Source organism: Colossoma macropomum, unplaced genomic scaffold, assembly GCF_904425465.1.
Source record: "Colossoma macropomum unplaced genomic scaffold, Colossoma_macropomum, whole genome shotgun sequence".
Taxonomy (NCBI): Eukaryota; Metazoa; Chordata; class Actinopteri; order Characiformes; family Serrasalmidae; genus Colossoma; species Colossoma macropomum.
This window is the reverse complement of record NW_023494784.1, coordinates 13657454-13729542: the sequence shown is the minus strand read 5'-3', so window position 1 is coordinate 13729542 and position 72089 is coordinate 13657454. Positions and strand designations below refer to the sequence as shown.

Sequence of the window (72089 nt, the reverse complement as noted above, 5' to 3'; positions counted from 1 at the left end):
AACGAGCCCCTTGCTTGAGCTGAGCCAATAATTCCCCACTAATTCTCCCTTCATAAGGATGGTCAAATACAGTTTTGAATGCACGTAAAAATTGCACATACGAAAGGCGGTGTATTCTATTCCAGCTTGCGGTAGCCCACTCTAAAGCTTTATCCGCTAGCCTGGAAACTATAAAGGAAATCTTCGCCTGGTCATTACTAGCGGGAGAATTATCAAAATAAACGGAACATTGGAGTAAAAACCCTCTGCATTTATCTGGGTTACCGTCAAACTTATCAGGCTTACTAACCGGAAAAACAGCAAGAGAGTTCAGATCCTGAGCAGCTGGGCTAAGCTCAGTTTCAGTGACGTTCAGAGTCTGTAACTGACTGCTTAAACCTTTAACGCTTGCTACGAGCTGGGCTAGCTGAGAGTATTGTTCAGCTTGCTGTTGAGCTAGCGATTCAAGTGAGTTAGTTACCCCAGAAAGAACTTGCTGATGTCTGCCGAGTAGCTGTCCTTGTTCCATTAGTGCCTTCTGAAAAGCTTCTAAATCCGCCATCTGCATAAGCGGCGAGGTATTCTGTAACGTGCGACCAGAGAGCAGACGCTCGCAGATGTAAAAAAGTGATGAAGCTTTACTAGAGTTATTGTCACTGGTACACAGGCACAGCAAAATACACTGAAAGCGATCAAACACAACAGGGCTAGGCAGATCAAAGTCCAGAGTACAGGCAAAAGTCCAAAACCAGATATCAATCCAACCAGGCAACAGTACAAAAGGGCAAATCCGAAAATCCAAGAAACCAATCCAGAAACACAAGGTCATAACAGGGGAGATCAAAAAACCAGAATGAACGCTCAGTAGTTTTCAAGAAAACAATACCTCGCAAAGGTCCTATGCTAAGCCCGGGCTAATATACTAAACTAAACAGATCACATGACATAAACACACAGGTGAGAGTGATCAGTATTCTGGAGAGCTAGAGCGGCGATTGGTTGCTGCTGCTCTTCCTGGTGTCATGTGACGAAGCGGAGGATTCTGGGAATCGTAGTTTGGAGGCTGGCTGGCCGAATACGTGACATTTTCATGTCAATTAGCTCTCCCACAATTCTACTCTGACATAGCTTAGCCAGGTCTAGCAGCTTGTAGTCACCCTGAAATTCATCCAGAATGGTGCGATCAGCAAAATAAATTTCTGCGATTGCCGCAGTATGTTTGATTGCATTCTTGGAAACACAGGCTTTTTTAAAGGCCTTGGAAATTCTGTAGCCTTTTTGCACCAATCTCAGGACATTTCTATACCGTGCGGCGACTTCCATAATGTTGCTTGCTGAAAGGAAAAGAAAACAAAATATAAGCGATACAGTAGTAATATTAAGGAAGTAAGCAGTAGTTCAATAATTACTTTGATAAAGATGAATAGAAACAAAGATCATGAAAAATTCTTTGTGGTCATAAATAGCTCAATCTCACATTGAAAATAAGAGAAATAAGGGAAAATCTGTAAATTAATTTAGTCTATGAAAACAAAAATGCTTACTTTAAAAAAACAAAATACAAAACCACACATCCCACAATTATTGGCATCTCTAGAAATCCATATGAACGAAGTGTATCTAAAGCACGTTACAATATATTTATAGTATTCGATTATGTCATTAAGAACACCCCATCACCATTTTGGCAGGCGACCTGTAACTCTGATCTAATAGAGCTCGTCTCGTTACCATTGCTGCAACTACAAGGTGGATAATGCTATAACCAGCCACAGGAGCTTCTGGACTGTTGAGCGTCTCACTTGCTGATCTAATGCTGCTTTCCAAACCACACACTTCTATCCTGTACCTACTAAACTAAAGAGTGCCCATCTGATGGTAAATGTGCTTTTTTTGCATACTATTCAGTGTGCTAGTACGCAATTTGGGACATGGCAATAATAACGCAGCAGGAAAGCTCAGCCATTTAGATTCCAGCTGTCATTTGTTACCATTTGTTACAGAACAGATCAAATGAAGTATATAACTTAAACATATACACTCAAATATATTGGTTAATATGATTTAACATTTAGTTTAGAGCGTCCCAAAAACAAACGGTTACAGGTTTGTCAAGTTGCCTACCAAAATGGCCGTGGTGCGAGTGTGTGATAGTTCACTTCTTCTACTTTAGTGTTCAGGTCATCCATGACTTCCTGTTTCAATAGGTATAAATATGCGGTGAGACAAAGCCCAAATTACTTTCACGAACATGTACTAATAAAATATTAGTGTAGTGACATTCATGAACCAGCCAATGGCTATAAAAAATAGATAAATGTATGTAAATGCCCATTAGTGCAGTAATTCAGCAGTTTAAAATGAACAGAGCCACAGAGAACCTGCCTGGAAGAGAATACATGTTTATTTTAGCCCCCACTTACACTGAGGAGTAGAGGCCACATCCATGCCAACAAGCTATACACTACTATAACTTTGGAACTGGGTTCTGTAGTCAGATGAGACAAAAATAGAGCACTTTCTGGCAACATTAAGATGGGTGTGGCATAAAAAAGGTGGTTATACAAAAAAGAACCTAATCTCCACTGTATTCTCCAATCAAGCAACCATTTTATGAGCTGATTCAGTGTTTTTATGTTGGCAACTGGAGGTTGCAAAAAGTACTAAATGCACAAATGTTAATAATTGTGATGTAGTTTTGTTAAAAAAAAGTTTTGTTTTCTTAGACTAAATGTACTTCAAATAAAAGTTAGGTTTCTCTCATATTTTCATTCTGACATTGAGCTAATTAACCATAAAGATATTTTTTCATGACATCTTTACGAAGGGTGCCAATAGCTATAAGGCTAAGTGTAGGCACATCAACATAAAAGGAATTTAAAGCTCCATAACCTATTCCATGACCTATTAACTGTCCACTCTTAACCATATAGAAATTTGGTGATACCGTATTGGTTTTATACTTTACACCAAAATGGACATCATTCGTAGAAGGTCTGTTACTTCTTTTACTACTTGCCAGACGTACCACAAAAAACTACAAATTGAACATTATTTTTAAAAAAAAATCTGCAAAATGTATCTATCTAAACAAGACAAGTAAAAGTCCCTAATTTCAGCACTTTTTAGATGGAGGCTTAATAAAGCAGTTATTTATGTATGTGGCAATAGGCCTATTTTTGTTCCCTTAAATGATAAATCTACTGCAGCTCAAATACTAACACATACTCACATTATCTTGTCTGAGCAGGGCAGCCTCTGTTAAGCTAAACTGCTATAGGCTGAATAGACAATAGGCAAATCTCGTCTATTTCTAATTTTCACATGGTTACCAAATAAGCGAACACACTGCACAGTTTTGAAGCTATCACTCAATAAATGTCAAACCATCTATTGAACAAATGATAAATGTTTAATACTGTTCAGAGCTGTTAACTAGGAGAGAGGAGCTGGAAAGCATTACCTTACTAGCATAGAGAGAGTGGCGCTGAGCAACCGCTGAAGGGACAGAAAGGCATAATTTAACTTTTTCTGTGGTGTTTGGATCTGTAGCCTGATAGGCTGCCTTAATATTAGCTCAGTAAGCAGGCTACAGAACCAAACAGTGCCACCCATCGCAGTACAGGCTTGATTCTGAAAAATGGTCTGTTGACACAAATTTAGATGACTAAAATGTTTGATAGAGCAAAAGTAGAGTGACAGTAAGCCAAATTTGAACCTGTTCTGTGGTGTTTGAGAGAAAGTTTAGTTAGTAGGCGAAACATGCCACATCACAGCATGGTTGTAGCTAACTGATGCTAAAATAAAACTCGTTTAGAGGACAGTGCCCCCCTTCAGAAAACAGGTTAAAGTCAAGTGTCTGATGCTTCTGTGGTGTGTGCTTTGATATGTAGCTCTTTGCTGTGGCTGAGCTGCCATCATGCTTATTATTTCTGAGGTTTTCTTTTTTCTGACTTTCCTCACTTCTTCTGTTTGTGCCACCTATCGGTGAGCTCCCACACCACCAATCAGTGAGCCTACTAAAATATAAATGGGTGGAATGTGTTTATTTATCTGTTCCAACGTGTAATAGAAATGTGACACACCATCAATTGAAACACCATCATCATTTTTAAATATGAAGATAAAATAAAGATAAATTATATGAAGATAATTTTTACAAACCGTAGTATAGTATTACCATCATACCGCCCAACCCTATGTACTACATCAAACTCTTTTTCCAAATAGTGAGGAAAATTTGTTTTTCTTAAAGATATCAGCCAATTCAATACTTATTAAGGCCTTAAATTTGTAAAATGTAATTTTATCTAAATTAAGACTTTTTAGGGACCCGCAGACACCCAATGAACATACCTAGAATGGAAACATATATTTGGCATTAGAATACAAAATTACACCATGTACCTAGGGTAAGCACTCGCAGATATACTGCTGAACCCTGAATGTCTATATGTATATGAGTTGATCTTCTACATAGTTTCCATTCTTGAACTGGAGAAGTTCAGTTTCTTTAGCCAACCTCTCATTCTATTTTCTTGCTGCTTTTTCCGCTTTTTGTCCTTCTTATGTTTCTTGTTCTTTTTGCTCTTTCTTGTACGCTTCCTTCTTCTTCTGTCTTCATCAGTTGATGAGTTTGATTCAGACTCTGAATCAGACTCTGAGCTTGTGTCAAAGCTGTGTTCTGAACTTGACTCAGAAGAAGACTTGCTGGACATTGCATCCTTCGTTTGCATGCCAGAAATCTTCTCACCATCAGGCTTCTTACTGTGTGCAGCACCTTATAAAAGAGAGAGAAATAAGTTATAGTGAATAGCAGAGTAAACTGGCAGCCACTGAACAATGAAAAGCAGTGTGACCATGTAGCAGTGGATTATTTTTGGTTGGCTGTCTAAACATGGATCACTTTCTTATTCCTTCCAAATGTTAATAAATAAGTTCAGAACTAAAGAGTAAAAGTACCAACTGCTGCTGAGTCAGTAAGTTTTTATACCAGTTATAGTACTTTTTCAGTGTCTACAAATGTGTTTATAGCTTGTGGTCATCTTTACGATTGTAAGGACCACCAAAACACCGTGATGACTGATCACAGGCCGGCCCAGTCAAATGGGGACAGCATATTTATTAAGCTGCATTTTTAAAGATAATGAAATTTGATTTTTTTTCTGAATGTGCTGTCACTGTATTATGACCAATCAAATTATTATGCTCTCCACCAAGCTTCTCCTTATCCCTCTGAGCACTGCTTGCTAACTGTTGCTATCTGTTATTGTCTTCAGCCAAGAATTTGAAGCTCCAGCTGCATTTAAAAGATGTATTTGGAGGACATGCAAAAGTGAGATTCTGTGCCCAACAGAGTATAGTTTGTTGTTATCTACCAATCAAAAGGCAAAAAACAAATTTTAAATCACATTGCTATTGTCAATGGTCTGTGAATTTTGCTTAAAGTGCTCTTTAACTACAAAAGCTAGAATGGACTGTATCAAAATGTCAAAGCAAATGTCTACTTCAATGTATCAAGTCATTAAAAGTAAGACATACATGTTTTTTCACACCCACTGTGGCTGTATGCTTTAGCCTGTGATAGTTAGGTTTAGGTTTTTAAGTTTGGTGTGTTGTTTTTTCTCATCTTTGTACATCTGTATGACTGCTTTAACTCAATTGTGTCACCCTTATTTGGGCTAAAGTCATTTCTGTGGTGAGCAGACACATGCTTTCTAGTGAAGGGTGCTGGTAGTGGAGTGAAGAGTTGGTTGTGCTTATGTGAATCCTGCATTCGGCTGATGTTTACACAGTCTTGCTACAGTTTTGTACCAGGGCAGAAGCATCAGAAAAGGTATAATGATGACAGCACTGCTTTTAGCAATAAGCTATAACCTGATCTTAGGACAATGTGGTAAGAATTTAAAACAGCAAAAGTGCATGCCAATTTAAATGCTAGACCTAGTCCTGATAAAATGTGAGTGACACCAAGCTCTGGATGTGTGGTCAAATAGCGAAAGTTCATATAGAATATTCTCTGCCATGAGTTTAGCATGTAGCTAGACTACAGGTCAGTATGGGTTAATAACTGTTACCCCTCCCCACCCTGTGTTTAAATATCGCCATAGGTATATAGCTCTCCCTTCAAATGTTTCAGCACCCCTGTAAGAACAATTCTGATGCTGTCCCTGGTAATTGAAAACATGGCAGCTCATAAAAGTTTACAAAAGTTCCACATGCAGATCCATTTTACTGCCTAACATACATGTATTCGCTAGGGGCAGATTTAACATTGCATTAGTCTCTGAACGAATCACCAGCAAGACATTTGGTTCAATCGGGTTAAAGTTTATCTGTAACACATTAGTAATTAACTGAAGTAGTCTTCTAAACATCTCAGCATTCAAAAAGCTGCTGTTCTGAACCAACCTTCCTTTTGCTCTTCCAACTGCTGTTTTAGAAATGAATTTTCAGCCTCAAGCTCATCAATGCGATCTTGGAGAACTTCAACTTTGTTCTTCCACTGAAGAACTGCCTGGCTCATTGGCTTGTTCAATGTGGCTGCAAAAAGGCATAATTCATTAAATGGATAAACAATTAATGGAAATAACAAGCATATAAGAAACACAAACACAGATTTAAACTGAGGATATTAAGCAAAATTTTCTTTTTCTTACAGCTTTTCAATAAATTCCTAAGCTGAATTATGTTTCTTTTCAAAGCCCACAGTGATGATTCACAAATGAATACTGGTGAATGTGTAAACATGAGAAAGCATTTCAAATCAACATCATCCCTTACTTTTTACTAATGTAGATCACTATGTTGCAAAAGAGTTGTTAGAAATTAACCATAACATTAAAGACATTTGCTAGGCTCCACGTTTCATACATCAATAAGTAATGTATAAACCTACATTACTCCAAATCATAAGAGTAGTCAGAAAAAGAACAATGAAAAAAAGAGAAGTTGACAGCAACATTTGATGTACAAAATGTTTGCGTGCTTATGTAGGATGTGCTCCTGCCTTACATCTAGTATGTAATAAGTGTATAAATGTATTTGTATTTATTTGCTTACTGCCCAGATAAATAGCTTTTTTACATTTTGGGTAAGAGAAATATAATGTAAATTGGATTTTTTTTTATTTTCTTTAATTTTACTTCTTGATAAAAACCACAATATTTCAGCTTCACTGTGATTTGTTTCTATTACTGTGTAAAGCACATTGTATTGTACTGGCATTTCATAACTGAAACAAAAATATATCAGTAAAAAAGATTACTATTATTATTACTACTACTATTACAGAATTGTTCACAGTGGTGGTGAAAGGAACCAAACATACAAAGCTTTTAATGCCCCTGAAAGCTCCATCAGAGAAAGTTGTAGCTGTTTCATGTATAAACACACTGCTTAATGCTTCAAACACAGTTTATGATAGTTCTGAGAAGATTTTGGCCAAAACATATTTATGATGAAGAGGTACATGCAGGATGTAAAAGGGCAAAATAACCCCAAAGAAATATTTTTTTCTCAGATTTACAAGTATTTTTAGAATAAACAAGCTTACTTATAAAATCTTAGATGCTGTGTACATTCACTGATCTTTTTCATTTTTGAAAGCAAACAAAAAGGCTACATTTGAGTTGTAGAAACTGCAACCCCTGGCTCCTGTCAACACCACTGTTAAATGTAGAACAAGTTAGTACGTTTAACTACATTGCACCTCATATAAAACACTTCAAATGACTTTTTAAATCTCAATAATTCAATTCTGCAGAAATTTTTAAAAATCAGTGGAATTCCTCTGTAATTCCCTAGTGCATGGCCTACTGCGTTCAGAAAAGCAGCTGTTATTGTAAAACTGTGCTAGAAACTGATGAAGGTAACTAGTTATGCCCCCACTGCCATTTACTGAATGCAGTACTGTGGACAATTTGCTATGCATTAGCTACATATTAAAGGATGCCGTAATGCGTCCATTAAATAGTGGACATTCACTATAAGGTTAGCTAACACTGTTAGAGCGCACTTACGGTGTTGCACCGAATTCTGTGACCGTTGAGGGCGCTATTTTGCAGTTTCTGTTCACATGCACGAGCGTTTTACGCAGACTGCGCAAGCTACGACGACGCGCATTCGTTTCTCGTTCTGCTGCTTTCAGCTAGTCTAACGATGAGAAATGCGTGTATTTACTTTTCATGTTGCTTGGTAATCACTTACATATTCCTGGCTCTAATGTTTTATTACAAATTTTCTACATCTATAAACGTCATATGAGGAAAGATACACAATATCTGCGCCTGACAATTATTTTAATTAATACATACACACACACACAAACGATAAAAGCATTGAGGAACAGTCAGAATGATCTACACAAAACAGTGAAAGATATTTTTTGAGAGACTTACTACCTCTTCTCATTTTTAGAAAGCCTTCATGACTGGAGTGGACAGATTGGCCTTGGCATAGGGGTCACCAAATCTGACAGCTGCTGTCAGAATATGTGACCGCACCACATCTCCACAAAAACTAGTTAATATCTAACCAAATCCTTTCAGATGATGTATCATCCCTTTACCTTTTCAGCAAAAAAAGCATTCATGACTGGAGTGGACAGATTGGCCTTGGCACAGGGGTCACCAAATCTGACAGCTGCTGTCAGAATATGTGACCGCACCACATCTCCACAAAAACTAGTTAATATCTAACCAAATCCTATCAGATGATGTTTCATCCCTTCACATTTTCAGCAAAAAAAGCATTCATGACTGGAGTGGACAGATTGGCCTTGGCATAGGGGTCACCAAATCTGACAGCTGCTGTCAGAATATGTGACCGCACCACATCTCCACAAAAACTAGTTAATACCTAACCAAATCCTTTTAGATGATGTATCATCCCTTTACCTTTTTTATTAACTGCTAGAATGTATAAACAGACCCTGATAAGTATAAACCAGCCCAATAGACTGTGACCAAAATGTAATCATGAAACTTGAGCAATATCTTCTTTATTTAACAAACAAGAATAATAAACTTAAAGTAATTTACAAAAGTAAATAAAAATATGAACTGCATTCGCCTTGTTTTATCTTTTTTAAACACTGTTCAGGGAGTGATCTCTTTGCAACACAGTAAAGGGTGCTTTGAAATAAAATTATCCTCACGCCTTATACATCATAGTTTATTTACATGCAAGGCAACTGTAGGGCTTCTTTCTGTTAGGCTTTCCCACACGTTATGTGGTACCACTGTGCACAGTTGTCACTTTGGATCTGTAATCAAAATCACATGTATATTTACAACATTTTAGATGTTCAGAGTGAATGTTCATTTAAAATACAGTATGTGTCCTATGTGCTCTTAAAGATTTGTCCTAAATTTCTTACATAGATCAGGATGAGAACAAAAGATTATCTTATTTGAACTTCTTACCCAGACAGTAGTGCAGTCTTGTCCTTCCCTCTGTTTCCCAGGTTTGCTTTTTTCACTGTGCACATTTTCTTCTCCACAGTAGTGGCATAGCTCTTTGAGATCATCTGATTAAAATACAGCATATGCAAATGCAGATTTTGATGTGTTATTATTAACAAGGCTCATGTCATCACCTAAGAAACAAAATTACGAAGCAACATACATTATATGGATAAAGGTATTAAGATATATACACAAATTTTATGCCATCCCATTCTAAATCCATAGGCATTAATATGGAGTTGGTCCCCTCTTTGCAGCTATAACAGCTTCCACTCTTCTGGGAAGCTTTCTACAAGATTTTGAAGTGTGTCTGTGGAATTTGTGCCCATTCATCCAGAAGGGAATTTGTGAGGTCAGACAATGGGGTTGGACAAGAAGGCCTGACTCGCAGTTTCCGTTCTAGTTCATCTCAAAGGTGTCCGATGGGGTTGAGGTCAGGGCTCTGTGAGGGCCAGTCAAGTTCTTCCACACCAAACTCACCCAGCCAGGCCTTTATGGACCTTGCTTTATGCACTAAGACACAGTCATGCTGGAACAAAAAAGGGCCTCCTTTCCCAAACTGTTCCCAACAGTGTTTCCAAACTGTTGGAAGCGTACAATTGTCTAAAATGTCTTGGTCTGCTGAAGCATTAAGATTTCCCTTCACTGGAACTGACGGTTCTAGGCCAACCCCTGAAAAACAACCCCATAGCATTAGTCCTCCTCACCAAACTTTACAGTTGGCCCAGTGCAGTCAGGCAGGTAACGTTCTCCTGGCATTCGCCAAATTTGTCGACTTGTCCGTCAGACTGACAGATAGAGAAGCATGATGCACCACAGAATACATTTCCACTGCTCCAGAGTCCAGTGGCGTCGTGCTTTACACAACTCCATCTGACGCTAGGCATTATGCTTGGTGATGTAGGGCTTGCATGCAGCTGCACAGCCATGGAAACCCTGCCATGAAACTCCCGGTGCAGTTGTTGTGCTTATGTTAATGCCAGAGGAGGTTTGAACTCTGCAGTTATTGAGTCAGCAGAGTATTGGTGACTTTTATGCACTGTGCTTCTCAGCACTCGCCGACCTGCTCTGTAACTTTACATGGCTGAGTTGCTGTAATTACTAAACACTTCAACTTTTCAATAACCAATAATCACTCACAGTTGATCGTGGAATATCTAAGCGATTGCAATTGTTGCATCCTATGAGAGTATCATGCTCAAATACTTTTAGGCTTTTATACACTTGTGGCAATGTGACTGAATGAAACACCTGAATGTAAAGATTAAGAGGTGTGTCCCAAACCTTGTTCCATATAATGTATTATGAATTTTAAAGTATCTGTCTCTGAGCTATGTCCTGTCTGTATTTGTGAACAGCTGAAGCTGAACTCAAGAAAGTCAGAGGCTCCCCTGCCAGAGTTTTCTCAGCACAATAAGAAAAAAGAAGTTGGAATAACTGAATTGTCAATAACATACTTAGAAAAGCTGCTGTCCATTCTTAAGCTGCTATCATAGAAAAACACTTTTAAAGTTTACTTTACAGCCCCTAAAAATGTCAGAACCCCTTTACAATAATTAATCTGTCCCAAATCATCCTAAAGAGTTCTGTGCTCAATCTTCAGGGTTCTAGACTGGGCCTTAAGGGTTCTACTTTGAACTGAAGAACCATTTAGGCTTATGAATAGCACTTATTATTCTAAAACTGTTGTGCATCACTTTGGGGTCTGAAATGAATCAGGTTCAACCTTAACAATGCAATGGAAAAATATGTTTGAAGGTCAACATGGATCAAAAAATTGACGGCTAAATGAACTTACTTTCAGCACAAATACTCCACATGACGTGGCATCCTTTTGTCTTGAATGTGGGACTGTTTCTGATGTCCATGCAGAAACCTCACATCCTCTCTTTCTCATGAATGCCCTGCAAAGCAAACAGTGTGTGTGTATATATATATATATATATATATATATATATATATATATATATATATATATATATATATTGGAGCATTTTGATTTTCATGGAAAACAAAAGAACCTTGTGATCTTTAAGCATCTGTCCAGTTTTAAGGAAGCATTTCCTAAGGAATCCAGCACAAGGCTCCTCTTCTCGGGTGGGAAAAATGTATATGTATATATATATATATATATATATATGTGTGTGTGTGTGTATTACTAATTATTATACTAATTATAAAGTATTACACAATTTAATATAATCTATTCATTCTTACTGTCAAAATCCAGTGGTTCGGCTCATTTACAGCTCCCAAAATAACATCATACTTAGTGGGGTCACACTTCAAAAAAATTCACATACACACAATTTAGAAAATAATTTTTGGAAAATCTCATAAATATAGCATTATTAAGAAGCAAAACTGCACTCTGCCTACCTTCAGTTTTGTGCTCTTCCCCTGCCATATTAGTCATCTCAAAGGAGTCGATGCCTGCTTGCCTCCTTGCTGCTTATTATTCTTTTGAACAATGTGCATCAGGTACGCATTGATCAGCTGACAGGAACAAAACAATGTGAATATGAATCTCTATATATCACTTATGATTTTCTATCAAGTCTGGTTGGAAGTCAAAACTAAATTAAATAAAATTGCCTAACCTCACTTTCAAGCTCTTGATTGGGTGCTAGCTTTGCAATGTCCCAATAAAACATTTTATATGGCCCCATTTTAGACAGAAGGACATGAATATTTTTTCCTGCCCATGCCTCTTTCAGATCTAAAAATAGTACATAGCATTTTCAGTAAACTTTAAATGTATAAAATCTAGCTTTGAAGATAGTGTTTACCAAGGTTTTATGCAATTTTACATAAGATGGTCTAATGAAAGTGTTCAATGCAAAGTGAAACACAGGACTCAAAGACATACATTTATTTTTTAGTGTAGTTTGCCCACTTTTGCTATATTTCTGGTTCGTATATTGACTGTTCCAAGTTGTTCGTGCCTACACACATTTTCCTGAAAAGGAGAGGGCTGATGGAGAAGAGGTGACAGTGGCTGGTAGAGAAGAGGTGACAGTGGCTGTTAGAGAGGAGGTGACAGCAGGTCAAGCAGAGGTGACAGTGGCTGGTGGAGAGGAGGTGACAGTGGCTGGTGGAAAGGAGGTGACAGTGGCTGGTGGAGAAGAGGTGCTAACGGCTGTTGGAGAGGAGGTGACAGCAGGTCGAACAGAGGTGATAGTGGCTGGTGAAGAAGAGGTGACAGTGGCTGGGGGAGTGGAGGTGACAGTAGGGGAAAAGGAAGTGACAGTGACTGGGGACTGTAGGGGAGGGGAGATACTGCAGACTTCAGGATGCCCTTTCAACTTTTTGGGTATCCTTGGGGTCTGTTCATGGTACAGTTTTAGATGATCAATGCTGACCTTCGGAATGGATTTTCCATTGGAGTCAACAAGGTCAATGTTCTTCCCATCTATTTTGGTGACTGTAAAAGGACCAAGGAATTCTGGATCCAGCTTCCCTCTTTTGCGTTGCTGGCTGCGGATATTCCTTCTCAAGACTACATCTCCCACCTGAAGGTTTTGCTGAGGTATTTTGGACTGCAGCCTTCTCCTTGTTCTCTCCTGAACTCTCTCCACAAAAGGAGTGTGAAGAGTTTTGAAAAAGTGATTTTGGCACTGAAATTGCTTTTTAGTGACAGTACAAAATCAGCAATACTGCTTTAAAAGGTTAACAAAAATAAACATTAAATAAGGAACCATATCCTATATATACCAATCAGCCATAAATTACACCCACCTCCTTGTTTCTACACTCATTGTCTATTTTATCAGCTCCACTTACTATATAGGTGCACTTTGTAGTTCTACAGTTACAGACTGTAGTCCATCTGTTTCTCTGCATACTTTGTTAGCCCCCTTTTACCCCGTTCTTCAGTGGTCAGAACTCCCACAAGACTCCAGCAGCACTGCTGTGTCTGATCCACTCGCACCAGTGCAACACATAGTAACACGCCACCACCACGACAGTGTCACTGCAGTGCTTAGAATGACTCACCACCCAAATTATACCTACTCTGTGGGGGTCATGTGGGAGTCCTGACCATTTAAGAACAGGGTGAAAGGGGGGGTAAAAAGGTATGCAGAGAAACAGATGAAATACAGTCTGTAATTGTAGAACTACAAAGTGCTCCTAAGCACATCTCAAAAGCCAAAATTTTATTTAACCTGATAGTTCTCTGGCACCTCAGCTGGATAACGTGCTTCTCTCCCAAACATCAAAAAGAATGGAGAGAACTGCGTGGTTAACTGCCTCTTTGTGCGCAGTCCAAACGTTACTGCATCCAGGTACAGGTCCCAGTTGTTTGGTTTCTCATCCACTAGCTTGCTGAGAGCCCTAGTCATAATACATATTTTTTAAAGAAAATCACTGCATAAGTGAGTAACGCTGTTCAACAGCTAAAAGGTGAATGTCATGCAAGCTTCAACGGTCTCTCTTTTACCTTTGTATAGTGCCATTAAGTCTCTCTACCATCCCATTTGTTTGGGGGTTATAGGGTGCACAGAGACTCCTCCTAATGCCAAGTATTTTGCATACTTGTATGTTAATCTATTGAGAACGTAAAAAAAGAACAAAATATGATAATCTTGTAAAGACAACTTATATTTAAATTTTAATTATGACTTTTAAAAGTAGTTATTACAGTTATACAAAGTTACAGGTATATTTGACATTAAACATGTATAAACATCATATGAGAATGAAAACACTCACTGCATTGATAAATTCTTTTCCTTGGTCAGTCAGAATACGTTTTGGCACTTCAAACTGGTACACAAACTTTAAAATGTTCTGTGTGACCTCTGCCGCAGATTTAGATTTCTGTGCATATGCCTGGGCCCACCTAGTACAATAGTCCATTATGACACATATGTACTGGTTGTTCTGGTCTGTCTTCACAAGCTATAATAATAATAATATTTATCAAAGGAAAAAAACATAAACCAATTAAAATCTGTCAGCCCCTAATGACACAACCCTGTTTCCAAAAAAGTTGGGATGCTGTGTAAAGTATAAATAAAATACAATGCAATGATATACAATCGACGCAAACTCTATTTTTAATTGTAAATAGTGCAAAAACAACATACGAGATATTGAAACCGAGAAATTTTATTTAATTTTTAAATTTGACGCCAGCAACATGCTCCAAAAAAGTTGGGACAGGGGCATGTTTACCACTGCGTTGCATAATTTACATTTATGGCATTTGGCAGACACTCTTATCCAGAGCGACTTACAATGTAATCAGTTTTACACAGGTAGGTGAAATTAATGTTAGGAGTCTTGCCCAAGGACTCTTATTGGTATAGTTTAGGGTCCTCACCCAAGCAGAGGATTGAACCCCAGTATACAGTGTAGAACGCAGAGGTGTTGCCCACTACACTATACCACCAATCACCTCTTGTTTTAACAACACTCTGTAAGCGTTTGGGAACTGAGGAGACAAATTGCTGTACTTTTTGAAAGTGAAATGTTTTCCCTTTCTTGCTTGAAACAGGATTTCAGCTGTTTAACACTTTAGCTTTATATGTTATCGTATTTTTCATTTCATAATGCGGCAAATGTTTTCAGTGGGTGGCATATGCCTGCAATCCAGATTAGCACCCAGATTCTGTTACTGCGGAGCCATGCTGTTGTAATACATGCAGAATGTGGTTTGGCATTGTCTTGATGAAATATGCAAGGCCTTCTCTGAAAAATATGTCATCTGGATGGCAGCATATGTTGCAAAAACCTGTATACATTGTTCAGCATTAATGGTGCCTTCTCAGATGTACAAGTGACCTATGCCATGTGCACTAATGCACCCTTATATCCTCACGGATGCTGGCTTTAGAACTGTGTGCTGAAAACAAGCTGGGTGGTCTTTAGCGTGGGGGACACAGTGTCCATGATTTCCAAAAATAATTTCAATTTTTGATTCAGTGGACCACAGGACACTTTTCAACTTCACCTCAGTTCATATTTAAAGGTCTTGAGTGCAGAGAAGGTGGCAGTGTTTCTGGATCCTGTCTATATATGGTTTCTTTCTTGCATGGTAGAGTTTAACTTACATTAGTGGATGCAGAGATGAACTGTTTACAGATAAGGGTTTTCAGAAGTGTTTCTGAGCCCATGCAGTGATTTCCACTACAGAATCGTGTCTTTTTTTAATGTAGTGCTGCCTGAGGGCCCAAAGATCACAGCTAGCCAACACTGAATTGTGGCACTATTTGACTGTGCAGTCTTTCATTGAGTGGTGAACCCATTCCCATCTTTACTTCTGAAAGACTCAGCCTCTCTGGGATGCTCTTTTTATACCCAATCATGTTACTGACCTGTTGCCAAATAAGCACCAGGTTTTTTTTAGAATTACACAACTTTACCAGCCTTTTGTTGCCCCCGTCCCAACTTTTCTGCAGTGTTGTTGCCATCAAATTCAAAATGGGCAAATATTTTTCAAAAACCAATTAAATTTCCCAGTTTCAACGTATGTGGTCAACATATGTTGTTATTTTCAATTAAATATAGGTTTTAAATGATTTGCATCATTGCATCTTTGCCCTGTGATGGACTGGCGACCTGTCCAGGGTGTATCCTGCCTTCCGCCCAATGACAGCTGGGATAGGCTCCAGCACCCCACCGCGACCCAGAAGGATAAGCGGTTTAGATGATGTATGTATGTATGTATGTATGTATGTATGTATCATTGCATTTTTTATATTTCCCTTTTTACAGTGTATACATCCAGGTAATGAATTTCTGAATTTTGTATTGAAAATAAAAAACTTCTCTCCATATTGCATTTTTGACACAGACTAATGAGATTTAATGAAATGAAACATTCATGAAACATAAATTCATTATTGTATCTTTTTAGTAAGTATTAACATCATTAAGAGTTATGTTTGGTAATTATATGTATAATTAATCCATTTCAAATGCATTAATGCTAAATGACATCATGGTTTTCACTTATATTCAGAGCTCACTCAGAAAGCTCAGCAGAGAGAAGAAAACTCCTAGGCACCCACTGGCCTGTAAATTTTCAGTTCTTCCCTTCCACAACACACCTGATCCAGCTCAAAAATGTTCTTGATGATAAGGTGATGAGCTGGATCAGATTTGTTGCAGGGAGAGAATAATGCCTGTTCAGCACAGTGGTTCACCAGGACTAGATTTGAGAATGAGTCATTTAAATCAATGGTCCTCACTGAAAACCTACTTACGCAGTTTTCACAAAGATTCTGACATTTACCTTTTTTTTTTATTTGGGATTTGTTCTTATGTAAGAACCAAACCTAAGCACACTCAAGAGCACAAAGGTGAGAACAATTCTGTGGTTTAAGGACATGTGATGAACCTGATGTAGACCTTTTCTTAGGACATTTCTCAAAAACAACTAACGAAGATACAGTATTGGTGAATGAGGCCCATTGTCCAGATATGTTATCATTTTTTTTAAGATGAAAACCCTACTTCCAGATAAGATGCAAAAATTCAGCTTGTGCCATGTTAAACTTGTGATAATGAGCAAAAGAGAAATTATAGTTATAGTAAGTAATGGTTCTATAAAAAGGCAAGGAATTTCTATGATATGTTAAAATATTTCAGTGGCCACTGTTTTACCACTGTTAACAGTGTAAATGCATAATGGTGTTTTTAATGCATTCCTTTCAAAAGACTATCGTACAAGTGTGCTTTAGTACAAAATGCCAGTGTATACCTTGATTGGCTTGTATTCCATGTTGACCTTTATATCTCTTTTATTCTTCTGGCACACTGTGCACTGTGACACCTATGGCACAACAGAAACAGATTTATTCCATATTATTTATATGATCTTATTTTACATTTCGTTAGCTGAACCAAAGTAGAAATTGAAAATAAAGGTAGAAAACAAGCAGAAAAAACATACCCATTTTTCGATATCTTCAGACATGCCAGGCCAATAAAACCGTTGTGAAATAGCATCTCTGGTCCTGATCTGCCCACAATGAGCGCCAATGTCACTGCCGTGAAACTCAACAAACAGAGCGTCGGCCTCTGCTGCGCTACACACAACTTTGACCTTTTGCTGTTTGCTAGTGCCCTTATGTCGTATGTAGAACAGATCGTCGTCTAGAGAAAAAACGGCAACGTTAGGCTACACATAAAAAATTAACGACGCTAATAACAGTTTTGTCAGCAATTTAAGTTAGCACTTACATCAATGCTAATGGGCTTCATTCTTACTATTAACGCAATAATTGGACGCTCTTCGTCGTAGCATGTAACGTTGACGCTTGTCGAAGGGTTCAGGGTATTTACGTTTGGTAATAAATTCCTTGATTTGTCTTACCATGTCAGGATCCATACTGAACTCCGTATTTGAAATATCGAAAGGTTCGAAGTTTAAAGCTGCTAACTGCGAACGTGATAGTCACGTAACCGAAAGTTACAGGGGATGATGGGGGAAAATGCCCCCGCCCTACGTCCATTTGCTATAAAACACATTTGCACATGACTTTAAAATGTTGTTGCCCAAGCCAACACAAGTTACAAGAAATAAATTTAAGAACAGTTTAATTTATTTCACCTAACTTATGATAATGATAAAGAGATGAAAATCTCGGAAAGGGACATCTTACCCGCAGGCACTACATTATATACCACTACAGAGCACCTAACCGTTATGATCTATTATATAACAAGAGTCATATTTGATAAATACTATTATATAACTGATCTTACAATAAAATTGAGGTCTTAATCAATTTATATATGAATGATTTTTTAATCAGACATAAAAACATACACAAATGAGTAATAATAATAAATACACACAATAATAATACAATAATAACACGTTCTGACAGCAGCTGTCAGATTTGGTGACCCCCATGCCAAGGCCAATCTGTGGTTTTTGTGGAGATGTGGTGCGGTCACATATTCTGACAGCAGCTGTCAGATTTGGTGACCCCTGTGCCAAGGCCAATCTGTCCACTCCAGTCATGAAGGCTTTTTTGTCTGAAAAGGTGAAGGGATGAAACATCATCTGAAAGGATTTGGTTAGATATTAACTAGTTTTTGTGGAGATGTGGTGCGGTCACATATTCTGACAGCAGCTATCCGATTTGGTGACCCCTGTGCCAAGGCCAATCTGTCCACTCCAGTCATGAATGCTTTTTTTGCTGAAAAGGTAAAGGGATGATACATCATCTGAAAGGATTTGGTTAGGTATTAACTAGTTTTTGTGGAGATGTGGTGCGGTCACATATTCTGACAGCAGCTGTCAGATTTGGTGACCCCTATGCCAAGGCCAATCTGTCCACTCCAGTCATGAATGCTTTTTTTGCTGAAAATGTGAAGGGATGAAACATCATCTGATAGGATTTGGTTAGATATTAACTAGTTTTTGTGGAGATGTGGTGCGGTCACATATTCTGACAGCAGCTGTCAGATTTGGTGACCCCTGTGCCAAGGCCAATCTGTCCACTCCAGTCATGAATGCTTTTTTTGCTGAAAAGGTAAAGGGATGATACATCATCTGAAAGGATTTGGTTAGGTATTAACTAGTTTTTGTGGAGATGTGGTGCGGTCACATATTCTGACAGCAGCTGTCAGATTTGGTGACCCCTATGCCAAGGCCAATCTGTCTACTCGAGTCATGAAGGCTTTTTTTGCTGAAAAGGTGAAGGGATGAAACATCATCTGAAAGGATTTGGTTAGATATTAACTAGTTTTTGTGGAGATGTGGTGTGGTCATATATTCTGACAGAAGCTGTCAAATTTGGTGACCCCTATGCCAAGGCCAATCTGTCCAAGCCAGTCATGAAGGCTTTCTTTGACTAAAAATGAGAAGAGGTGGTAAGTCTCTCAAAAAATATCTTTCACTGTTTTGTGTAGATCATTCTAACTATTCCTCAATGCTTTTATCGTTTCTCTCTCTCTCTCTCTCTCTCTCTCTCTCTCTCTCTGTGTGTGTGTGTGTGTGTGTGTGTGTGTAAATTAAAAAAAAATGTTTTATTGTACCTGGCGTTTTACCTTCTTCAGGCAAAAAAGCTTGCTACTGTCAGGCGCAGATATTCTGTATCTTTCCCCATATGACGTTTATAGATGTAAAAAATTTGTAATGAAACATTAGAGCCAGGAATATATAAGTGATTACCAAGCAACATGAAAAGTAAATACACGGATTTCTCATCGTTAGACTAGCTGAAAGCAGCAGAACGAGAAACGAACGCGCGTCGGCGTAGCTTACGCTCGTGCATGTGAACAGAAACTGCAAAATAGCGCCCTCAACGGTCACAGAATTCGGTGTCCGCCGTCTGCATGTTCGGCGAGGTATTCTGTGACGTATCAACAGAAACAAGACGCTCGCGGATAAAAAGGAGAATAGCAGCTTTACTTTCTGAATCACAGTCTAAAAACGTAGTCAAATAACAAGCGTGGGTCAAATCCAGAAAACACCGCAGAAGTGTTATGATGAGCATAACACTAGGCAAACAAACACAAAGGGGCAAGGCGAAAGACGTAGTCGTAGAGGCAGGCAAAAGAGGTCAAAACACGAATCAAAACAGTTCAGCAAAAGTACAAAGGGACTGAGCAAAAGGCAGAGTCAAAAAACGAAGCAAACGGTCAATTATAAAAAAAAACAGGATACAAACAATAATAATGAACGCTCAGTAGTTTACAGAGAAACAATACCTCGCAACTAGACTTAACTAAAGCCCGGGCTTATAAACTAAACTATATGAGTCATATGACTACACACACAGGTGATACACATTAGAATTCAGGTGACTGTGAGCGCTGATAGGAGCGAGAGAGAGTCAGAAGTCATGTGATTCCACGAAGCATTCTGGGCAATGGAGTCCGAGCCGGACACATTCTGTAATTATTTACATCATTACATGTGACGAATTTCTGCTGAATGTGTCAGCTGAATGTCTCTGCATGGCATTGAAAAGACATTCAGTGAAGGGTCCCTCGTCATCCCGTGACTCCCTGTTTATTTGTATTTATTTTAAATGAAAGTTAGTTGTACTTTAACCATTATACCAAACCTATAAGCACATTATAGTACCTGTAAACATGTCTTGGTTGGTGTCCCTTGAACTGGTTCACATTGATGCTGGCCATCAAAGTAGCTGGACTGTTCCTCTGTGGTGTTTACAGCATAATCCACATCATTCTGCAAAAAGAACACTTGTTCATTTATCTAAAAAAACACATCAAATTTAGAATTCTCCACTTCAATAATTCATATCCAGAAATTACTTGTTATGAATTGTGCTGAATGTGTCCTTCTCAAGTCCCTGTAATGATCCCTCATCACTGTCGAGTCCATCTGATTTTGCCTGTTTATTTTTTTTATTCAGTTTTTATTCATTAAGTTTTTATTCATGTTAAATGAAGAAATAACACACGGTGAGTCAATCTGAGGTCCTATGCAAATGTAAACATGGTCACACAAAGTATACATGCAATGTGCCAAAGTCTCACATTAACATCAAAACATGCAAATCCTTTACAGTACCTGTGAACATGCTTTAATTGGTCTTTCTTTCACTGATACACATTGATACTGGTCATCAAAGTGATTGGACAGTTCCTCTGTGGTGTTCTCACAGTCCTCACTGTGGGGCTACCATAAGCCCACACAAAAAAGAAAAAAAAGAAAGAAGCAAAAAGAAAAAAAAAAAGCTAACTTGCATTCTGTAATTATTTACAAGCAATAATTGCAATAATTTAATCACCAGTGTTTGTCTTTTGTATGGTAAGTTGTTTTTTGAGGCCTATCCTTCAGTCTTAGCATACTAAAAAACTAATGTAGCCAATAAAATCCAACCCAATAATAAGCCTTAGAAGAATTACATGACTAGATGAACACCCTAGTCCGACTACATGTTTTGTTAATTTTCTAAGTGAGAATAAGTTAACACATCCTCTAGGAACAAATTTAAAAATAGAACTTTGTGGCACATTTTAATGCACAATTACTAATAAAAAATAAAACATAAATGTGCCAAAACTTTTGCCCTTGACACAAATATATATGCTTTATTATATTGCCATTATTTTAAATTCAGTGAATAAACAGTAACTGTACATTAACATGTGCAGAAGAGTGTTCTCTGTAGAGGATGTGTTAACTTACACTTAAAAAATCAACAAAACAAGTCTTTTGACTAGGGGTGCGATATTACTTATGTGTAAAAGTTCATTTTTAACATGTCTTTGAATTCTTACCTGTATAAAACATCTCCTCAAAAAACTTGTTCGTGGAACTGAGGTGTCTTTTGTGAATTTTTTATACTCCCCTCTTTTATTTACAGTCTGAAAGTTTAGACAGAATGTTCATCTGTTTATTGTATGGACAAATAATTATCGCTAACATTTATAATTACTGTACGTAATAGGCTGACATGTCTGGTATTTCAGTTACCTCTTTTTGCATCCGCAGTACGGCTTCTTTTCAGCATCATTAAAAAAGGCTAAATAAATGCATATAACAGAAATAATTCTCCGCCTGTCTTTATATAGATTCATCAGGAAGGAAAAAAAAACCTATTTTTCCATTTTTTGGCGCTTTTTGGTTCAAGGCTTTGCGCTCGAAGTTTGAAATCAAAGCAGCCAATTAACATGCAGCCTCGTTGTGGGCAAAATAGTGAAGAAGAACGTTATGGAGCTGCGTTGGAGGAGCAGAGCACTTGTAAGTAGAACCTATTAGGTAAGTTCTGTTGTGTATGCCATATAAAAACGACGTTAGAACATTATCTGATGCTGGAACAGTAAATTCGAGGCACACATACTTCAGAAAATGTTCTCTCAACGCAAATGACGATAAGAGCTCACGTTTCTAGCGCTAAGCTACGGTCGTATACGTTACCTAGCTAGCCAGCTAACTAATGCGAAAGTTAGGTAACTAGCTAGCTTGAATGTTAGCTCTCAAAACAACTTGCTTCAGTCATTTGTTTAATGGCTGTTGTTGTGAGCGCTAAACTGTTTCGACTGCTAGCAGGGGCTATCTTCAGAAAATGTTCTCTCAACGCAAATGACGATAAGAGCTCACGTTTCTAGCGCTAAGCTACGGTCGTATACGTTACCTAGCTAGCCAGCTAACTAATGCGAAAGTTAGCTAACTAGCTAGCTTGAATGTTAGCTCTCAAAACAACTTGCTTCAGTCATTTGTTTAATGGCTGTTGTTGTGAGCGCTAAACTGTTTCGACTGCTAGCAGGGGCTGTCCAAGGCTGCATTAGATGTAAGCAGTGTGTAAGAAATGTTTATGTGTATTTTTGTATATATAATCTCATGCTGTACTCTCAATCAAAAGCTTGTGAAAGATATTATCATGCAAAAATATGAAGTGTGCTAGTAGTGGGATATTTTTGGTAAAAGAAATATCCATGAATTCTTTCCAGTAGTGGTAGTTTTTTCACATTATCGCGGAATAACGAATTTGTTTTAATGTAAGCTTTTTGAACAGATGGTTTTGACCATGAAGAATAAAAGCAGAACTTCCCTCCCCTTAAAATGAAAGGAAAGGTTGGTCACATTTTGTTCAGGATTTTGTTTGTAAGAACTATTGATGTGTACCAATGAAAATTTGCTAATTCACTGGAGTAGTACAAGAATATTGAGAACATTTGAGGAATTTGAAGTCACAGTTTGTAAGATTATCTGAATGTGGCATGTGCCTTGATACTCATTAGCTAGCTGTCTAAATATGTTAGTTGATTGTCATGAGTTGTTTGGTAGATCAGTACCCCAAACCTAAGAATCCCAAAGACAGGTAAAGTTTTTGAAAAAATGCAAGACACTTGGCTCCTGAACTCAAGTCCTCACAGACAGAAGAGCCCACAAGGAAGGAATTTGTGGCACATGTGTAGGACTCACCTGTGGCAGATTTTGACTAAATTACAAACTAATAATTAATAATACATATACAATTATATATGCCGTAAAAAAGAATCACTCTCATGCACTGGCACTGAATTGCCTGTTGCTTAGATACTCATACCTTGTACTTATGAGGTCTATGTTTTGTTTTCAGGTTCCACATAGAACTCAGACATCCATGCAGAATCACTTACATTTCTACAGCTTACAGCTGTATTTTTTTTGGTTGGTTTGTTTTTTTCAGGCACTTGAAATAGTGGATTCAAGACCTGAACTGAAGTCCTCACAGAAGGATGAGCCTTCAACAAAAGTAATTCTAACACACTTGTAGGATTCACCTCTGACAGACATAGGGCTGAAAGATAAATTGTTTATATATCGAAATCACAATTTTTAAATAGCAAAAGCTGCAATTTCTTTTAAAGCATTATCAAAAATGTTGTCTTGAGTATTAAGAATAGAAATTGAACCTACTAACACAGAGCTTGTGAAGTGCAACTGTATTGAGTTTATAAACTGCTGTAAAGTGATAATTTGTGTGGGGAAAGGTCTTCATCCACACTGGTGGACACTTAGGTCACTTATGTTAGAAAGTGATGCAAGAGCAGCGTTGAAATGTGTATGTCTTGTCAACATGAGTATTATGCACAGCAGTTAGTAAATTGTAATATTTACACTGTAAAGTGTGTAATCAACACCTTTGCTGTTTTTATCGTTCATCATGGCAGAATCAAAATTTTAAAAGTGACTTTTGTCCCTGTAATCCTATAACTGCCCCTTGTTTCTTTCTTTTCTGATCAGGTACTGACAATAAAGGCAGCCAAGCACATGGTTGAGGCTCTTAAAGAAGATCTGAAAAAAAGAAAACACCCTGATCCTAACACAGCACCACCACTATATGATACAGACACAGACTCGGACATAACAGCTGTTGACCTGGTGTCCACACCCGTAAATCAGTTACCAGAAATGGTGAGTTTCAGCAGTCTTTTCTACAAAAATGGTTAATTTATTTATGCTATTAGAGAACAGATCTCTGATAAAACTCATAGAGTGCATAGACAGAACTGCATAACTGAACCTTTCTGCTATCCAGCTCTAAAGTTACAATCATTAACTGATAGATCAATTGCTTAACACAGTAGAGGTTGCAGCACTTTCAGCTGGGTTGAGCACATTCTTTATTTCGTGGCTGTGTAAGGGTGTTTGTAATGTAGATTTTTTTTTTTTGTCCTGTATACTGTGTAAAGCGTGATTTCCTGTGCACCATTACAATTTGGTGTGAGTGGGTAGGTTGTACACAGTCTTACAAAGGCAATTAGATAGGAAAACCTGCAATACAGAAACTTTGAGTAATCACTTCTTTCACTACTGCTTGAGAATTCAATCTATTGTTGTATATTTGTTGTGTTAAAGAGTCTAATAGATGCTGAAAGTGAAGAGAGCTTCTTGCAGCCTCCCAAAAAGAGAGCTATGATAAGTGATGAAATAGTTTCAGCATTGAAAGGTATGTAACGGTAAATGTATTATGGGTTCGCCTGACAGTATGCTAAGAATTTATATAACATCCCACAGTAGTAACCCTGCTTCCCTTGCTTAGAGTTACCAGATGTGGTGAAAACATTGAAAGAGCTTGTGGCAGCAATGAAGGTGCCTCCTGCCTCACCCGCACTCTCATGCTCTACATCATCTAGTGATCTTCAACCTATTGCATCAGCACCAGTGGAAATGGTATGAACACTGTTCTAAGTTCAGTGACCAGTGGCAAACAAAACTTTGTAGTTTTGTAATTGAGGAGTATAATTACAATTATAATTAAGACACTCACTGAGCAAACAAGACAGATGATGCGCTGTTTCATGTATGCATGCATATACAACCCTTTTTTCACCTACTATATTTTTGTGTTCTTTGAATTTCTAAACAGATCACGCTGGCTGGTGGACTGATGATTCCTAAAAGAACATTTGATCGTCTTTCAAAAAAAAAAAAAGTCAGTTTTTTCACAAGAATTGGCAGTTGTGCTTTTTGGTCATGAGACCCTGGCCACCTCAAGCCTCACTGGGAAAAAAAATAAGAAAAAAACCCTTGGACCCTGCAAAAGTCAACGTTCTCATTTGTACATATTAATGCAAATGTAAATCATGGGGATTTGAGAATGAATATGAAATGACATGGTGATGAGTAAAATCTTCTTATCCGGCAAAACAGAATGGTAAAATCATCCTGAAGTGAAACAGTATAGCAAAGGACCCAAAACCCCCACTACCCCCCCAAACCTGTTTTAACCGTTTGCCACAGTCATTTGCACACAGTTACAAAACCAAAAAAGAGGACTATGTTCCTGGCACAGGCCTAAATCAAATATTAGATAATGATAAGAATAGACTACAGTAATGTAAAATTTCATTTCACTTGTAATAAAGGTATCTCTTCCCTAATTGGATGTTTTTGGGAATCGGGTGTATTAGATGCATTGCTATCCAGCTCTAGAGTAACAATTATTCTTTTTTGTAATTGCAGATACTGTTCTATCACAGTGTCCTGGGACCTCTCCATCAGATGTAAGGGCTGTCCTCAGAAGGAAGTGCAATAATGAGAGCTATCAAAGAGAGTCCAAGAAAGTGATCAAGGCTTCCAAAAGACTGTTGCTAATGACAAAAACCAGGTGGTGGACAGAGAGAGTAACAGACTACAAGACTGAACTGACAGACGCAGAGTATAACAAACAAACAAGAACAACAGACTGACTGTCGCTGAGTGACAGACAAAGAGGATGACAGAAAGATGGAGCTAAATGACAAAGGGATAATAGACATATGGGCTGACTGATAAAGCACATAAGTTTAAAAAATAGTTATACTTATTCTTTTACTTTTTATTTTAATACTTATTCTTTTACTTTTTATTTTAATCTTTTTATTTACCTTTCCTGTTGTTAGCACAGATACACTAAAAATGGCTCGTTAGATCAACCTAAAAAAAATACTACGTGGTAACAAGTAAATTAATTAGTTTATTCAACCTAAAAAAATACTTTGAATGAGCATTCCTTTCAATCAGTGTAATTTTTAAGTTGAATAAAACTAGTTCAATTGCTTGTTACCACATGAAGTAATTTTTTTAGGTTGATCTGATGAGCCATTTTTTACAGTGTACAGTTACTTTAAGTGACTCAGGCTGAGTGAATTCTTTTAAATAAACTTGCCTGTTGGACATTCACAGCTTTTGCCTTTTTATTTCTGTACAAAATATAGCGTAAATGTGTTTAGTTGCTATTGTTGCAATAAATGTGTAAATATCACTGTATTTCTGTGCATTTTAGTGGCAGTATAACTCAAATTAAGTAGCAAGTTAGTGCATGTATAGTACATTCAATGGTATATTAACAATGATATACTAAGTATAAGCGTACATTTGTATCTTAGTAATGCATAGTGAACTAAATTGTAACATAAGCTTTTCCGGTCTAGAACAGAAAAGCACAATAGGGCAATACTTAAATATAATTTAATGTAAATGTTCCAAATTAAACATCAAAGTACACTTAAATGCATTATCTATAAAGTGAATAAATATATGTTTAGTGATAATAAAATAATTAAAAGTGCACTTAAGTTTATTTTAATTACAGTATATCATAAAGTGGCATGGAAGTGTATGCAGTGTGTACATCAGTACATCAAGAAGTACATTTATAATGTATTTCAAGTATAATAACGTGTTTAAAATCATATTTAAATATACTGAAGTTAACTTATGTTGTCTGAAAAAAGCACTCAAAAGGACAACTTAATGCTTTTAAGTTATATTTAAACATAGATGCATTTTAAATACACTTAAGTTGTTCCAAAATAATTTAGTATGCATTTAAGCATGTATAAAGTATTAACACTAAAAGCATGTACTTTTCAAATTAAGTATACTTTTAAAAAATATATTTAAATACACTTTTTTTTTTACAAGGGTATATAGTAACTGATACCTATATACTTGTTATTCCACCAATTTTGTCAGTGCAAGATCTATATATTTTTGTAAGACAATTAAAGCTTTTGTTTCCAAATGAATTCTAGTGTTGTCATTGAAATTCATGTATGCATACAGGTGAGTTTTAAGAATCGGTGGCTTTTACAAAGTAATACAGTACATACTGGCTTAATGCACATCATATTTTTAAAACCGCAGCAGACTGTCGATTGTTCAGCTATTTCCACTTCTGTTGATTCACTTTTGATAAATCAAAATTAAAAGGTGATTCAACCTTGTTTCTTAACATTGGACTCAACCATAAATAAACGTTGAAATGCCAGCTGGGGAGCCTGACGGACGGCCCAATAAAGGAGAACTAGTGGTAATTTCGTCTAGCCCATAACATGGCCAATGTAAGGCAAATGTATGGTATGGCCCTGATCTGGCACACATCTGGCCCATTTTAGGCGAAGTTGAGGTTAAATTCTTTGGCCCTGATTTGGCCCAGACATGGCCCATGTAAGGTGAGGATATGGTAAATTTATTTGGCCTGGATTCGGCCCATATATGGTGGACCTGTGGCTGAGGCAGCCAGACTCACCCTGAGTCAACATTGTATGTCAAATGTAGGCCATAAGAGAACTGCAGATGTGGGCCACATTCGGGCCAATAATTCATTGCTATCTGGATTGGTCTAGTCTCATGTCAGAAACTAAGCAATGTGGGGCTTGTTCAGGGCTTGTATTAAATGTATTAAAAACTAACTGACATTAGAAGTTGCATTCAGATTTTGAACCTAAACGTTAAAATAAAAATACATTTGATTCAAAATGAACTTTTAAAAAAGTCAACCTCTATTAAGTCCTAATAGATGGGTGGGATACTTTAAATGGTCAATACTGAAAACAAACTTAAGCCAGTGGCTCTCTGGGGCTGGGAAGCCTTAGGACTGGCTGATCTATGAAGCTAAGCAAGGCTGTTCCAGGTCAGTGAGTGGATGGGAGACCATGCTGCCTTCCCAGGAGTTCGAAGCTTTTCAACCAAACCTTTGTTTTGAAACTAAAGAAATAGAAGTTCACACTGTGGGACTAAGCAGAAGGCTTATCTCAAATAGTAAGTCTGCATGTTCTTGGTTATATGTTCTACTGAATTACTTTAGAAGGCCTGTACTGGCTTCCAGCTTTAGTCAGTATATAAAGATCTATTAGAACCCTTGGTCTGCTCTCATGTCAGAAACAAGGTAATGTGGGACTTGTTCAGGGCTTGTATTGAAAACTAACTGATATTAGAAGTTGCAATCCGGTTTTGAACCTAACCTTTGAAATAAAAACACATTTAAGTCACAGTAAAGTGTCATGGTCTTAGTAGACCACGAGTGTAGTCTGTTCATGCAATAGAAGGTTTCATTTGTTGTTTGCAGTCTTAGAGCGCCGCCTACTGGCCGATACAAGTTATTCACTTTCTAATATGTGGATTCACGATCTCTTCCGTTTCTCATAGGGGAAACAAGAGTCCTAGTTCGCTCGTTCTCGCCTCATGTTCAAGTCACAGTTAGAATAAGTGTTTTCTTTTAAAGACATTTTTTCACCACGTGGGCAATGCCCACGAGTATAACTTTATAACTTTTCTTTTTACTTTATATCATTTGTATACTTACGAGAACAAGCAATATGCTATGTAGCTTTCTGTTAAAGATAGCCTTTCTTTGCTTCTGTCATGGTGGCTAAATTTAACATGGTCCCAGTTACAGTCGAGCATGTCAGTGAGATTCATATTCTGTAAGAATTTGCACTTCATTGAGACATGTATGAGCTAAAAAGTATTTATTTGTATTTTTGAAGTTTCACAATAAAGGAATAGGAGAAAAGGAAGTGAAGATCAAGCTCTGCATACATGTTCTGTGTTCATCCCATAGCCTTATGTTTAGCTTGCTGGATAGCTAAGTAGCAGCAACACTTAGTAAGCCCAGTACATTGAGAACTTTGAGAGAGTCAGCCTCTACTGAGTCCTAATAGAGTGGTGGGATAATTTAAATGGCCAATACTGGAAGTCAACCTCAACCAGTGGCTCTATGGGCCTGGGAACACTTAGGCTTGTCTGATCTATGAAGCTACGCAAGGCTGTTCCAGGTCTTTGAGTGGATGGCAGACTATGCTGCCTTGCCAGGAGTTCAAAGCCTTTCAACCAAACATTTGTTTTGAAACTAAACTATAGATACAGTGAAAAGAAGTTCACACTGTGGGACTAAGCAGAAGGCTTAAGACATCAAATAGGAAGTCCTATGCATGTTCTTGGTTATATATTCTACTGAATTACTTTAGAAGGCTTGTGTTGGCTTGCAGCTTCAGCTTATAGAAATCTATGAGAACCCTTGGTCTGCTCACATGTCAGAAACTAAGCGATGTGGGGCTTGTTTACCCAGACAACAAATGTACACTGCGCCTGATTAGGGCCAAATGTAGCACTGCATCCGGTCCGGATCCACAAAGCAGAGCTGGCCCGGTGTCTTTTTGCACAACGGCCCAATACCGGAACTGATCTGTTTTACAGATCTGCACCAAAACAGATTAAAAACTGGCCCAGATGAGCAAAGAACAGCGTTACATCTGGCCCTGAATCGGTGCAGATCTGAATATTATCTTCATATCTGGCCCGAATGTGGCACAGGCCCAGTTCAGAAGAGGTCCAAGCTCAAGTTGATATAAGCAGCTGTCTCTAGAACGGATCCGGCCCTGACTTGTTGCATCTGCACCGGATCCGTTTCAGAGTCAACAACAGCTCCATATCCCACATAATTATTCACAAATCATTAATAATGAATGTTTTCAAAAAACGCTAAATTCAAAAAGGGAAACATAAAACCAACTACCTCAAAAAAAGGTTTATTGAATGTCACTATGTTTTCAACACAGCATTTTTTGAAAAATGAATTCAAACAAGAAAAAATACAATGCCAGTACTGAGGTGTAGTCTTATCAGCAAAAAAACCTGCCATTAAAGAAGCGATAATTAGCTGCTTTGTTTTCAATTGTAATAAACTGACATAAAAAACAGACTTTAACACTGATAGAGACTGATAAACTCTGCTCATGTCATCACAATAATAAAGGTTAACTGGCAATTTGAACACAAAATACTACCATGCTGAGTTTTACAATGTCAAATTAAGAAGTGTGACCATTGAGAAGTGACAATTGTATCAGTGAAGCAGAGTTCAACTAAAATGAATTGGAGTATAAAACAATACAATATCAAATAATACCAGCCAATATTGTTAGTAGTGTTAAGATAATTTCCAGCCTCTTAACAATCATTAATGGTATCAGTCACAGTTTTCATATTGGTTGGGCTCTAATCCATGTTCTGGATTCAAATCACTTAAAATGTTTACCGTTCATCACTAAGAGTCAGACCAAGTCATTCGTTGGCCCAAATCAGCCAATATTTGCAGCCCACAGTTTTATTGGGGTCATGACCTTTCAAGGGGTGGGTGAAACCTTAGAAGAAGAATGTTCACCCTATAGCAGACATGGAGGAAGTTGGATATAAAGTGGTGAAAGAGGTTGGTTACAGAGGAAAACAACAAAGGCCAGTCTACATAAAGTGGCTAAAAAAAGGGCGTGAAAGAGAGTAATGGCCCTGGCAGAGAGATGTAGAAGGCTGACCCTTGCAGACAGGTGTAGGAGGCTTGCCCTGGCAGAGAGGTGTAGGAGGCGGACCCTTGTGGACAGGTGTAGGAGGCTGGCCCTGGTGGGGAGAGGTGTAGGAGGCTGGCCCTGGCGGGGGAGAGGTGTAGGAGACTGGCCCTGGCGGGGGGAGGTGTAGGAGGCTGGCCCTGGTGGAGAAGTGTAGGAGGCTGGCCCTGGCGGGGAGAGGTGTAGGAGACTGGCCCTGGCGGAGAAGTGTAGGAGACTGGCCCTGGCGGAGAGGTGTAGGAGGCTGGCCCTGGTGGAGAAGTGTAGGAGGCTGGCCCTGGCGGGGAGAGGTGTAGGAGACTGGCCCTGGCAGGGGGAGGTGTAGGAGACTGGCCCTGGCGGAGAGGCAAAATTTGTTTTTAACTTAAAGACAATCAAAGAGAAGACGCTAACAGTAATTTGTTTTAACAGAACTAAAATTGTCCTTACTCCTCTACCATTAAGCTTATCTGATTGTCAATTGAATAAAATATTTTAAAATAAATGTAATAATTTAAACAAATGTAATAATTTGTGATACCTGATCACATGTGCAGATATCGAAAGTAATGATTAACTTACCTCAAAGTCAGCAGCAAACTTTACAGACCAATACCAACGGATGACTGTAGACCGCTGAGCAGGAAAAAAGAAAGGGGAATGTTTTTTAATTAGGCGCGTCCGTTTTATATATCGGGCCTTGGCCTGAGCCCGGTAAGAGTTACCGAGCTACCGCAGTAACAGCCCATAATGACGGTAAAACACGTTCTTTTATTGGTTTATTTAATGCAAACCATACCGTGAAACAGTATTCCGACACGTCAACATGACCGAGCTGCGGTAGTTAAACGCGCTCGGTGCTTCAGGCAGCTGCATGTATGTTTAAAAAAACGGCTGTGTTACTGTGACCGTTTAAGGACCACCTCGGACCACCACGGCCATGTCTCAGCTTCCACACAATCAGGCAACATACACCACATCGGACGGTAAAGTTCGTGTGACATTCGCAATTACGTTCTGTGTTATTAGATTATTACACTTTCATGGTCATATTAAAGATAACAAACACAACAAACCCAGTCTGTACTGAACCGCGCTGTTCTTTTCTTGGTCTTTTTTCTATTCTTTTATTTTTGCCAAAAGGTTCAATTCACGCTATCACTGTGTCCGCGTCTGCTTCAGAGTCAGAGACCGTCTCAAAATTACAAGACGAAACAAGTGAAGCTATTATTATTATTACTAGTAGTAGTAGCTTTAGTATCTCCGTAAATAGCTCTGCTGACGCTTCTGAACATATCAGCAGATTTACATACAGAGACAATAATAATAATGCTAATAATTATAGCAGAAACGCTTTCTGTTCGTAATTTTGAGAATTTTGAGACTGGCCCTGAGCCCGAAGCGGCCGCGGGAGCAGCAGTGAGAGAGCTGAAGCTTCGTCTAATAAAAGATTAAGCAAAGGGAGCCGGTTCTGTTTCTGAGGGTTATTTTACACACTTTTAACCAAATACGAGTGTTACTGGTTTATGTTATTTCAGCAGTTTCAAGACAAAAATAATTAAAAGTAACGTTAACCTACCATTTCTTTAGGTAAAAATAGTAAAATCCGACACTGTAAAAAGCAGATAAAAATAAGACGGTTAAACTAACGATACTGCTTACACTGGCTAATACAGCTTAGCTAGCTAACGTTATCTGGCTAGCTCCACACACCACAATATAGGGTAACTTCAGATTCCAGCTAATGGATGTTTCTCACATTAGTCACTCAAATTCACTTCTCTGTTCTCTTTAGACTTGTTTTTCTCCTAAAACAGGCAGAAATATTAAAGCTGCTCTTAGAACATTTTCACATTTTCCAGTGAAGCTAACAGCTGCCTCTCACAGTACAACCCAGCTAAACTAGCTTGTTGCACAGCCGGGCGAGGGAGATGATGTAAGATTAAGAGTGTGTCGTTATTAAACATGATTAAAGAGAAATCTCTGATGTTAATTTAGGTTGGAATTAGACATTTTGACTCACTACCTCAGCTAACGTAGGTTAACTAACCTAGGTTAGGTTAGCTAACCTAGTACTGACGTCCTCCCCTCTAGCAACTCCACCATTCAACTTATTTGTTTGTCAAACTGAATAACATATTAAAAGTTAAACGATAAAATCCAAGATACCTGATCGTAATTCTAATAAACGTGCAAATATTTAAAATACAAAATACACCTTACCTCAAACGCAGCAGCGAGTTTTACAGTCAGTCAACTGACGACTGCAGAGGACTGAGGGGGGAAAAAAGGGGAGGGGCAAATTTTAAATGAGGCGCCGTTTTTGTTAGGTCCGGCCGCAATGCGCTCTGAGTCCGCTGACCAGCAGTGTGTCTAGTGCTGTTAACAGTTACTTGGCCCAAATGTGGCACAAGTCCGCAATGCAGATGCGACTGCTAGGAGGACTTTGTGACGGCCAAGGTAATCCGGCCCGAACATGCTTGCTGTCTGGGTAGGGCTTGTATTGAAAACTAACTGACCTTAGAAGTTGCAATCAGGTTTTGAACCTAACCTTTACTTTGAAATAAAAATACATTTGATTCAAAATTAAGAATTTAAAACAAATGTTAGCCTCTTTTGAGTCCTAATAGAGTGGTGGGATACTTTAAATGGCCAATACTGGAAACAAGCTTCAACCAGTGGCTTTATGGGACTGGGAACCCTAAGGCTTGACTGATCTGTGAAGCTAAGCAAGGCTGACCTAGGTCAGTGAGTGGATGGCAGACCATGCTGCCTTGCCAGGAGTTCAAAGCTTTTTAACTAAACATTTGCTTTGAAACTAAACTATGGATACAGTAAAAAGAAGTTCACACTGTGGGACTAAGCAGAAGGCTTAAGACATCAAACAGGAAGTCTGCATGTTCTTGGTTATATATTCTACTAAATTACTTTAGAAGGCCTGTATTGGCTTCCAGCTTCTATGAGAACCCTCGGTCTGGTCTCATGTCAGAAACTAAGCAATATGAGGCTTGTTCTGGGCTTGTGTTGAAAACTAACTGACATTAGAAGTTGCAATCAGGTTTTGAACCTAACCTTTACTTTGAAATAAAAATACATTTGATTCAAAATTAAGAACTTTAAAAAAAGTCAGCCTCTACCGAGTCCTAATAGAGTGGTGGGATACTTTAAATGGGATACTTTAAATCTGGTAGTCAGCCTCAACCAGTGGTTCTATGGGCCTGGGAACACTTAGGCTTGACTGAGGTTTCCATCTAGTTTCAAAAGTTTCAAAAGTGATCATTTGAAACTAAACAATGGATACAGTGAAAAGAAGGTCACACTGTGGGACTAAGCAGAAGGCTTAAGACATCAAATAGGAAGTCTGCATGTTCTTGGTTATATATTCTACTGAATTACTTTAGAAGGCTTGTACTGGCTTCCAGCTTCAGCCAGTATATAAGAATCTATGAGAACCCTTGGTCTGGTCTCATGTCAGAAACTAAGCGATATGGGGCTTGTTCAGGGCTTGTATTGAAAACTAACTGACATTAGAAGTTGCAGTCCGGTTTTGAACCTAACCTTTATTTGAAATAAAAATAACTTTGATTCACAATTAAGTGTCATGGTCTTAGTAGACCACGAATATAGCGCAATAGAAGGTTTCATTTGTTTGTGCTCATGTGCTAAATCACTACTCAAAACTGAAGGCAGCGCTACCCCTGAGGCAGAATGAACATAATTGGCTCAGGGAACAACCAATTAAAATAGCCAATAGGCGGGGCTTATCTTTACAAACATCTCTTTGTTCCGCAGTCCTGCTAATATGAGAAAAAAGTCGTAGTATTTTGAGAAAAAAGTCGTACTATTTCAAGAAAAAAAGTCGTAATATTTCGAGAAAAAAGTCGTAGTATTTCGAGAAAAAATGTCGTAGAATTGGCTCTGTGCACGTAACGCTCCCGCATTCGCCTTTACCGGCAGTTTCATTTCCGGTTAGCTAAACAACGCTAACAGGGACAGACTTTGGCACTGGTTTGTCAACAATGGCGTTTTACAAGCGATGTTTGCAAGACCTCCCTCGAATGACGGTCAACGATTTTCAACGCATCGTCAAGATGTGGGCCCTGGCTTCTACAAGCAAGCAAGAAAAAGGGTTCAAAATGTACATATCAAGTTATATTGACAACTATGAAGGTAAGTGTTCTGTGTCAGCGCTAGCGAAAAGCTAGTTAGCTAACGTCAGGAGCATATTAAGACGAAACGATAATCTAATTAGCATTATAAGCTTTTAACTCGGTGCTGAGTTGTCCTATTTGTCTGTTAAACAAATCGATATGTACTCCCACAAAATAAAACAAATTATTATTAGTTTGATTTTAAATAAATCGAATACTATTATCATCTGTGAAAGTAAGAGTCGTAGTTGGTCGTGTCTGAACGCTAATCTTCACGACTGTTTGTACTCAGCACTGAGTTACCCTACTTGACTTTCAAACAGATCACATAGTATGATTAACTCTGTTCTTTCCTTTGTATTTTAGTTTCGAACAAACATCAGGTGACAGGGGAGATATGTGTGAGTGCGACCTGTTTTAGGTCAATGAAGAAGTCGGAGAAGCCACACAGCTTGAGTGTAGGATGACAGTAATTTAGTAGCTAAATGCTGTGCCTATTTTGTTTTCAGATTCAGGTTTCTGGGGATTGTAAACATTTTTTTGGTAAACCAAGGTGAAAAGGCAGAGAGAGAATGGCTTTATTATTTTTTCAGCTATGAAAAGTGAACAAAAAAGGCAAAATCCCCAGAAACTGATCTGTCTTTTGTTCCCTTTGACGTTCCCTGATTTACTTTATTCTAAATACTGCAGGAGCTGTTGAAGTGTTATTGTCCAAATGATACCCAAACAAAAACGTTACCCAACGCTGTAGGCCGTGTATGATAGTATTTACTAACAGTCCTTTTTTTTCCTGATGTCCTGCTTTTTTCCATGTTGTAAGTAGCTGTAGTTTTTTTGATTGAATTGCACTTGATTCTGTTTCCTTATTATTGTATGTGCTTCTTTCTATATTTTTACAGATTGTTCTAAATTCATTGCTCTTCATTGCTCTTGCTCATGTGTTGCTGGGACCACTTTGTGCAACCATGTGGTAGCATTGCTTTATCAAACTGCACATTATTCACAACTGCGACTTCCTGCCATTCCTCCTGTCTTGATCTGCACAGAGAGTGAGCAGCAATGGCACAAGCCAAGAACTTTGGTAAGTAATAATATTCTAAACTTTAGATATATAACTCTGTACAAATCAGGGGGCTTTCAGTACCAGGCCTGAGAACCACACACATAGGATATGTATCTTACCTAGGGTGTGAAGCCAGGGCCTGTGGATAAAAGGGCAGCAAGACCCAAGCAAAGAGCAGTGAGGCTGTATGGTAAGATACAAGTGGTGACATTACTAATTAATAATACTTGCAATACCAAATGGATAAATAGTGGAATTAACACTGTGATATAAATGATTGTTGTTCACAGGAGCACTCTATACAAAGCGTTGCCCGGAGATTTGCCAGACCTCTCTGTCCTGTGTGTGTCTGAGGTTTACAAGGAGTTTCCTCATCATACCGCACCATTGATAACCACAGTGGGAATCTCCAAAGACATTCCACTGGTTGAGAGTGCATTTGGAAGCATGCAAGCTGGTAGTCCTTTGTCTTACCAGCAACCAGTAGCTAAAGATTACATTGCTCCTCGTCTTGATGCACCTCTGCCTTCAGTTGTTCCTTCTGATGCATATGGACTGGCACCTTCAGACTGCATGTGTGTTTGCAGTGAGAAAGAACAGCTCCATCTGAAGTCTCTCACCATCACCTGGGAAATGGCACACAAAATTGAGTGTGCAACCAGCAAACAGAGTGTGTGTGGAGAATGGCATCAGCTAAGAAAGCCACGTTTGACTTCCTCAGTTCAGGTGAGCACCTGGCTGACAGAATCCAGCCTGGTGTGACTTTGTGGTTTTTGCTGAAGAGGACATGTTGGTGCAGCGCATTTTCTAAAACACAGAGGTAATTAAAACCATAAAGCAAAAAAGTGGACCATTTTTTTCTTTTATCTTTACATGCATAGATGCCTGTAAATTCAGTTGTGAGAGTAGGTGGAACTGAATTGTATTTGCCTCGTTATAAGCACTGAAATGAACATATTTTGTTTAAAATGTCTTTTTAGTTATGATGCCCTGCTATGGGTACAGTAATGTTATATATTAAATGTTATATTTTGCTTTTTGAGTTAGTCAGGTTTAATTTGGATGCAGCTTTATGTAAGCTCAGTCAGTAGCTGCAGAAAACAACATTTTTGAAGCATGTCATTGTCACAGTTCTGATTGACATTATAGTTGATGGTTTGGAGTTATTAAAAAACACTCAAAAGAGAAACAGTGATTATCAAAAAGCATTTTAAGTATTTAAAAATAAATTGACAAGTACAAATGTTTCACCAAATATTAGGTTTTTGATGAGCAATTTCATTCCACTGACTTTAGAAAAGCAAAGCGTTCATAGTTAACTGTAGGAAGTGTACAGGGAAAGTAAATTGAACACATGGATAACATTAAGCATTATGCACATACAGCCTCAAATGTTTGCTTTATCACCCTGCAGTTTTCCCTTCTATAGAACACCTACTTCAAACTCCTAAAAGCCTTTATTAGCTGATGACCTTGTTTTGACTTGACAGCAAGAAAACACAGGTTAGGGGAAATTCAGGACTAAGGCTAGGAACCAGTGGCCTCCAATAATTCCTCATTATCAAGAACAACAAAACCAATAATACCAAAAACCAAGAACAGTCACAGACAAAACCTGTGTATTTACCTGAAACCCTGTACCCTTGCCATCCCCAGCATACCTTTGAAGGTACAGTGGGACTTGTACATTGACAATACTTCACTCTGCAGCAGTGAAGATGATGGTGTCTGGCAGCAAAGCTCTGTGCAGTCAATGTGGGTCCTGATGATGCTTCCTCGGGGGCACACAAGTGGGAGCCTTCGCTGGCCTGGCTAACTTGAATCATTTTTGACGTTGATGGTTCAATAAGCCTCCAGAAGGCCTTTAGATGGTCGTAGGAGGCAAATCTAAATAGATAAATGGTGTTAGTGATCAGCATAAATCAGCATAAATCTCCTGTATTGGAACAAATAAGGAGTAGGGAGACATTTGGGACATGATCTAATCAAACACAGCTACAAGTTAGCTAAAGCACTGTCTTCTAACCCTGGTCCTGGAAGCACACTGCCCTGCACATTTCAGTGTTTTCCCTGCCCCCAACACACCTAGTCCAACTAATCAGGTCTTTAACAATCCTTTACTGAGTTGAATTGGGTGTTTTTAAAAAGCAGCAAAAGCACCAAAATGAGCAAGGCAGTGCGTCTCCAGGACCAGGGTTGGGAAACGCTAAGCTAAAGCTAAAGCAGGGGTGGCTAGCAGCAGTCCTGGAGAGCAGGTGTCCAGCACAGTTTGGTGATTTTCTCTCCTGTGATTTTTCACACCTGCTAAACCTGGAAAACCACTAAACTGGCCTGTAGTTCTTGCACTTGTTCTTCAAGTTCCTTGTTTTTCATAATTAGTAGGTCCAAGGCTGCTGGTTCTGGTGTCGCATCGTAATTGTGCTGTTGTAGTGAGATGTCCGTTAGCTCCACTGCTGAACTATCGTCCAGGGAAGTAGATGGTCTTTCTCTTCTTTCCCAAACACCGAGTCGCGGCTTGATTTGGGTATGCCGGTTCCACTCAAAAATGGTCGGTACCGAGCCTTTCTTAAGATGTCTCTGGCTGGTGCCCACAGCAAAATCACTCTCTCTAAAGTGAGTGCTGCACACTTTAGTGTGCTTCGTGACAGTAAAGCTTTCCCGCAGTATCTTGACGAGCCATTTTTTCCGAAGTGTCTCGTCCTCGGGGAAAGAATAAAAACTCACTACCAAATTATATCTTGAAACAGAGCAGAGTGGCACGGAACAATGCAGCACCCCTTCACGCTTCTGGAAAAAATCTTTTACCGATATTCATATTCGCCAAACTCTTCACAGACGCTGTTAAATTAGTCCCTGAAAACCTAGGCAGTAGGCAGGAAGTAAAAATGCTGGTAAAACCCAAGGCGGAAGTATGTCACAGCTTCTCATGCACATAGCCTATTACGACATTAAAGTGGCGTTAATACCAGGAAAGGTCGCAATATTGTGGCCAAAGACTTTGCAAAGGGAAGGCAGCACCTCCTTGTGTTGAAATGAGGGGCGTTTAGGAGTTGGTGGAGTTATACTTTCATATAGATGTCACCCATAAAGAAATACTCAGTCTCCCTGTTTCTCCTGACACATCAGCACCAAACTGTTATTAGTAAAAGAAACAGCTGTGCAGGAAACTGTGTTTTTGTAGAATAAAGAACCAGACAGATTCGGAGGAAACTGTTTTTTTGGAGGAGAATCATAGGCAGTGTGGTCTACACAGCTATGGGTGGCTACATCTCCATGCCATTAAAGAGGACATGTAGTTTCACAGACAATAACAATGATAATCAAAATGATCGATCCACAGACCGACAGGAGTGTGTGGAACTCTGCCGTGCCAGTACAGCAACCGAGACCCCAACGCATTATCGCAGCCCCCCTGCAGTTAGCCCACTTTATCCTCGAAATTGTACAACTTTTTTCTCAAAATAGTACAGATTTTTTCTCGAAATGTTACGACTTTATGAGGCTAGGCTCAGAACATACAGGCCCAGACATTAAGAATTCAGAATTACAGTATACATTGGTATACAGAGTGTGTGTGAATGTGTGTGTGTGTGTGTGTGTGTGTATATATATATATATATATATATATATATATATATATATATATATATATATATATATATATATATAATTTCAAGCTTTTCCATAAGAACTTTTTAAAAGACTGTGTAAACACTTTTTAGATAAAGTAAAACATAATCATGTCAGAACTGAAAGTATATTATTATTACTATCACTATTATTACTTGTTTGTTGCAAAAACAGATTGGATAGGAGGTGTGGCCATGAGCATAGGATGCGCTGCAGTGCACTACTATAATATGCTTCTTTAAATTTAAACAGGTGTGATTTAGGTACAGATAGCTTGACCACAGTAATGTTTCCATGGTGATAACATTACCAAACACCAGCAGTATTCCTGCCTTGATGATGATGATGTTTGCAACAATTTTATTTTAAGATTCTGATTTGAACACATATAGATGTTTCTAATAGTGTGCTCTTATAACATTCTAAAAGTATCATGTCTGGACTTCATCTATGAATGTTCCATGCAGGTTTCAGAAGAAACCAAGTTCTGAGGCAACATCCATCACAGTGGCTGACAGCATAAGTTGAAAGCTAAGGTACATTGCTGTTGTCACTGGTGATATCAGGATTTCCTGTGACTTAAAAACATAGAATATCCAGCTTGTTTCATCCATTTACTTTCATAATGTAAATGCAGCTTAGAGGCAGCAGGATTACTATCTCATTTAGAGGCAGTAAAATCATTGACATGCAAGTTACCAATCTGTGCTGTCTTGACTCATTTAAAATTACATTACGTTTCAGATGAGGTAGGCCCATGGTTCATTGATAGAATCTAAAAACTAGTACAGAATTACCATTATTGAATACCACCTTACTTAGTATTTAACATAACCTTTCTCATTTAAAGGTTATGGATGCTCTTTTTTAATGGAGACTGAGGTATGCATGGCAATGATGTTATTCCAATTTACAATGCTTTAATTTTAGAAAATCTTTTGCTTTTACTTAAGAAATACCCAGATGTCCTGGTGTTGACTTCACAAACAATAACACAGGGCCAAAAAAAACCCAGAAAAAACAAAACACCATCTCCAGCAGTGGAAGATTGCGGCTGTGCAGCTGGGAAATTTGGAACAAAATGTTGGCAAAGGTAAGCTGTTTTTATTTGTCTGTGTCTTATTTATTTAGTATGTGGCTTTATCTTGTTGAGCTAGCTTGAACCAAGTAAGTGCACCTTTAATAGGCTAGCTAGCGAGCTGGGTTGGCTACTTAACCTCAAAGTTAACAGTAGTTTCAGTTAATGTCAGCTAGCAATTTGAATTATGTCAGTTTGCTAACTAAATTTAAAGACTGATATAACGAGCGTGATTTGATGGGGAACCAACAAATAAAGCTTGCATTTGAGAGCTTAGATAGCTAGCTAGATTAGCTATTTGTAATTGCAGTCAAAAATCCCATAATGCTGACTTGTTAATAGCTATGTTAGCTGTTTGTGTTTATGCATTAGCATGCTTGGCAGCCTTACATTTTTTTGGGAGGGAGCTGTTTGAGTTTAGCTGAGTTTATTGTACTGTGTAGTGTAGTTCTGCTCTTAAGGCTGGAGAAATGTACTGTGTAGTGAAGTTCTGCTTTCAAGGCTGGAAAAATGCACTGTGTAGTTCTGCTCTTAAGGCTGGAGAAATGCACTGTGTAGTGTAGTTCTGCTCTTAAGGCTGGAGAAATGCACTGTGTAGTGTAGTTCTGCTTTCAAGGCTGGAGAAATGTACCGTGTAGTGTTGTTCTGCTCTTAAAGCAGGAGAAATGTACTGTGTAGTGTAGTTCTGCTTTTAAGGCTGGAGAAATGTACTGTGTAGTGTAGTTCTGCTTTTAAGGCTGGAGAAATGTACTGTGTAGTGTAGTTCTGCTTTCAAGGCTAGAGAAATGCACTGTGTAGTGTAGTTCTGCTCTTAAGGCTGGAGAAATGTACTGTGTAGTGTAGTTCTGCTCTTAAGGCTGGAGAAATGTACTGTGTAGTGTAGTTCTGCTCTTAAGGCAGGAGAAATGTACTGTGTAGTGTAGTTCTGCTCTTAAGGCAGGAGAAATGTACTGTGTAGTGTAGTTCTGCTTTCAAGGCTGGAGAAATGTAGTGTAGTTCTGCTCTTAAGGCAGGAGAAATGTACTGTGTAGTGTAGTTCTGCTCTTAAGGCGGGAGAAATGCACTGTGTAGTGTAGTTCTGCTTTCAAGGCAGGAGAAATGTACTGTGTAGTGTAGTTCTACTCTTAAGGCAGGAGAAATGTACTGTGTAGTGTAGTTCTGCTCTTAAGGCTGGAGAAATGTACTGTGAAGTGTAGTTCTGCCCTTAATGCAGGAGAAATGTACTGTGAAGTGTAGTTCTACTTTCAAGGCTGGAGAAATGTACTGTGTAGTGTAGTTCTGCTTTTAAGGCTGGAGAAATGTACTGTGTAGTGTAGTTCTGCTTTCAAGGCTAGAGAAATGCACTGTGTAGTGTAGTTCTGCTCTTAAGCTAGGAGAAATGTACTGTAGTGTAGTTCTGCTTTCAAGGCAGGAGAAATGTACTGTGTAGTGTAGTTCTGCTTTCAAGACTGGAGAAATGTACTGTGTAGTGTAGTTCTGCTCCTGAAGCAGGAGAAATGTACTGTGTAGTGTATTTCTGCTCTTAAGGCAGGAGAAATGTACTGCAGCCATGATGATTTCCAATGTTTAATGTACTGTACACAGGGTATTGCTGTTCTTTGGGCAGATACTGTATATACTGTAAACATACTATAGGTGTGTGTCTCACATCTTCATACGGTACATTACTTCTCTTGGGGCAGGACAACAGCTCCACAGGTCTTGTGGTTCCATAAGTTTATTATTAGTCTTCTGTATACAAGGTAAAGCTGCTCTTGGGACGCAAGCTCTACTCCTGTCACCTGTAATACTTCCTAAAGTTTAGATTTATGGTACTGTTTAAAGAGTAATCTTGGGGCAGGATACAGGGGAGTACAGTAAATATATTTGCATATTTTGCTCTGCTAGTAGCCTATCAACCTCCTACATAGAGTGTAATGTTTCTCTTATGGAGGGAGTACTGGCAATAGGGGTGGACTGATACACTCAACCCACGATTTGATTCAATTCATGACACTCAGTCAAGATTCAGGATTCTTATATTTTGAACAGAATTTGAAAACTTAGGACTATGTTTATGTTGTTGCACAACTTTCAAATAACACTAGAGCTGGGATGCAGGAGGAGTGCTGGAGCAAGGTGAAGATTGGTGCTGACTGCTTAAAAGCTTTCGTGTTTAACCAGTGTAGTTGCATTAGACGGCATAAATAAAATGTCCATTCTCCTTGATGTATTGCGGATTCTTAGTGATACATTCGTAGTCTGCATAGTACTTAGACCATAAATTCTTATGATGTCTGAGCTGATACCAACTACTATGTATATAAATTAACACCATGTTAACATTTGTCCTCAAATATAACATATTGGTTGTGTCATATGTTTAAGGAAATAGTGTGACATCTGTCAATCCTTTCCTTTATTTATGTCTTCAAAGAAATTTCCGCTGTCACAGAGACAAATGAATGGTAAGCATGAATGTTTTTTCATGTGCATGTGCCTTTTTAATAACATACCATGTAACATTTTAAAAGTTTGGTGTATGTTTGGTGTATGAGATAAATGTATAGTAATTGTTAAAACAAAAGCTTACACCTTCTTTACCAATGCAGTCTTACAAACCAGTCTGGAGGACTGCAAAGGGACACCAAAATTGGAAGTGTTGGGCCCTATCCTCTTTACATGGGAAGCTTTGAATCCCTTGTGGAATGCAACAAAGTATCTGATGAGGTGACATTTTTCTTATGATTTTATCATTCTGCTTTTGTGTTTATATGTGTATGTAGATAATTAACTTTCAGTATAAATAATTTCCTGTGGATAAATTATTATTATTATTATTATTATTATTATTATTATTAACAACAGAACAACAATAATACTAATAAAGATGACAATACATTTTATTTACAGGCACCTTTCAAGGCACTAAAGTATAGTTTACACACAACAAAAAGCAAACAAACAACAATGTATCAATACAACAATAAATCAACATAGCGGCAATATAAATGAAAGCTAATATAATAAATATAGGTGTAAAATCAACATGAGTGCAAGTGAATTTTAATGTAGCCACTAAGATCAGGATCAGACTATATATAATAAAAAGTGCCAAAGAAGTCATCCAGAAATCCTGCCTGAGTTTTCAGCGTTCTTACCATAGACTGTATGTGTTTATGTAAAACCCCATTTTTTTTCAGTCATCCACAAACACCTCTATTTACTAAAAGCCTAATCTGAACTCTCAAAACATTCTAAGCTCTCAATAGAAGTTTGCTGGCATGGCATGCCATTCTCACTTTCAGCGTGTTTCTCAGTACTTTTTCCTGATTATTTTTGTTTTCTTTCTTTTCTCTTTGGGTAATGATTCCTCAGATCATGGATGCCTTGTTTCATCTGTTCAGCTTGGTAATAGACTACTATTAACATTTTTTTTATTCAAAAGGAAGACAACAGTCTTCCTGGAGTGCTGTTACACTACAGATATCAATATTAACACTAATCTAACACACGTGTACGAATGGGCTATTTGACAATGTTTTCACAGTGTAAAAAGCATACTGTAACTCATAACTCAAGATAAGTATTATATGTTTATCATGATTTCCACATTATGATTTTCTAAGCAGATCATAGATATTTTTAGTACTTAAAGAATGTAAACTAACTGCATGTTTCATTCCAATAAAAGCATATATAGTCCTGTTTAACTGGACCTAGCTTATGTATAATCATTATTTTTAGATTTTCATAGTATATATTTTAAATGTGGCACTTCTGGGGCATTTTGGTCTGTACTAACTTAGCAAACCTAAGAAACACAATGTCATGATGCATTTCATGTACTGTAAACGTGTCTTCAGAGTATCACAATATTATATTTTTGTCATATCACCCACCCCTGCGTAAATGTATAATTCAGAGAGACTCTGGTATTGTAATGAACTGGAATAAGCATGTGTCTGTTTGAATAGCACAAAAGTGTAACACTCCAGGAAGTGGGTTGTCTCCCTTCTATACCAAGACATATTTGTTTAATTTGCACTCGTTTAAAAGATTTTGTAGAACTTAAATAATTCTTTAAAAACATTCTGTCTAAACCCCTTTAATTTCTTTCATCTAGAGGCGACCAGGTGTAGTGGCAATTAATACTCATACCCTGACTCATATTCTGGATGGGAAAGCAAGGGTAAGGAGCCGTTATTTTATCAAGGTAAGAATTACCTGACAAACCTTTAATTGGCCTATACTTTCCTTCAGTATTATAGGTAGAACATGGTATCAGATATTTCTTGCTGGACTGCTGCAGGTAGTCACTATGGTTATTGTTTTGCTCATAATAGGTTAAAGGAATCAGTAACGCAATCATTTACAATTTTTTTCTCCTCTATTAAGAGAAACATCTTTGAAAATGCAAAGGAGGTTGTTGGTCCCTATTTGGAGGGTGGCAACCATTGGACTTTTTTTGTAAGTCACTCACGGACATTGTTCTATCAAGAATCGTGATTATATTATTAGATTAAATGTGAAGTAATTTGGCAGTCAGGGTAATGTATGTTCTTTATTGTAAAATTGTAAAATGGCTTAATTTTTTTTGTCTAGCACTGCAACATTGTGGATCGGAGTATAACGTACCTTAATTCACTTGGGGAACAGGATAAGCAGTATTATAAAATAGCACAAAATTGGAGGTAGGGACAAGGCTTTTCTACATTATCTGTATTTCAATAATTCATACATGTCCTTTACATAAATCTTTATCCCAGCACATTTGCTGCAGCAAAAGGCTACCAGGGACCATGGAAAAGGTCAAGAAGGAGTCATACCCTTCAGGATGACAGTATTTCCTGTGGTGTTTTCACAGCTGTGGTAAAGAATGTATTGTGATTTTTTTTATTTGTCTAATTTTTTACAAAACTTGCAAAGAACTGTCATTTTTTTTAGGGTCAAGTTTTGCCAGAACTACTGCTGTGGAATTTCTAATAATACTGTAGATATTCTGCCAAGTCATTTTGCTCCTGTGACAATTCAAATTAATCATCTTTTTAGAATCTCTTTAGTTTGCTGAGACCTTTCTGCGAGGGGATGAGGGAAATATTGCGTGTCCACCTATACAAGGAGAGAGAGAAAGACTGGGATTGCTACTTCTCAGTTCACTTGGTAAGTACATAAACACACAAAGTATTCAGTCACAAAACACACAAAGTATTCAGTCACAAAACACACAAAGTATTCAGTCACAAAAAGTATGTGACGTTTGCACAGTTTATTGTGTTGTGGATTTGATATATAAAATGATATCCATAATGATAAGGTGAAATTTATTAAAATCAAAAACTGCGATCTCTTATTCACACAAGTATTCAGTCCCTTTACTGTGGTACTTCAAATTGTGGTCAGGTGCAATTTGTTTGCATTAATTGTTCTTGAGATGTATCTAGAACTCAAATTGGTTCCACTTGTTGCAATTTTAATTTGCTGGACACAGTTTAGAAAGACACACACTGGGGTCTACAAGGACCCACAATTTACACTGCATTGTCAGAACGAAAACCAAGCCATGAAGTCCAAGGAACTGTCTGTGGATCTCTTCAATCAAACCAATCAAGTGGCAGAGCATAGATCAAGGCAAGGATATAAAATAATATCTATGGCTTTCAGTGTTCCCAGGGTCATAGCAGCCTCAATAATTTTGAAATGTAAGAAGCTTGGCCCAATTTTGAACGGTAACACTTTACATTAAGGGTCACTAATCAGTCATTAAATATATAATAATCAACTATTAGTTTCCCATCATTTAGTTATTAGTTAACTCTTCATTAAGCATTAGCTATTACTTAGTAATTGATTAAGCACTTATCAATTAGTAATTAAGTACACTGTTAGTTGATAAGTTAGTTTGTCGTTAGTTTGTGGCTTACTTACTCATTATCTGTGTGCTAATTGCTGCTTATTACATTGTTAATTAACTAATAAGTATTTTTCTTCATATAAAGAAGTAACATGATAACTTACTAGCACTTATGTCTTAATCCCGCTAATTATCTGTTAATTAACTTTCCATCACCTCCATATATTCAGTTGCTTCACTTTTCTCACTTTGGTTCTTGTTCATTAAAGATGCTTATGGTCACATCTGACCGTAAGATGAGCGCACACAAATTCATGGACAGTTTTGTTATTCATCACGTTCATCTTGGCATATCTGTACTCATATCTGGTAGGAGTGCATGTAAATTTGGGCATAAATGCTGGATATGTGGCTAATTAACCAAAACTATTATCAACAGAATCTGTAATTGCAAAAATAAGAACAACAATAGAAAATTTCAATAATACTAATTTGTGTGCATGACAGTCCAGTACAAAAGTGGATGTACTTACTTTACATGCACATTGATATAAACAAGTGCTGCAACTATTTCATGTTCCATTTAAAGACACATTACACTGTGCTTTTGTTTCATACTACTGACTCACAAACACAGCTTCGGTCATACACTGCAATAATACAGCGTTTATTTTAGGGAATTAATTACACTAAACAATCACTCTACTATGTTAACAACACTGAGTATTTTGTTTTATTTCACATTTTTATTTTTTCCAGTTGTTTTCATTTTAATACTATTAAGTTTGGTCAGCAGGGGAGGAGTGCACTCACTGCTGGACATCAAACTCCACCCACGAGCACGGCCATTAGCTTTCATGCCAAACACTGCCGTTTTATGTGCTGGCTATTGAAACATCTGCATGAATTAGTGTGTGCTTCATGTAAATGATATGTAAATGAGATGCTGGTAGGCTGGTTTCATGCACTCAAGCTGATTTATCATTTATGCTCAAATCTCCACTTGTTTCCACATCATACAAAATTGTTATGAATCAGACGCAGAGCAGTTCATACCTTATAAAAGGCAAAAAAAAGGTGTTCTTTTTTTTACGTAACTTTGATGATTAATGGCCATTAGATCTTTACATTTTGACCATTAATTACTTCTTAAATTCCTCCTACTTAACCATTAATTACTGCTTTTGTGTCCTTCCAAGTAAAGTGACAACACAAAATCAGTAATTAATGGTTAAGTAAGAGGAATTTAAGAAGTAATTAATGGTCAAAATGTAAAGATCTAATGGCCATGGGCCCTTTTCACAAAGAGTCGCGATTACGTCCGGATTAAGCATTAGCAGTGAACTATAATGCTCAAATACTAAGCTACAACAGACATATGTTAGTTTTCGCGCACTATCATGACAAAATGGCCATTAGATCTGTACATTTTGACCATTAATTACTTCTTAAATTCCTCTTACTTAACCATTAATTACTGATTTTGTGTTGTCACTTGGAGGGACACAAAAGCAGTGGCAGTGACTTCTGACATAAACACAAACAAAAACTTTTACATGTAAAGTCTATTTGATAGACATCGTTTAAACTGTATTACAGTAGGCTAGCAGGCTACAGTCGCTAATTAGCTAGCCTACCATTAGCAGTTTGAGGAGCACCAGCTTCGTATGAGCATCAAACTTTAAAGCTAAGTTAGCTCTAACGCTGGCTATGTTAGCGATCTGCCAAACAGCATTATTCTTACAGTTTCATGGCAATTTTTGAAGCAGCACTTCAGAAAACATCCACCTTTCACTGCTCAGTCAAAAACATGACTCCAAGCTGAAAAAAACATCTGAAAAAGCTGCTTCATGTTAGCCGGGCTAGTTTGGTTAGCAGTAGCTTCTAGCCAGTAAAGCTAGCTTAATATAAACAAAGTCTATAACATTCATGCTACATATAAAAGTTCTTCTTTCTTTTGAAAACAGAATATTACCGAAATCGCTGGCATGTTGTGCAAAGACACAGAGACGGCTTGATGTGAAGCAGCTGCAGCAGAACTGCAGTAAAACAACATAACCTACAGCATTTTAGCTCTGTTTACAGTCAAATCAGTGCTTCCGTCCACTTCTTACTTTCGCTGTTTGTCACAACCGTGCAGCAAAACTAAAATACAGCTGTTGTAGCTCAGTGTTTGAGCGTTCCAGTTCACTACTAAACATTTTGACATCGCGTCTGCAGTAGCTATATGGAGAGGAAGTGAGTTTTACCCTGCTAATGCTTAAACCGGAAGTAATCACAAATCTTGTGAAAAGGGCCCATTAATCATCAAAGTTACGTAAAAAAAGAACACCACCTTTTTTTTTGCCTTTTATACGGTATGAATTGCTCTGCGTCTGATTCATAACAATTTTGTACGATGTGGAAACAAGTGGAGATTTGAGCATAAATGATAAATCAGCTTGAGTGCATGAAACCAGCCTACCAGCATCTCATTTACATATCATTTACATGAAGCACACACTAATTCATGCGGATGTTTCAGTAGCCAGCCAATAAAACGGCAGTGTTTGGCATGAAAGCTAATGGCTGTGCTCGTGGGTGGAGTTTGATGTCCAACAGTGAGTGCACTCCTCCCCTGCTGACCAAACTTAATAGTATTAAAATGAAAACAACTGGAAAAAATAAAATGTGAAATAAAACAAAATACTCAGTGTTGTTAACATAGTAGAGTGATTGTTTAGTGTAATTAATTCCCTAAAATAAACGCTGTATTATTGCAGTGTATGACCGAAGCTGTGTTTGTGAGTCAGTAGTATGAAACAAAAGCACAGTGTAATGTGCCTTTAAATGGAACATGAAATAGTTGCAGCACTTGTTTATATCAATGTGCATGTAAAGTAAGTACATCCACTTTTGTACTGGACTGTCATGCACACAAATTAGTATTATTGAAATTTTCTATTGTTGTTCTTATTTTTGCAATTACAGATTCTGTTGATAATAGTTTTGGTTAATTAGCCACATATCCAGCATTTATGCCCAAATTTACATGCACTCCTACCAGATATGAGTACAGATATGCAAAGATGAACTTGATGAATGACAAAACCGTCCATGAATTTGTGTGCGCTCATCTTACGGCCAGATGTGATCATAAGCATCTTTAATGAACCAAAGTGAGAAAAGTGAAGCAACTGAATATATGGAGGTGATGGAAAGCTAATTAACAGATAATTAGCAGGATTAAGACATAAGTGATAGTAAGTTATCACGTTACTTCTTTATATGAAGAAAAATACTTATTAGTTAATTAACAATGTAATAAGCAGCAATTAGCACACAGATAATGAGTAAGTAAGCCACAAACTAACGACAAACTAACTTATCAACTAACAGTGTACTTAATTACTAATTGATAAGTGCTTAATCAATTACTAAGTAATAGCTAATGCTTAATGAAGAGTTAACTAATAACTAAATGATGGGAAACTAATAGTTGATTATTATATATTTAATGATTGATTAGTGACCCTTAATGTAAAGTGTTACCCTTTGAACTTTTGTAGAGTTGGCCATCCTGCTAAATTGAGCAACAGGACAAGAAGTGTTCTTGGCCAGGGAGGTAAGACGGAACACAACAGTCACTCTAAAAGAGCTTCAGAAGTCCTGGGCAGAGATTGGAGAACCTGTAGTACAGATAACCATCTCTGCAGCACTCCATAAATTAGGCCTCTCTGGCAGAGTGGCAAGACAGAAGCCACTGTAGAGTAAAAGGCATATGGGAGCCTGCTTGGAGTTTGCTAAACAGCAAATAAAGAACTCTGACAACATAAAGAAAAAGATTGTCTGCTGTCTCTGTTGCAATGACAGTTGAATGCTTTGGACAAACAGCAAGCACTAGGTCTGGCAAAAAAAAGCCTCTGCACAGCATCTTGCTAATACCGTCCCTATGGCGAAACATGGTGGTGCCAGCATCGTGCTATGGGGGTGCTTCTCAGCAGCAGGGACAAGAAGACTGGTAAGAATTGAAGATTTTCTTTCATTCTTGAAGAAGACCTCCTCCAGAGCACATAAAAACTCAGACTAGGGCAATACTTCACCTTTGAATGCAACAATGACCCAAAGCAAACAATGTTGGAGTGGCTTCGGGGGAAGTCTGAATGTCCTTGAGTGGCTCAGCCAAACCCCAGATTCAAACATCTATGGAGAGACATGAAGATGGCAGCTCAAAGTTGCTCACCATCCAATGTGATGGTGCTTGAGAGGATCTGCCATAAAGAATGGGATAAACTGCCCGAATCCAGGTGTCCACAGGCGTTGTAGAGAATTATCCAAGAACACTTGCAGCTGTAACTGCTGCCAAAGGGGCTTTTACAAAGTATTGAATGAAGGATCTGAATACTTTTGTGAATAAGAGATTTTTAAATTTATTTTCAAAAAACTCTATTAACATGTTTTCACTTCATCATTGTGGGTGATTAAGTGAAGATTAATAGGTAAAATTATATATTCATAATCAAATCCATAACACAGAAAGTGTGCAAAAAGTCTCAGAATACTTTCTGAATCCACTGTATGTGTTTAGAGTTCCTGACTGATTGGTCCCTGTTGAAAAAGTAACAATGCAGCAAATGTTTCTTGTGTGCTTTAGATAGGTCAGGTATTTGTGGTATCTGTCACAAGATGGCGTCTAAGAAGAACAAGGCAAGTTATGCAAACAAAATAATAAACGAAAATAAAATGTTATTTAATCTAAAATTAAAAGGAGCGTTTTATTATTTAATTCAAGATTCTCCAATTCCAGCCTTGTAAGCTTTGCTGTTTTTTTGTGTTTTTTCTTGCTCTAATAAACAAGATTCAGTTTGTTAATTGATTAGGGATTAAAATGATGTGTTTTGGAGAAGTGAAAACAAAAATATGCTTAGAAGTGCGGCCCTTCAGGACTGGAATCGGATAATTGATGATTTAACTATTTCTCATGCAAATTATTTTTTTTTAGGAAAAATGCTCTACTTGTTCAGCACGTATCCATGCAAAATGTCTTTCTGGAAGTCAAGAGGACAAGTGTCTTGTTTGCAAAGGTAGTGAATTTTGGAATCAATGGACCTTTGTAGTATTGTAGTATTGTTATTGTAACTTTTGAGAACTTTTTTTTTTTATTTTTTGGAGATGAAATCAAATGAGTGCAACATCCACTTTGGCACACATTCATAACATCCCAAAGCTGGTGTAAATGACCTGCATAAACATGAATGGTGTACGGTCCTACCCACAATTACTGGCAACCCTGGTAAAGACTGGTTATAAGAAATTCACCTTTTGGTGATTTTCCTCACACTGAAAAAATGAGAATAATCCAACCTTTATTTGAAGTAAATTTATTCTGAGATAAAAAAAAAACATCACTTCACCCTAAGTGGTAGCGGCAAGGGGTGAAATGGGATTGGGCCTAAGGTGTATGTAAACTTATGACTGTAAATACCCCAGTGAAACAGGTCATGGATTACTGCTTGAAAGTTCCTAGACACTCCGATCAACTTAAAAAAGCAAAATATAAATGACAAAATGCCTCAGTTACATTATCTAGGAAGTTGTATGTGGTTTTGTTGAGAAAACTATTTTTTGGTGAGAGACTTTTGTATCTTAGAATAAATTTACTTCTATGAAAGGTTGGATTTTTCTCATTTTTTCTGAGATTAAGCTAATTCATGAAAAGGTGAAATTGTATATAACCCTTTTTACTCATCTTTATCAGGGGTGCCAATAATTGTGGAGAAGTCTACGTGTTCATACATTTTTATGAAATATTACAAAAGACAATTTGTCAGCATTAATAATATTCACTTTCTAAATTTTGTATAAATAAATGAATAAATAAATAGTGGAATAAGTCAAAACACTTTTAAGCAGGATTCCTGTGTAATTATAAACCCTGAAATGTGAGACACTTTCAAACTCTAAAATTGTTTACAGTCATGAAATACATACAGTCCCTAGATTTATATACAGCTCATCTTGACCCACCCTTGTACATCTAGAACAACACACATATGGGAAAAATTGATGTTGTTCATTGAATGTTGGACGACTAATATAAATATTTTATCTTTGAAATATTGCATGTATTAGGGCAGAATAATGGAGGCAGCAGTAGCAGATACCTCACAGGAATTCAGGGAGAAGACAGCACAGGGAAAAGTAACAGAGACAACACAGGAATTCAGGGAGAAGACAACACAGGGAAAAGTAACAGAGACAACACAGGAATTCAGGGAGAAGACAACACAGGAGAAAGTAACAGAGACAACACAGGAATTCAGGGAGAAGACAGCACAGGGCAAAGTAACAGAGACAACACAGGAATTCAGGGAGAAGACAGCACAGGGCAAAGTAACAGAGACAACACAGGAATTCAGGGAGAAGACAACACAGGAGAAATTAACAGAGACAACCCAGGAATTCAGGGAGAAGACAGCACAGGGCAAAGTAACAGAGACAACTCAGGAATTCAGGGAGAAGACAACACAGGGAAAAGTAACAGAGACAACACAGGAATTCAGGGAGAAGACAACACAGGACACAACCAAGAAGATCAGACAAGTAAAAGTTTAAGTGCACCTTTAGATAAATACACTAACTTGCCAAAAGTTTGCAGACCTATTCGTCACACATGTAAATTTCAGTCTTCCAATTTCCTTAACCCAACCGATGGGGCTGCACATTTTTATGTTCTTTTCATGCTCATGCTAAGCAATCTCTTTCTTAAAACAACTTGAAGATTCAATTTCCCGTGTCATTGCAGTTTTTGATGCTATCAAACTTCTGTTATTGGAACATTACACAAATGACAGCTGTGTTGATCAGAGCCCTAAGTCTTGCAAAAATAAATTCATACTGATGGTTTTAGGACAAGTCTTGTTTAATATAGACACAGTAATTAATTTGCATTCAACATAAAGCAAGTTACGTATTTTCTGTCAGTAATTTCACATTTCCTTTTTTCACTTTTACAGGGGGATTTCTAGTGGAAAGTGTTCTAAAAGTTTCAGACTTTCACCAGGCCAAGAGGTAAGGGAAAATATTTTATGAAATAGGTTTGAAATAATAGTAAATCATGCTGTAGATCAGTTAGCCCTTTGGGATTTTTTCATAAGTCTCATATTTTGGGCAAATCGCATTTATTGGCATGATTCAAGTCTTTCTTCTGTACTCCTGTGCACTGCAAGAGTTTGTTAATAAAGTTTTTAAGTTTTGCTATTAAGACTGTAAAATACAATTTTATAAAGCATCACAGGCTGTTCAAGATGATCATTAATGTGGTGGTATTTTAGATACCTAGTCACTGCAGATGAACTGCGAAGGAGATGCTCCCTACCAGAGAGCTACTCTTCAAACACTGTAGTGGCTTATCTAAGGAAGGCCAAGGGACAAAAAAGAAACATTGAAGAGAAGTTAGCAGAGTTGGAAGTCAAGCCCTCAAAGCGCACAAAGTTAACTTCACAGTGCTCCAAACTTTGTGAAGGTAATAATGGAGTGGAAGTAGCAGTAACTACTGTGGGAATACTGGCACCAGTAGCCTTGTGTTTGTGGTTTTGTATAATTAAATTATCATCTTACTTCTCACTTACAACTGGTCTTAATGTAACATTAAGGTGTTACTTAACTTCTGTAAAGGCATGCTTATGGAGTGGATGTTGTAACTCTTGGGAACTTCACAGAATTTCTGAAACAGTAGTTGTCACAGTAAATAAGTAAACTGTACAAATCATTTATACTAATTTTATATCAAAGAAAAATCAAGCAAGTTTTTATGGTATGCATGAAAGACTGACCACTATGGGGTGTTCAGTTATACCAAAATAGCCTGGGGTGTTATTAGCCCCTCAACTTAGTGCTAGGTTGTTTTACACTACCCAGTTTTTGATTATAATATGTCTGCACACCACATTATGGTTATTATTTACTTGTACTACATTTAACAGCATTATGAATATTTGTGTTATGTGCAATTACTACATTTTAGATGAATGCAATGACCTGGCTGGTGACATAATGTACCTGGCAGCAAAATTCATCCCCCAGAAAAGAGTGGGTCAAGCATTGATGGAAGATGGCAATGTCCATGCTGCCATGGCCAAAACTGAGGACTGCAGGTAAGAAAGATGTACTATGTTTGGCATTAACTGAAGGCATCAATGATCAATTTAACTGAACATTACTGAAAGTTAAACATTGTTTTTATTTTCAATTGCAGGAAGACATTGAAAGCTGTAAAGAATGCTTTGGAGACCAATTGGGAAACATTTGACCTGGCAACACATGGTCTTGGGCCTGCTGTTATAAAAGGCACTTTTGCATTAATTGATGCATGTCTTAACGAGAAAATGAGAGTGTTGAAATCAAAAGTTTCCACAGATGAGTAAGTTTAGTTTTTACCTACTTTATTTTGTATTTGCAAATATTTGTTTTCATATGCTTGTTTATTTTTATGAGTACATTGTTCAGGACAGGTACAGAAAAAAAAATGTGTTAAAGAGGAGTACTTTTTTCCATTTTGCTGTATATTTGCATTTAATTATACAAATTCTCTTTTTATTTGTATGAGTACACTGTTCATCAGTACAGGAAAAATAAACATAAAAAGACATGAATTGCATGTTTTCTTCTATCTTGATTTGTTGATAGTTACATGTTTGAAACCCCACTACGTATCAAGTGCCACTTCCTACTTGGAGCCTGCTAATTACCATTTATTCATGGTTATTAATTGACAAAACAATAAAACATAAAACATAAAGTTTTTATAAAGCTTAAACAAAACCTATATACAAAACTGGTAGTAGTTCCCATACATGTGACACCACTCAACACTTTAGGTCATGTGTTGTCAGTCAAAATCTTAAATACATTGTTCAGTTCACATATCAGAAACATAAGTTGGCCATTCAAATTCTACTATGTTCAAGGTTTTCAGCAGCTTGCAGCTCTAATTTTTATTTTTTATGTTTCCCTCTGCTTTTCCGTTTGCAAATGTAATTCATAGTGACCGTATGTTTTGCCTTTTTAACCTGTTGCCGATAGGCATGTAGTGCAGTTGTTTTTCTTTTTCTCGACAGAACACTGAAGTTTGAAAAAACTAGTTTGTGTGCCCTCTCTATCATCTTGTACAGCTCCCTATTCTCAGTGTACTTGTCTGTTTGGCTCCATTCAGTAAGGTCCTTCAACATGGCCTGCAGTTCAGCTTTTGTCTTTATCTTGTTTTTTTTCTGGCAATTTGTCTCATTTGAGACCAACTTGCAAGGTGTCAGAGGTAGGTAGAGGATGTTGTGAACCAAAATACAGACACATTCTTCACTATGACTATTTGCTATGCATGTACAAAAGTTTGGACTTTTGTGATTTATAACTCCTACACTCCCATCACTGTGAAAGACTGAGGCTTTCATCATCTGAGATGTATGAATGACTATCAATGATTTTTCTAGCAACTGCAATCCTGAGTTCCTGAATGTCTACTCCTTGCTGCTGTGCAACTACTCTTGAGAAAACGATATGTTTGCATACAGAACCGCTTTTGGCTCTTCTGCAGTCACATTTGACCATCACCAAATCAACTGTGTGAGACTGTGCACTCGTATCAGGTGGAACAAAACATGTTCCAGTTTCATTCATTTTAAATTTTAAATCTAGTCCTTTCTCAATCATAGACTTGACAGCATTAGAGAAGTCATCAGTGTTGATTCCCTTGATTCGTCCAATGTCTGCCAGGTCATCCATGTGTTTTTTTTTTTTCAGGACAATAGTGAATACTACAATAAATAGTGTATTTACCAGTAATATTTCTGAACATCCCCACACAGCAAGCGAAGGAGCTGATCGACCTGCCTGTAGTGTTCCCTTTTAGTAATTGATATTTTTAGTGAGACTTATTTCCTTAAGTTTCCCTATCTATTGTATGCATGTGAAAGAGCCTTACCGTTAAGCACATCTTCATTGCCACCATTGCTTGAATCACCACGTTTCTCTGCTTCACTGGCAGGTTCCCTCCATCCCTTTTTACCAACCACCTATGTACAGCCTACATGTTAGAGGAAATCAGAAGAGTTAGATCATATTAGCGACATCTGTGTGATTATTGTAAATGGTATGAAAATTTTCCTGTATATACTTTAGACTGCATAAGCTAAACCAATGATTCCCACAGCTTTAAAAGAAATCCGGGGGGTGCCAATATGTAGGTGGTGGGGGAGGTTATTAGAATATATCTCTGACTGATGATCATCATCATCATCATCATCATCATCGTTAACCGCTTAGTCCAGATAGGGTCGCGGTAGCAGTTGGGAGAGCAGAGAATCCCAGGTGACCCTGTCCCCCGCAACTTCCTCCAGCTCATTCCCGGGGACCCCAAGCCGCTCCCAGGCCAACTTGGAGATATAATCCCTCCAGCCGGTCCTAGGACGACCCCGGGGTCTTATTCCGGTAGGCCGTGCCTGGTACACCCCCACCGGGAGGCGTCCCGGGGGCATCCGGATCAGATGCCCGAACCACCTCAGCTGGCTCCTCTCAATGCGGAGGAGTAGCGGTTCTACTCCGAGCTCCTCACCCTATCAAATAGAGTGTAGCCCGCCACCCTGCGAAGAAAGCTCATTTCTGCCGCTTGTATTCGCGATCTCATTCTTTCGGTCATTACCCACAGCTCATGACCATAGGTGAGGGTCAGGATGTAGACCGATCGGTAAACAGAGAGCTTCACCTTACGGCTCAGCTCCCTCTTCACCACTACAGTCCGGTACAGCCCCACAATATCCAGAGCCTTAAGCATCTCCGGACGAATCTCATCCACCCCCGGTGCCTTGCCACTGAAGAGCTTGCCAACTACCTCAGTGACCTCCACCAGGGAAATGGAGCTTGACACGCCAGAGGCCTCTGGCCCTGACTCCCGTGAGGGAGGCATGTCACCCGGATTAAGGAGTTCCTCAAAGTGCTCTTTCCACCGACCGATAATATCCTCATTTGAAGTCAGAGTTTCTCCACCCCTGCTGAATACAGCCTGGGCGCAGCCACCCCGACCACTCCTGAGTCGCCGGACAGTTGTCCAGAACCTCCTCGAGGCCGACCGAAAGTCTTTTTCCATGGCCTCACCAAACTCCTCCCACGCCCTGGATTTTGCTTCTGCCACCGTTGCAGCTGCCACCTTTTTTGCATGTCGGTACCTATCTGCTGAATCGGGAGTCCTTCGGGCCATCCAGTCCCTAAAGGCCTCTTTCTTCAGCTTGACCGCCTCCCTCACCACCGGTGTCCACCAGGGGGTTCTTGGGTTACCGCCATGACAGGCACCAACAAGCTTTTGGCCACAGCTGCGCCTGGCAGCTTCCACAATGGAGGTTTTGAACAGGGTCCATTCAGACTCTGCCCCCCCCCCTCCGGGACATGAGAAAAGCTCTCCCGGAGGTGGGAGTTAAAATCATTCCAAACAGGGGCCTCCGACAGTCGTTCCCAGCACACCCTCACTATTTGCTTGGGCCTACCGGGTCTAACCCTCAGTCTTCCCTGCCATCTGATCCAACTCACCACCAGATGGTGATCAGTTGACAGCTCAGCACCTCTCTTCACCCGAGTGTCCAGAACATATGGTCCCAAGTCAGATGAAATGACAACAAAGTCGATCATTGACCTTTGACCCAAGGAGCTCTGGTACCATGTACACTTATGAACATCCTTGTGTTCGAACTTGGTGTTCGTTATGGACAATCCAGGCCTGGCACAGAAGTCCAATAACAATTCACTATTCGGCTTTAGATCGGGCAGGCCGTTCTTCCCAATCACGCCTCTCCAGGTCTCCCAGTCATTGCCAACATGAGCATTGAAGTCTCCCAGTAAGACTATGGAGTCTGTAGTCGGGACCCTTTCCAGAACCCCGCCCACTTGCTCCAAGAAGGCCGAATACTCTGACCTGTTGTTTGGTGCATAAGCACACACAACAGTCAGAGTTTTCCTCTCTGCGATTTTAATACGCATTGAGGCGACCCTCTCGTCCACCGGGACAAACTCCAACTGCACTGCCGCCAGCCGGGGACTCGTGAGTATCCCCACACCCGCCCGGCGCCTCTCACCTTGTGCAACCCCGGAGTAGGAGAGGGACCAACCCCTATCCAGGAGTTTGGTTCCAGAGCCGATACTGTGGGTGGAGGTGAGCCCAACTATATCTAGTTGGTACCTCTCAACCTCCCGCACAAGCTCCGGCTCCTTCCCCCCAGTGAGGTTACATTCCACGTACCAAGAGCCAGTTTCTGCCGCAGGGGCCTAGGCCGCCAAGGGCCCCCCTGCAATCTCCCACTGCCTGTACGGCACTGCACCACTCCCCCATGCTGGACCTTGCGGGTGGTGGGCCCACATGGTCCCCCCACGTTGCCTCTTCGGGCTGAGCCCGGCCGGGTTACGTGGGCTGCCCGGCCACCAGGCGCTCGCCGAGGGACGCTACCCCCAGGCCTGGCTCCAGGGGTAGGTCCCGGTGACCCTCTCCTGGGCAGGGTACACGATGCTCTGTGTCCGTTTTTCATGGAGGTTTTTGGATCAAGTTAGTCTGGGTCTTCACTCCAGACCTGTTCGCCCTGGGAGACCCTACCAGGAGCATGTTGCTTCCGACGACTTAGCTCTGAAGATCCCTAGACGACACAAGCCCTTCCGCCACGACAAGGCCCCGATCCAGGAAGGGCTGACTGATGATGAAGTATGCAAATGGAATCCCTCTTCCAATACTATTCTTCAGAAGAAGTGCATAGAATGCATAGCCATATGAGGTCATGCTTTTGTAGGTGGCGTCCATGAACATCATGGGATGTGGATGTTCTTTTAGAAGCTGCTTTTGCCAGGGTGTCTGTATTACAATTATCAAGGGTTTTTCATCACTTAAAGGCTGGTAAAAACAAATGTTTTCCTTAAGCTCTGATGTAGCTAGAATGTCAACACTGACACAGTCTTTCACATCAGGAAAAATGAGGGCATTGGTGTTCTTTTTGATTATTCTTATATCCTCTGGTGTAACATAGAATCGACGATTGTGTTTGTCCATTTTCCATGTCGTTCTGCCCAATCAACACTTTTCAGAAGTGTTTCGGAGACTGACAGCCCTTGTTCAAGCCAAATGTCAATGAAAGCCAGTAGCTCTGGATCAACACGATTTTTTTTTTACACCCTCTTCTTGAATGCCAGCATCATGTCCATTGTGTTTTAACATTTTGTGCACCACAGCACCTGTAAATCCAGCATCCTTGATTATACTGAAAGACACATAGGCTCTGCAAGAATTAGCCCTGGTTTTCATTGGTTTTCCTTTGCTATTTCCAGTTGCTTTGCTGGATCTCTCACAGGCATAGTAGTAATAGTCCTTGCGAGTACATACAGGAGATTTAAAATAGCTGGAAGTTTCCTCTTCCAAATTCTTCATATAAGACTGCATGAAGTCCTTCTCCTCCTCAAAAACAACAACAACAACTTCTTGGATGATCTCAGAATCTGTAACCTTCTTCAGCTTTCGTCTGACACCTTCAATCCAAATATTCTCCATTTTCCCTAAACAAGGGAAATAAAACAAAATTAGGGTTGCATTCAAAGCTCTATTCTAAACACATTAGACTTCTCTTGACCTAAGAGCAATATTACTCTATACATTTTCCAAATACAAGCTATAAAATTATGCCAGCAGCAGAGCTCTTCTGTTCCACTGCATGGCAGCATTACCAAGTAGCCTATAAAGAACACTAATGATAACAAATAAGAATTGTCATGTTTTCCTGTCCAAAGAAGAGCATTACACAGCAGGTGGCTGATATTAACTACAGCAAAGTAATATACTTGGCAGCATTCCTAGTATAGCATTCCTACCCCAAAAGAAGCATTACACTGCACACATGTTGATACTTGTAGAGCATAACATGCAACTATAGTATTTTTTGTACTACCCTGTATATGCATATTTTATGCAAGCATGATATGTGCCATTAACAAAAATCACTAGTCCCAAGAACTCTATTAATATTACAATATGTTGCCTACACTGTGTCTTAATGCTGACATTTAGGAAGCAATATATCTACAGTCCAATTGTCCTGGCTCAAGTGCCAAGTGCAGCTACTCTTTATACAATAGCCTAAAACTATTTGGAAAGGATTGTCAGTGCTGATATGATAATTCGTCTGTCCCAAGAGCCACATTACCTTGCATAAAGATGACCAATGCTAACCTTATGAAGGCAAGACACATGGTTTCCTGCCCTAAAAGTGGCACTACACAGTTGGAAAGGGGTTTCTCTCATAACATGACAAACACCTTCAGTATCTTTCCTGCCCTAAGCGCAGCATGACACTGTATATTGGGGGGTTTCTCTCAAAACATGACATGCACGTTCAGTATCTTTCATTTACATTTCTGGCATTTGGCAGACACTCTTATCCAGAGCAGCTTACAATTTGATCATTCTACAAATGTAGTGTTAGAAGTCTTGCCCAAGGACTCTTATTGGTATAGTGTAGGGTGCTTACTCAGGTGGGGATTGAACCTCAGTCTACAGTGTAGAAAGTAAACGTGTTACCCACTACACTATACCAACCATCTTTCCTGCCCTGAGAGCAGCATTACCCTGTGTACAGTACATTAATACTAACCACTGCTAATCATCATGCCTTAAGAGCAGAACTACACTACACAGTACATTTCTCCTGCCTTAAGAGCAGAACTACACTACACAGTACATTTCTCCTGCTTCAGGAGCAGAACTACACTACACAGTACATTTCTCCTGCCTTAAGAGCAGAACTACACTACACAGTACATTTCTCCTGCCTTGAAAGCAGAACTACACTACACAGTACATTTCTCCTGCCTTAAGAGCAGAACTACACTACACAGTACATTTCTCCTGCCTTAAGAGCAGAACTACACTACACAGTCCATTCCGTCTGCCCTAGAAACAGAACTACACTACACAGTGCATTTCTCCTGCCCTAAGAGCAGAAGTACACTATATAAGCATTGCCCTGTTTACAGTACACTAGCGGACACCTACAGAGTACATTTTTTGTGCCTTCTTTACACTATTCAAATATCAAACGAAACTTTGTGGAGCATGACATTTGGCTATACTACATTTCCCTTGCCCTTATAGCATATTTACACTGAATACAATCAACTGTAAACTGCAAAAGCAAAGTGCTCTTTAAGACAATGCTTAAGTAAGTGTGATTTACCTCAAAAGCACAGTTTCCTTGCCCCAAGAGCAGCATTTCTGTCTCTGCAAATATCCTAATGAGCTAGCTATCCGGCTATGCTGCGGTGCAATAAACTCAGCTAAACTCAAACAGCTCCCTCCCAAAAAATGTAAGGCTGCCAAGCATGCTAATGCATATACACAAACAGCTAACATAGCTATTAACAAGTCAAGATTATGGGATTTTTGACTGCAGTTATAAATAGCTAATCTAGCTAGCTAGCTAGCCTATTAAAGGTGCACTTACTTGGTTCAAGCTAGCTCAACAAGATAAAGCCACATACTAAATAAATAAGATGAATAAAAATGAAAAACATTTTACCTTTGCTTAAAGTTTATTCCAAACTCCCAGCTGCACAGCCGCAACCTTCCACTGCTGGAGATCGTGTTTTGTGGTCCCGCCCCCCCCCACGTCCTCTACAATTTGATTGGTTATCTCTCTGAACCAATCATTTTTCATTCTGCCCTCAGAACACTTTTGAGTAAGTAAAACTCCCACCTGCTCAGAGGCATCAATCATGTTCTATTCCACTTTATCCTAACACTTGCCTCAGAGGCAGCAGATTCTGAAACCTCTTCACAGGCAGCAACCATGGCTCATGTGGGCAGGCATATACTTTTCAGAATCTGCCTCAGAGGCAGAGCACTATTGTATATCATTCTGCAGCTTCATATCTTCTATAGAATCTGCCTTAGAGGCAGCAGGGCAATATTGTATATCATTCTGCTTCTTCCTCAGAGGCAATAACCGTGTGCTATTCCACTTTGTCTCGGCACCTGCCTTAGAATCAGCAGATTCTTCTTCAGAGGAAGCCATCATGGCTCATGTGTGCAGGCTTGTACTTCTGCAGAACCTGCCTCAGAGGCAGAGCACTATTGTATGTCATTCTGCAGCTTTATAACTTAAGTGTGCAGGAATGCGTTTCTTCAGAATCTGCCTTAGAGGCAGCACCGCACTATTGTATATCATTCTGCAGCTTCCGCAGAGGCAGCAGTCATGTACTATCTCACTGTGTCTTAGTATCTGCCTTAGAAGCAGAAGAGCATTATATGTCATTCTGCAGCTTCCTCAGAGGTAGCTGCCTTGTATTGTTTCACTTCAGTGCCTGCCTCAGAGGCAGCAGAGCATTAATGTATATCTGCAGCTTTTGTAATTTCCACTTCAGTATGTGTCTCAGAGACAGATATAAAATCTATGAATTATATGCGTATTGCTCAGAGGCAAAGTCAACTAAAGATGCAGCAGATATTTTCCTTAATATTTATTATATTATATAGCATTCTACCATCTGTGTTTTAGTTCTGTAACGTGTGGTCTTCAGATGTGATTTACATGAACTGTTGTGGTGAGAGTGAGGAGAAGAAAGCAAGAATTTTGCTTAACTAGAGGTAGGACCAAGTTCATCTGTTTGTCATTCATCTGTTGGAACTGTCCTATCCGCGCCCCTCAACCAGTCAGAGCGTGCCACGTCATCAAATCACACCTCCACACACACAGCCAACCCTGCCCCTGAACCAATCAGAAGCGTGCATTTGCCGGAAATCCCACCCCTGACCTTCCGCCCCCAGAGGTCACCCTTCACCCCCCACCCCAATTCTCTCACCCCCATTTCCTGGATACCCCACCCACTAGCTGTCTCCTTTCAACAGGAAACCTGAATAGAAACTGAAAACCGAAGTGCTGTTTTGAACAGCTTTACCGTTTCCTGGAAACCCATCCTTTAGCCATCAGTTTTTGAACAGATAACAACTTAATCATCCGCAACCTCAGCAGTTTTTTAGACTAGGAATTGGAAACCTTCTGCTGTTTTGAACAGCTTTTCTGTTTCCTGTAAAACCAACCTTTAGCTGTCTGTTTTGAACAGGAAACCTGAACAGAAACCTTCTGCTGTTTTGAACAGCTTTTCCGTTTCATTTAAACCCATCCTTTAGCCGTCTGCTTTTGAACAAACAACAGCTTACTCATCTGCACCCTCAGCAGTTTTTTTATTTTTTAATTGAGACGCTGGAAACCTTCTGCTGTTTTAAACAACTGCTTTGTCTAGATCGACTTTGCGACTCAATGAGTCGGACAAGTTTCATGTGTGGCGACTATCGAATGGAGCTACTTTGGGTTAATTTTTGACAAACAAAATGACAGCGTTACCCTCTTCAGCAGTCTGACAGAGTTTCACGGATACCATGGGGAAATTCATTCTGCATCGGAATGATTGGAGCAGTTTCAAGAATTTCAAGATTGTTTGATGAGCTGGAACAAATTAAAAGCATGGAAAAAACTTAAAATGAGGCTGAATGATTATTTTGAAACTGACATTAACTATTCGTTTGCAAGCAACGTTGATGTGGACATTGACATCGTGAAAGAAATTGGGGGAGGAGTCAGAGTGATGTCATCACATACTGAATAAAGCCAAACCCTCTGCGTCAATGAGTCACAAGGTTTTTGTACTTATAGTGACAGCAGATCATCTGCTGAAATGGCTCAGGAACTCTTAAACATGTACTCATGGATAACATGGATAACTTTTCTACAGGATCGACTCATCCGAAAGATTTGTTTACCTATTGTTGAGAAAATAGGTAAAAGGGTAAATGATAATGACCTCAAAAGCTGGTTAGCGACTCAGGATGCGTATACTCTCCATAAACCTGTTTCTGTGAAATTTAAAAGAAAGAGTTTTTGTGAAAAACATGGATGAACAATGGCAAGACGATTTAGTGGATATGACCAACTTATCAGGGAATAATGACAATATTAAATTTATGTTAACTTGTATAGGTATTTTATCCAAATATGCTTGGGTACGTTTATTACGAAACAAGTCAGGAGTCGAGGTGACCAAAGCTTTTGAATCCATTCTTAAGGAAAGGAGAGTTCCTGAAAAACTGCAAACTGACCAAGGGAAAGAATTTTTTAACAAAAATTTTCAAGGTTCAATGAAAAAGCACAACATCATTCACTTTGCTACGGGTACCGGCCAAAAAGCATCAATCTGTGAGCAGTTTAACAAGACACTCAGGAATAAAATTTGGAAATATTTCAGAGCCATTAATACAAGAAAATACATCGATGTAGTACAGGATTTGGTTCTCGCGTACAATCACAACTACTGCAGCAGCATCAAAATGACACCTGTCGAGGTCAACGAGACAAATTCCTTCAAAATTTTTAAAACCTTGTATGGGTTGTTTCCTTCAAGAGCAAAGAAACTAAGCTTTAAGTTTAAGGTTGGTGACTGTCAGAATTTCACGTTTGAAAAGGCAGTTTGAAAAAGGATATGAGCAAAACTGTATGGATAAATATTTTACAATTTCAGAACAGATACCAAGAGAGCCTCCGGTATATAAACTGCAAGATGTCAATGGTGAATATAGGGGGGATGTTTTATGAACCAGAGCTGCAAAAAAATATAGTCGGAAAAGAAAAAACGTTTAAAATAGAGAAAATCTTGGATGAAAAGATACAAAACCGGAAAAGAATGTGTTTAGTGAAATGGGTGGGTTGGCCTTATAAATTTAACTCTTGGATTCCTGCCAAGGACGTCATTGACATTAGGAAAATTTAAGAAGTATTGATAGGAACAAACTGAAAATTGTAAACAACACACCATGGAAAAGAGTGGATTCTTTGTGACTCTCCCGAGTAACTCCTCCTAAAGCATTTATCCTGAAAATAAGATTTCATGTTACACTACAAAATTTGCGAAACCCATCGAGTTCACAGGTGACTGGGAGGTAGCTCTCACAGAAGTGCAATATCCCCATACTTGGTACTCGTTGACGGAGTGGGAAAGCCTGTTTTTTGTTCATTACAATGATGGAACAAATAAAGAATTTTATACCTGTCAAATCAGTCAAGGGTATTACAAGTGTATAGAACAATGCGTTCAGGAAATGAATAGAGTTGTAAAAATTATAATTTATTAATAATATTAATAAATTAAAGTATTTAGCTATTGAAATAAAAATTGACTATAACGTTAAGATCAACAAAATCCGTATGGTAACTGACAAACCTTATTCACTGGGTGTTCAGGGAAATTTATTACGTATGTTTGGTCTGGAACAAAACAAAAAACTCACATCATGAACCTAAGTCTCCCTATCCGGCTGACATTCATGTAGGATTTTACACCATGTTTGTGCATACGGATATTATTCATTATCAAAGGGTCGGGGACAGTTTTGTGCCTTTGTTAAGATGCGAACTAGTGAGAATAACAAAATCATCACATCAACCTATGACAAGCCGCACTACGTACCTGTGAGTAAGAGTCTTATTAGCGATATAGTCATCGAAGTCAAATCCAACCAGGATAAGCACATACCTTTTCTCTATGGAAAATTTGTTGCTAAACTTCACTTTAGATTCGCAAAACATTCTTTTCGTGTTTGAAATATGATTGGAGCAAGCTACGCAGACCCTCAGCTCTATGTGGACTACTATAAACATCAGGCCGGCAATGGACTTCCGGGGTTCCAGGGAATCTTCAAATCACTTTTTAGGATGGTGGTTCCGTTTATTAAAAGGGGTATATCTATTGTAAAACCTTATTTAAAAACAGCGGCAAAATGTATTGTAAGTGATGTGGTGAATAACATCATCACCAAGACTCAAATGCAAGAGCAGCATGGGTCGGGACTTGTGGTGATTGCCTACAAGGGCATTATCATCATAATGGTCCCTTGGAGTTTTACGTGGCCGTCAACTGTGAAAATTACCTAGACTTGAACAAAACCTTTTTACATCTAAGGTGTAAAATCACAAACCCTGATGGATCCAACATAGCTAATGATGCTAAGGTCGGTTATTCATTACTTTTGGCTTCAAGGAAACAACTTAAAGATCACGGATTGGCAATAAACAGACAAGAGTACACGCAAGGCTACACGCTGATTGCTTTCAACCTGAGCCCTGACAATGACTGCGGACAACATCTATTGTTAATGAAGTCGGGTTATATGAGGCTGGAACTTAGATTTCAAAAGCCTCTTCCGAGAACGGTAAATCTAATTGTATATACCAGTTTTGATTCGATTCTGGAGATCAACAGTCGTCGAAACGTTCTCATAGATTATCAGTAATCATGGACACCAGAGAACTTACAGAGTTGATAAGAAGTTGTCCTCCTCTAAAAAAGGTTTTTCACTGTGATGACTTACCCAAGAACAGGCTGGCACAGTTTCCTGCTCTATTCATCATAAACACTCACCTGAGTCACATGCCGGGGGAACACTGGCTGGCATTATGTCTCAACGTTCAAACATCTGGAGAATTTTTTGATTCATATGGAAACCCACTGGACTTTGACCTCTTTCCCGAATCTATTTATTCATTTTTAAAAAAGAACTGTCTTGAAATAAAACATAACTCAAAACAAGTTCAAAAGTTTGAATCAGTTTGCTGTGGATAACATTGCGTATTCTTTTTATGTCACAGAGCTAGAAGATATTCTTTTAATCAAATTATGTCTATGTACAGCGATAACTTTAAGAGAAATGATGACATGGTTATGTCTTTTGTCAAAAGAATGTATCCTAGAGTAAATAAAGTGCATGCCATGAACTGCATTCAATGTGCTAACTCTGGTGAAAAATTGATTGTACTTGTAATACATTTTAACATAATGACTCTTAATACCTACAAGTCATTTATTTCAATAAAACATAACATTACAAGATTAATCATTACAACGTGTTATCCTTTATTAATAATCTTCAATCTTAAAACTTTTATCAGTTTGAAGGGTCAAAGGTAGGAGATTTAAAAACAGGTTCAAAAGTATCAAGACTCAAGTCAGAGATGCTACGTTTAGGGGAGGATGTTAAGGAAGTCGAAGCAGCAGGAGAATACAGAGTTTTAGATTTTTTAAGGTCAGATATTTTTGTCGAACCCCAACGTTAGGAATGGTTGAAAAGGGAATGTTTAAGTTAGCTACAGTTTGTAACATTTCAGACCATCCTAGGGGTCTCCGGTCATCAGATACTTTTTGAGGCACTGTGAGATTTTTAACCAAGTCCAACATGTGCGATCCTTTAATCGTTTTTCCTTTGAAAATAAATTCCCCTTTGTTGTTCCACAAAGCTACATCGCCAGACTTTGATATTTTATCCATGATGTAAGAAGCATTTTTTCTGGTTCTAACTGGAATGTTACTGATAACCTCTTTAACGAGTTCATCTTCGGTTGTTTGTTGATCATTAGTCACCCCGGTCACCGTCCTATTTTCAGATTCAGCAGGTAGGGATAGGGTTAGTGGAGCATTTCCTCATCTCCTTGTTTGGCTATGTTTAAAAATTTTTGCAGGGCTAATGCATAAACTTTGGCCTTTTCATAAGGATTCAAGTCAGACCTGGTCAAAATATGATGCATGGTTTCATCTAAATCATTTTCCACCATCTTTCTAACATTTTCTTTACCGCTCGTCATGGTTTTAAGCTTATTGAGTTGGTGTTGAGGTACCAAATACATCTTTTCAGAGGTTTCCATACTATCTCTGACAGGATGCTATTAAACTGCTGATGAAAGTGAAGTATATTTTAAAAAGGAACCTTTGATAGAAGAAGGTAAAAACACTCTTTCAATAAGTTGAGGTGGTAGTATCTAGGAGTGCCCTATGTGCTCTGTGTGTGCAGGGGCTAGGAATGTGAGTTGGGGGCCCTTTGCTCCCATTGGGAGAGGGCCTCTCACTTTCTCCCTTCTTCTCTTAGTTCCAAATAGATGAGATCATTTTAAAAAGAACCATATGCTCTGTCTCCTGTTTCAACAACAAGAACCATATATATATGCTGTTGGTCAGTCTGTTCGGGAGGGGACATTTAGAATTGGCACAGATCCTCTCTCAGGTACTCTATAGTGCTTGATATGATACTGTTTTACTATGTAATAAACCTTTTTACTGGCAACTCAGTATCGGCGGAGTTTTTCTTCACAACATCTAAACACCATTGCCACTAAATAAACAACAAAAGGAACCGCCACACTCAGTAAAGGCAGAAGAAATCCTCCGGATAGATTAATGGCTTTTCTTTTAGACTCTACAGTCGTTCTTTTATTGGCAAAAAGTTTAATAAATTTTTTCTGTCTTTTCAGTTGACAATATTGTTGTGCTGTTAAAGGAATGTTTCCTCTCAGTAGATTTAGGGCTATATCACAGATGGCTAGTATGAGATCAGTGGGAGCTTTACATAATATAAACTTTCTTTCTTGCGGTGAAGCCTGATATAGAGAGCTCAAAGCCTGAAAAATTCTCTTCAGTCAAACAGACATAATTGTCTTTTTTCAGTATTTTAAAGCTTTTTTCTTTGGTACATACACTGCAGGATTCTCCCAGGAAAACAGGCCTGACCTGAGACCTGGTGTTGTTGCTTTCAAGTCTACAAATAAAAATCTGTGTGGTCTAGTGGTAGCGTCTCGGTAGCATTCTAAAAAGTACTTGTTGTTGCCGGGGTACATTTGACATGCCAGTATGATGATCTGTAACTTGTCTCTGGGATTTTTATTAACGCCCCACCCCTGACCTTCGGCCCTGGAGGTAAACCCCCCCCTTCTTCCGCCAAGCCACCCCCACCCCTTCCTAACCCTACCCCACCCCTGGAGGTTAGTAAACAGTACATTCCCACATTAATCTTTTCCTCTTTTGTTCATCCAACATGAAAATGTAGAACTAATAAAACCACTCGATTTTATATTTCATTGCATTTTAGGTTGGTACAAGGATGAATATATATTATCAATTGAATTTAATCACTTACATAGCAGTGACTAGAGTTAATCAAGGATCAGCACAGTCCTGGAGGGTCTGAAACATTTTGTGTTTCCTCATACATCTAATTATCGCTGAAGACTGAGGTGTTCACTGTTGTGTCTATCCACTTGCACCAGAATAGAATTGTTCCTACCAATACTAAAACAGCAATGATGGTTTACACATCAATATCTTTAACTCAGCTTGCTCTAGATATTCTTTATGTAACTGTATGTAACATTTGCTTAAAAACAGGTGTTTGCATTAGGAAAAGGTTACAGACAGTAAACTAATATCTGTGCAAATGTGTAAAATGTTAGAAGTAGAAGAAAATATTTAGGCAAAATGTTAAGTAGTGGGACATCACTATTTCCATTCACAGAAAGCAACTGACAGAACTCCAGGATGCCATTTCAGCAAATGATGCAACATTTGGCCTTGTGACACATGGCTTGGGACCAAGAGTGCTGAATGCTGCATTTTCAATAATACAGAGGTGCTTAATAGAAAAAGAAAGTCATTTAATGGAAACACCGGAGTCTCAAAAGTAGACTTACTGTTTTTTCCTTCCTCTTTTAAACATGTTCTGATGTTGAACTTGAACTCAACAGTGACCCTAAAAAATCGTTCATTCAATGTGTGGCAGGTTTATATTTACTTTCTGTACTAAACTTTCAACGCTTTTTAAAGATTTGATACCTTTGAGTGGAATGCAGTGCTGTCAGAAATGTTTCTTTTTGATTCTCAAGCTAATATAATAAAAAAGCAGCATTGGTCAAGAGATATTTGTATCACACTATACATTTATATTGCACAATACAGTGTAATTGTAATGCATGAACAGTCACTTAATAAAGCACAGCAGCATTCTCAAATCATCTAAGTTATATGCTTGCATCTTTTCTTTGAGTTACTTAAATCATATTAGAGTCTTAATGTTTAAAGATTGTTAATGTTTTGAAAAATTGTTTTCATGTGTTTACGGATGTAGGATGTAGGGCTGTTATTTTCCTCTTTCTAGTGGTTGACCTAAAAATTGAAAAGGCTAGATTATGAGCTGTTTCAATGCAGCTGTACAGCTCTTTGTTTTCTTTGCAATGGGCAGATTTGCTCCACTCAAGTAGACTGGATAACGTGTCTTGCACGGTCAGTGTGTCTTGTTTTAGTATTTCAGTCTTTGTAGAACAGACTTGCAGTGGTTCGTGAAACTGAGTTTCATGTGGAAAAAGTTCTATCACATGCAGGCAGATACACTTTTCACCATGGCTGTTAGCGTTACATGAGCAAAAGGAAGGTGTATGTTTATGTACAATTCCTATATGCCCATCTGAGTGCAGCACTGTCAAACTCTGCTCATCATCCAGGTATGCTTTAGTACCATGTTTAGTCTAATCTGGTTCATGGCTAGCCCTCTGTTATTTGCCCGTTCTCTTGCGAATATAATGTGCCTACAAATGTTGCCCCTGAAACTGGATTCACAGTCACGTGTGACTGTAACCAAGTCTACTTCATGTGTTACAGAGCTAGGTTCAGATGGTACACGGCTTCTGCCAAAATCATTTATAGTGAAACTTGCAAGTCCTTTTGCAAGTACTGCTGAAGCTTGCTTCTCTGCATCGTGATTGTGTAGTGAATTGATCCGCCCTAGCTTTTTGTTACTCTATTGTAAGTAGCATTTACACAAACTACCATGGAACACACATGGTACGCAGAGTACCATTTACACACGTACTACTGTATCCTGACTGAATAGCTGGACCATGGACATTAGATAAAGTCTGGAATCATAAAAACATCCAATAATAAAAATCAATACCTCTCTGCTTTGTTGTTCGTTTCACTACTGTGGTGAAACCATGTTCTTCCCAAATTTGCCCAGAAGTCACTGTAGGGAATTCAGTGTGTCTTCAGATAATCCGTGACATGACTGCTGCCTAGGTAAGCACACATTCTTCACACTGTTTTGCACAGACTTTTTGGAATTCATCCTCCTGAGGTGGAAGGAATAAGTTACTGATGCAAGGATCAGAAACATAACATGCTTATTTCAGTTATGAGAAATTACCTTTGTACATGCTTTCATAATAGCCATTGCTCTCATCACGATGTTTCTGCTTGCCACAGGCAATTTCCCCCCCATCCTTCTTGATCAGCCATCTGTGCACAGCCTAATGAAATTAGCATGACCATAAATAAATTTAAAAAGAATAGTAACGTTAAGGAATTTCAACATAAAGTTAAGCAAAAAGCTATTTGCTTATATACCTGCAAAACATGGAACCAGCAAAGCAGTACTTTTCTCTCAGGAAAAACCTGTCTCACAGCCTTGAGCTCCTTTAGATCTCAGCCAGTCATCAAAGTCATAAAATGAAAGATC

At 38.6% G+C, this 72089-nt stretch overlaps 1 protein-coding gene and 1 long non-coding RNA gene across 8 annotated transcripts; both read left to right on the top strand.

Annotated features, from left to right (window-relative positions):
- The first annotated feature begins 34740 nt into the window (after nucleotides 1-34740).
- Nucleotides 34741-40890, top strand: LOC118805245. Of its 2 annotated transcripts, none has more exons than XR_005007042.1 (6): nucleotides 34741-35129; nucleotides 36010-36191; nucleotides 36297-36363; nucleotides 36464-36993; nucleotides 40271-40339; nucleotides 40757-40890. It is a non-coding gene; the product is annotated as an uncharacterized LOC118805245 (long non-coding RNA). The 2 variants fall into 2 exon arrangements; XR_005007044.1 differs by having other exon boundaries at nucleotides 34741-35568.
- A 1359-nt stretch (nucleotides 40891-42249) lies between these two features.
- Nucleotides 42250-55347, top strand: LOC118804846. Of its 6 annotated transcripts, none has more exons than XM_036565616.1 (15): nucleotides 42250-43328; nucleotides 43473-43590; nucleotides 44239-44271; nucleotides 44987-45052; nucleotides 45259-45330; nucleotides 45466-45554; nucleotides 45630-45732; nucleotides 45924-46023; nucleotides 51348-51400; nucleotides 51696-51777; nucleotides 52826-53296; nucleotides 53710-53764; nucleotides 54028-54218; nucleotides 54720-54849; nucleotides 54951-55347. In XM_036565616.1, exons 2-15 carry the CDS (start codon nucleotides 43543-43545, stop codon nucleotides 55117-55119), a joined length of 1662 nt encoding a protein of 553 aa, XP_036421509.1. In that variant the 5' UTR covers nucleotides 42250-43328; nucleotides 43473-43542; the 3' UTR covers nucleotides 55120-55347. The 6 variants fall into 6 exon arrangements, with proteins under 6 accessions (XP_036421509.1, XP_036421389.1, XP_036421581.1 ...); XM_036565496.1 differs by having other exon boundaries at nucleotides 44987-45076; XM_036565688.1 differs by lacking the exon at nucleotides 44239-44271 and having other exon boundaries at nucleotides 44987-45076.
- The last annotated feature ends 16742 nt before the right edge of the window (nucleotides 55348-72089 follow it).

Excerpts from the sequence above, each read along its gene's own strand:
- LOC118804846 (XM_036565496.1), top strand. The coding sequence starts at position 43,543 with ATGGGAAGCTTTGAATCCCTTGTGGAATGCAACAAAGTATCTGATGAG. Across the intron at positions 44,272-44,986 it reads TGTTTCATCTGTTCAGCTTG|AGGCGACCAGGTGTAGTGGC; the intron begins GTAATAGACTAC and ends TCTTTCATCTAG. Across the intron at positions 45,555-45,629 it reads AAAATAGCACAAAATTGGAG|CACATTTGCTGCAGCAAAAG; the intron begins GTAGGGACAAGG and ends TCTTTATCCCAG.